The following is a 72089-nucleotide window of genomic DNA, read 5'->3' on the forward strand; positions in this document are numbered from 1 at the left end:
AAATATGGCTGACTCTGTTCTGCAGTAGAGGGAAATACAGTGTCTCTGTTGAAGCCAGCACACATGCACACAGTCTCCTGCACAGAGGTCAGTATGCAGAAGACAGAACACAATGAACATAACCTGCTTTATAACAGTTATGCTGTACATTGGCCTTTTATTTATTAGGGTGAACCAAATGATGAAGACACTCTGTCTGTGAAAAATGATCTCAGTATGTGAACTTTTTTTTAACCAATTAACCCTTTAGTGTGAACACTTTGTTTATTATTGTAATTTTCTCTTGCTCTCTTTCTTCCTCCACATGACCAATAAAACAGTTTGAGACCTATCTGCAGTGTCAGTGTGCTTTTATTAAGGCAAATATTGTGTTGTGATTGCATCTCTGACAGCTGCGCCAGCTGGGTGGTCAAGTGTGATGGGGTCAATTTCATCAGGGAGAAGCTGGTTTTGTGGTGGTTCTCGCTCCTTTCTGATAGTGGCTATATTGTGCAGAATGGCACATGCAGCCACTATCTGTGATGCCCGCTCTGGTGACACTCTTAAACGCCTAAGGCAGTTGAAACGTGCCTTTAGGATGCCAAAGGTCATCTCGATCTTGACCCTGGTTTTGCTGAGGGACACATTGAAGCGGTTTTGTGGCCCTGTCTGAGGGTCAGGATAGGGGGTAAAAACCTCTGGCATTCATAACCTCTATCTCCTACCAACAGGCCATCAAAAAGCCCTGTCATAGAACAGAAAAGGGGAAAATTGTGTAAGTTTTGCTGTTAAATTTAAACTTTAAAGTGTACTGTTCCAAATTTGACTTGCCTTCCTCAAAGCGCTGACACCAAATAGACTCACGGAAAATGCGTGAGTCGTGCACTGAGCCAGGCCATTTGGAATCCAAGCTTGTGATCATGCATTCATGATCACAAGTCATCTGCAGATGAAATGTACAGTAAATAATTGTCCTATCTGTTAGTTACTATTTATTTAAAGATTGATCTCAATGCAAATAAAAATAATTTCACAAAGGCTTTATAGTAGCCCTACCTGAATATTAAGGCTGTGAAAGGACTTTCTGTTCACATAATCTGCTTCATGTTCTCCTAGCGCTGTGGAGATGGCAACATGTGTGCAGTATATTGCTCCTATGACTCTAGGGAATCCTATCATAGTAATGAAAAATATATATTTAAAACCATTCCTAACAGGTAGCTACCGCATACTATTGTATAATAGATTTCTGAGTGTGAAATATGAGCATTCAAAAAAATGAGCGTGAAAGGTTAAATTTGTTCATGTGATGTCACCCTTTCAAGATATCTTACCGGCAATTTTATAAAAGCCCTCTTTTATGGACATGGTGGATAAATGTCCAGGGAACACAATGAAGCTATTTATGTACCCCTGAAGAGCGAGGACCACCTTGCGAATGGTTCGACAGACCGTGTTTTTCCCCTTGATTCTCTGCATCACCGACCACATACAAGTATGTACCACTTGCAAAAAAACGCAACGCAATACATATCATTTGCGGTACAGTAAAGGCATGGCTTCGACGAGTCACATTTGTTATGTGCGGCTCAAGAAGTGCACAAAGATAAGACATTCCTTCCGCGGAAAATCTGTATCTTTCGTACAAGTAACTATCAGGAAAGTCAAGGGGATTTTGTCTGTCCATAAAAACTCTTTCTCTACGAAGTGCTCGTCTAACAATTTGCGCGGAGATGTCCACATGATTTGGGAGAAAAGGTGAAGCCATTGCAACAGTGAACAGCCGCTGGGAATTAGTTACGTCATCTATATGTTTCTTTGCTCACAGCTGATTGGTCAAACTTCAGTCTGAGATCTTGAATCTAGAACATAGCCTGGCCCGGAGCAGGTTAGCTGTGCAGCGTAAGATACCATGGCGACGAACACCGATTAAAGCCGAGCTACTTTCATGGTACCTAAAACCCAGGGTTGGCACAAACTAAACAGAAACATAGCTGGCTAGCCACCTAAACCAGCTTCATGGTACAGGCCCCAGGTTAGTAGATCACGTGATTTACATTCACAACACGCAGAGTTAAAAACAAACTATTTAATACACTAGTTTATGAGCGGATCCTAACCTATGTATTTATGTTTATTAGATGGTGTAGTTTAGATTTTTTTTTTGTCCCTGTTTTCTTTACTTGAGTTTAGTGTTTGTCTTGGGGTTTAGTTAACGTGTTTGTTTTGTAGCGTTCATTTCTTTGGCACCGCTCTTGTCCCTGTATTGTAAATAGATTGATTGGATGTATATTTGATTCACGGTTTATTTTGTCTTATTGGGTGTTTTGGTTACATAAATGTACTTTATTTACTAAAAGCAAGTACAAATTTAATGTTAATTAAATAAATGTTATGATAAATGTTATTAAGTACTGAATGCCAATGTCTTAAATATTGAATTTGTTATATTTACATATTACCTCATTGTTACTGAAATATCAGAACGATCTTTAAAAGTGTTGTAAGATACTTGTATGTAAATGTAAAAGTTGTGCAAATACATGAAACTGTGCATGACTGCAATTCACAGTCACTTAAACACAATACACAGATACACAGGTGGTGTTAAATTTGATTTATTCTCATAAAAATCCAAGGTGAGAATAAGTGCAAGCATGAATATTGTAAGAATATTTGACTGCAGCAGCAGCGATATAAAAGTATTTTTCAGAAGACTCGTACAAACAGATTATAAACTGAAATATTCACTAAATGTTGTCTTTTGTCTCCACCAGATTACATAAAAGTTCATAAAAAGATTGTGAAAAAGTCACTCATACATGTCATACATGTGTCTGCAGCCAATGAACTGAATCCACAGTAAATCACTGCACGAGTGGTCATGACAGAAAACATGTGGCTATTAAAAAAGAAAGAGCATCTACTGTGATGTATTGATGTCTTTCTCCTCTGGTTGTTTTATTTAATCTGAGCATAAATCACATCATTCAATCCAGAAGAAATATCTGAAACAACAAATGAAAGTAGAAACATCATTAGATACTGAGATTCTTTTTATTCAGTTGAGACTTCAGTGTCGCCACTTTCACTCTTATTCCTTAAAACTGACACAAAGTTGTGAAACCCCATTAAAAACAAGTTCAGCTCTGAGGAGTGTTGTTTAAACAATAAGAGACTCAATATGAACTTCTTGTTTAGTGTTGTACTATGAAAACATCTGAAATAAACAATCAGAAATCTTATTCCAAGCTGCTCTACAGAGAGCTACAATAAAAGACAAACAAGTGTTAATAAAATACCTAAAAACATTTTGAAAATCTGATGTTTTTTTCTTTACCTTTCTTCTCTTTCTTTATCTTCACTTCTTTCTTAGGCTTCAATTCAATGTCAGCATAGGTGAGATCAGCTGCTCCAGTCACATTATCTACAATAAAGAATAAAGACGTGATGAAGACTTTTATCCTCACAGTGTTTCATTAAACTCTTCTGGTTCTTTCTACCTTTGCTCTTTATCTTGATGTCGACCTGTGAATACAGCACATAACCACTCACAGTCACTGCTAAAGAAACCTAAAGATGATTTTAACTTAAAAATATTTTAAACGGTTTCACTTTCATGGGATGAAATACAATAAATGACATCATGATGTTACCTGTGCTTGTTTTTTCTTGCTGCATCAATCGAGTCATAAATACATAAATAGCCTTAATACATTTCGTTGCACTGTACTTGTATGTGTGTAATGACAATAAATTGAATCAAATCAAATAAAAAAAAAAAATATGAGAATCTCCTGTGATGAAACAATACATCAAGTTGCAAGACACCATTTGTTAAATCTAAATCTCAGTCATTAGAAAACCAGATTTGTGTTTAATGTGAACTGACCAAACTGCAGTGGAGTGTATCCGTCTTCATTGTGTTTCTGATCTGATGTCTGACTGATGTTCTGCTGTGCACTGACACCAGAGGAAGACTCAGAGACTTTACCTACACAAACCCACAGAAGAAGAAAATAAAGTTGTAAAAACACTGTTGTGTCAAACATGTATTCAAAATACACAGAACTTCCTCAAATAAAAGGTGAAGTTTGTATTTGACAACAAAATGGCGTAGATTGTGCTATAAAAATCACAACAGTCCGTATCTGACACTTGTCTTTGGTTTGTCTGTGCACAACGGCACGTCACAAACATCACATTGAATTTATGAGCGTAGAAGATTTGAACCTTTTTTGTTTCTGTAGCACCACAGCAGAACCAAGACAATGATGAAAAACATGACGCTCAATCCAACAACCACTCCAACCATCAGACCACGAGAAGAAGAGCCTGGACAGAGATATTCTTACACAACCTGAACATTTGTAAGTTAAGCAGAAATATTTGATGTTTATACTTGTCCAGGACAGTATCACCTGTGACTGAGATCCAGCTCTTTAGAGACGCTCCTCTCTCTGGGTGTTTACAGTAGTAGAAACCCTCATGTGACTTTGAGACTGTAGAGATGATCATCGTGTCTCCTGTAGTCTGATTCTGCTCCTCTGATCCATCTTTATAGAATTCAGCTCTGAGGTTTGACAGGTTTTTATATCGATATAAACAGTGAAGAGTCAGAGAATCTCCTTCAGTCACAGGATGAACAGGACTGTCCAGAATCACATCACCGTCTACACAACAGAGGAACAAATGTAATGTAATAATAGTGATATTTTGTGTTGAGCTAATAAATACAGAATTATAAACTCACCGTGTATTGAGATATTAACAGGATGAAGTTTGTGTCCAGATTCAGACTCACACCAGTACACTCCAGTGTCAGACGTGATGAGAGATCTGATTGTACATGTAGATTCTGTTCCTGTAGATCTGACCGATGATGATGATGATGATGGACAAGTTTCCAGTGTGTTTGTGTATCTTCTCACTGTCCATCCAGTAGAGTTCCTGTGATCCTCACAGCTCAGAGAGAGAGATTCAGATGAGAAGTGTTGAGTTCTGTTGGGTCTGATGTTCAGAGACACTGAAGAAGAAACACCTGAGAAGAAAAACACAGCTTATAGATGAATGAATAAATGAAGAATATAAGAGCTTGTTGTTGTTTAGTTGTGTGTGTTGAAGTCACCAGTGATCCACAGTGGTTGTGTGTTGCTGTGGTGTGTGTGATAGACTGGATCTCCTCTCTCTGCTCGGCACATATAAACTCCTGTGTGCTTCAGAGCAGCAGAACTCACAGTGTAGTTGCCTTTAGATCCTCCACTGCTGTCTGACACCAGATCATAACCTGGAAATGTGCTTCACATTAAGGTTTAAAGATGGAATATTCAATAGGAAATAACTAACTGAGATGGTATTACCTGAGGAAAGATTGTGTTTAGTGAACCAGCTGAATGTCCAGCCTGTAGAGGACCTGTTAACCACACACATCAGAGTCACTGAATCTCCTTCAGTCAGCCACTGCTGTGGAGAAACTCTTAAAACTGTCTTGGGTTGATCTGAAAGTGAGAAATCTCTCATGAATAACATGTGACACTTCAGTTCTTCACACTAATGATGATGAACAAACATATAAACTCACATGATGATACAGTCAGTGTAACAGCATCACTCTTCTCAGAGTTTTGTCCGTTTACTCTCTTTCCTCCACACGTGTAGTTACCGCTGTGCTGATGGTTAACTGTGATTTTACACTCTTGTGTTTTGCATTGGTTGACTGTATTCCAGCGGTTATATTTCTCTACAGTCCAGCTGTATGTCCACTCAGTGTCTTGTTCAGTCTGTATGTCACATCTCACAGTGACAGTTTCTCCTGAGAACAGCTGTTTGTCAGGCTCAACGCTCAAAACTGCTTTAGGACTCTCTGTACAAACATAACACAATATAATTTATCTATTTGTATGTTTAGGAGGAAAAGCATTTGTCCAGCAGACAAAAAAGTGAGTTATAAAACTGACACATGAACGAGAGTCTAAATCCAAAGAAATATGTCCAGCTGATAAATTCCAGTTCGTCTGAAGTCATTCTTTAACATTTCTCCTCTTGTGTTACATGGATGACAGTAAGTTTGGAACAGCGTAAGGGGACATCAAATAATGACAGAAAATGTATTCATGGAGTTAAGACACTACAACCCATAGAAAAGATGAAATATCTACACCTGACTGACCTCATGACATCTCAAAATCTCACCTGTAACATTGATCCACAGCACATCACTGTAGTCTGTGTAATAGACTGGATTCCCTCTTCCAGCTCTACACCAGAACTGACCTCCATCTGAAACTGAAGCTGCGTATATTGTGTAGGAGTTTGTATCTGTTGTCATCTTCTCAGTGTTCTGTGTGTGTTGATACCAGTAAAACTTCCATCCAGTGAAGTGATTCATGAGACACTTCAGAGTCACTGTGTTTCCCGTCAGTACAGATCCTTCAGTATCTGATGTGAGTTCAGCTTTTGGTTTTGATCCTGCAGGAGAATAAACATTCAGATGCTGAAGAGTCTCAGAGTTCATCTGTTTCATCCTTAATGTACGACTTCATATCTTTAGTTGAACACAAACAATAATTATATAAAAATGAATGAATATAATGTTCACACTGAATGGAATTTGACTGATACAAAAACAAAATAATCATAAAATAGAAGGAAAATTAAATTGTAGGAAGAAATTGACCAGATTTATCTGATGTCTTAAAGTATAAACAACACAATTAATACAAATTGGGAAACCTGTTTAAGCTGTTTACTACAGGGGTCTGAAACACTACAGAAAAACCTTAAATATACTGACTTACAATTACAACACTGTAATGTAAATTGTTCATTTCTGTTTAGCTGAAGAAAAGAAGTCACTGGTATTGCATGCTGGTAAGTAAAGTATTAAATATATTTTTGGGTAAACCACTTTTATATTTTTAGTCATTTTTAATCTGTAACTCTGGAGCTGTCTGTCGTTCTCTCACACATCACTGTTTTTGATCTCATGTATTGCAGGTATAAAGGGTTTTATATACTATGATCATCTTATTACTGTAAAGAAACTACATTTATTTATAAAAGTACAGGACAGTGGATTTCATCTTTCAACACAGGATTTCTATTTGAATTTTAAAAGATACAAACAGCTTTGAAAATATGAAAGATCCAACTTCTTAACACATTTGTCATTTTCAGTCTCTGGTTTTGTGTTGAATTTATTGTCATGTTTTGTTTTTGACTCAAAAAAGCTTTTAATCTCAAGAAACTAATCTAGTAACCTATAAGATTAAACTAATGAATCTATAAGAACACAATAAATGTTGTTTCAGTCACTGGAGCTCTGGGTAAATAAGGTTTAATAACTCTTTTATCATAGACTGTTTATATCCATAAATCTGAATGATTCATGAAAATGAAACCATATATTTCTGGTCCTCCTAAAACACTGATAAACATGATCACTGACATAATGTTTCTTTAACACACACACATGAGATGATATTAAACTCACCCGTCACAATGAGATCAACAGATGATCTTGATGAAGTCTTTGGTCGTTCACGTATCTCTGTTTCACACGAGTACTGACTCTGATCAGATTGAGAAACTGAACTGATAGTGAGAGTGTTTGTGTTTACAGTGTAATGTTGAGTCTTATAAACTTCAGTTCTGTCTTTATACCACAGATATCTCCAGTTAAATGATCTGTATTGTTCTTCTATCTCACACTTCAGAGTGACTGTCTCTCCAGTGAACACAGATGTGTCTGGTGTTACTCTCACTGTAGCTCTGGGTAAAGCTGTAAAGATAATGTCATATTTACTCATAGGGCTTTAATACACACAAACATATTATTATCAATGGAACGTTCTAGTTTGGTTTAAAGCAACAGTATATTAAATATTTGTGTTTATTATATTGTAATAATGTGTTATAAGTGTTTTATAAAAGCTCCAGTACTTTATGTGTCATTCTGTATGTGAAAAGCTTTTAAAAACATTTGAAAGATAACCTTAAAGTCTTTAATGCTTATATCGCATCAATAAAACTGTTAACTTCAATATACACTCGCTGGTCACTCTATTAGGTACACCTGTCCAACTGGTCGTTAATCAGCCAATCACATGGCAGCAACTCAATGCATTTAGGCATGTAGTGTCTAAATGCCGTATGTGTCCCCCGAATAATACTATAAAGTAATTATTTTGGCAAAAGTCAGAGAAAAAATCTGATCGTGATCAAACCTGTAGACAATGTAATAAACAACCAAAACCAATTCATAAAGTATCCTACTTAATATTAGATCACAAAATTCAAAGGCAGTTATTGTAAATGAAATGATCACGGACAACAGTTTTGATATACTCTGTCTTACCGAGACCTGGCTTAAACCAAATGATTATTTCGGTCTAAATGAGTGTACCCCACCAAGCTACTGTTATATGCATGAGCCAAGTCCGGTTGGTCGGGGTGGCGGTGTCGCTACAATATTTAGAAACTTTCTTACTGTAACTCAGAGAACTGAGCATAAATTTAAATCATTTGAAGTGCTTGCGTTGAACATAATTATTCCTAACAAAAGTAAAAAACCATTGCTTTCTTTTACATTGGCTACGGTGTGTAGACCCCCTGGTCCCTATACTGATTTTCTGAAAGAGTTCGCGGACTTCCTATCAGACCTATTGGTTAACGTTGATAAAGTACTAATTGTATAAGACTTTAATATCCACTTAGACAGTGCTAATAATGCATTAGCAGTGGCGTTTACAGAACTACTACAATCTTTTGGGGTAATGCATTAGCAGTGGCGTAATGCAACACATTAAAGGACCCACTCATCGATTTAATCATACGCTAGACCTGATCATATCTCACAGAGCCGAGCTAACCAATATAGATATTATGCCTCAAAGCGACGATGTCACCGATCACTATCTTATAACAGGTTCATTGCGCACAGCAGGAATCAGCCCTTTAACTCGTTATCGACAGGGTAGAACAATTACATCCACTACTAAAGATAGCTTCGCAAAGAGCTTGCCAGATCTGACTCCTTTAATAACCATACCAATAAATAAAGAAGCGCTCGATGACATGACCTGTTATGATCTAGTCTTTCTCCCTTTCCTGTGCTTCCCTCTCCTGATCACACTCGGTATTTTACACACACACCTACTTAACGGACGCACTCATCACACACTCTCCTCCAGCTGTCTCTTGTTTCCCCCTGCCTTCCGCCTGATTCCGCGCACCTGTACTCTCTTCCCGGTAATTACACTGGCTACTTCTTTCCTCTCTTTTCTCTATCTCTTTGTCAGATCGTTTGTTGTTCTCCAATGAAAGGAGTTACTCTGCCCTAGCTCTCCTGTCATCCCGGGTATTGTAGTGTTGCAGATATTGCTATTTATGCTCTAACCTGTTTTCTCCGTGTCTGCTCAGTGCTACGGCTGTTTTTGCCATTGCCGCTTCGGGGTTCCGCTGACCACCCGCTGCGTCATCTCCCGAGGGACTAAGATATCAGTGGTTCTTTCTTCCCCCATCTACGGACGCTGTTCCGGTTGCTTTCTGTTGATTATCTGCGGGAGGATTTCTGTTTTGTCTGCCACTGCGGGAGATTCCCTTGTTTTCCCATTAAAGACTTTATTGACTGTGGTTCGCTTCTGGGTTTTCTCTATCCTTATAACAGTACGATCTGACCATGATGGACCCAGCGAACGAGAATCCTTACCAGGTTGCGATGGAACGTCAGGGAGCTCTGCTGGGCAAGCATGAAGAGGAGCTGACGGCCACGAGACGTGTCGTAGAGTCCCTGGCAGAGCAGATGTCCGAACTTTCCACGCAGTTTCTTCGCCTGCGTCACGAGTCGTCCTCCACTCCCAGGCCGATCGATTCTCCAGAGCCCCGGATTAATAATCCACCGTGCTATTCGGGTGAGCCCACTCAATGCCGCTCGTTTTTGACACAGTGTGAGGTCATTTTTTCTCTTCAACCCTCTACCTACGCTAGGGACCATGCCCGAGTCGCCTATGTGATCTCACTTCTCGCCGGACGGGCTCGTCAGTGGGGTGCGGCCAACTGGGAGGCGGAGGCGGACTTCATGTCCCAGTTTTCCCGGTTCAAGGAGGAGATGATTCGCGTGTTTGACCGCTCTGCGCACGGCTTGGAGGCCTCTCGCTTACTCTCATCTCTTCGCCAGGGAGGGAGCTCTGTCGCCGATTTTTCTATTGAGTTCCGCACCTTAGCAACCACTTGCAGCTGGAATGAGCCTGCGCTGGTAGCGCGTTTCCTAGAGGGACTCAACGCGGACGTGAAGGATGAGATTCTGGCCAGGGAGATTCCTAGCCGTCTTGATCCGCTCATTGATCTCGCCAGCCGCATAGAGAAGCGCTTTGATCTGCGCCGGCGAGTCAGGAACTCCGAGGCTGCTCATTATTCTCCACCCCGTTCCTCGTCATCATCCTTCGATCGCTCAGCCTCAGTCGCCGATGCTGCCCCCGAACCCATGCAGCTGGGGGGCTTACGCATTTCTGCCAAGGAACGAGAACGGAGGATGAGTAACCGTTTGTGTCTTTATTGTGGCTCCGATAAGCATTTCGTCTCAACGTGTCAGTTAAAAGCCAACTCTCGCCGGTTGTAGGAGGGAAACTGGTGAGCACTACTTCTCTGGTCCCTCCGCTTAAGTCCTGTACTACCATTCCGGTTCACCTGCACTGGTCGGGTTCTACTGTTTCTACCAGTGCTATGATTGACTCTGGGGCCGAAGGGAATTTCATCGACGAGGCATGGGCTCTCGAACAGGGTATTCCCCTTATCGATCTTAAGGAGGCCACTCCCCTTTTTGCCCTAGATGGTAGTTCCCTTCCCAATGTGTGCCGAGAGACTATTCCCCTTTCCCTCACGGTCTCTGGGAATCACCGTGAGACCATTTCCTTTTTAATTTTTCATTCCCCTTTTTCCCCCATTGTTTTAGGTTTTCCCTGGTTAGTTCAGCACAATCCCCAGATAAACTGGCTTAAGGGCACAATCTTATCATGGAACCTGTCGTGTCATGTAAAGTGTTTAGTATCTGCCATTCCCCCTGTCTCCTCTGTCTCTGTGTTTCAGGAGGAGCCTGGTGATTTGACCGGAGTCCCGGAGTTGTATCACGATCTGCGGGCGGTTTTCAGTCGTTCCCGGGCCACTTCGCTTCCTCCTCACCGTCCTTATGACTGCAGCATGGACCGCGGAACGCATCTGAACAAGGGGGGGCCATAATTTCAAGTCACGCGGAGGGGGTGGGGCGCAAATGCATTGAAACAGACAATATTACTGATATATTAAATAACGTTGCGGAGCACTTTATTTTATTCCGACACCACACAGTCACATCTACAGTACACACATGATGAACACGCACACATGTTTCCTCAGGTTAACCCCTCTGATCCCACTTACATTCACACACAACAGGCCAAGCCTATTTACACATAAACGCACAGATGAAACTATAGCAAACAAATAAAGTACATCCAGTCCACAACCACAACTCATCTTGCTGCCTTGAATCTAAATCAACATCATAGTCATTATCATCACAAGTCAAGACATTATTATCAGATTGATGTGCAGAGCCGCACAGACACACACTCACACCCACAAAACAAGAAAAGTTTTCCGCTCGTGTCACAAAATGTCAGCCAGTTAAAATCTTTGAACCACTGATATTGAACTGATCTTGCTTGTTGTGAAGACCCAGTCCCCTGTACCTTTTTGGTCTTCATAAGAACAGCAGGGTTTTGTGAGATCCCCGCAGCACTCACTTGTACAGTGGCTGTCGGTAGCTTGGCTTGAAGCCGGAGGAGAGCAGCTAGCGGGCTCGTCTGAGTCTGTGGTGGAGATGGACGCTCCGGGTCTGTTGTTGAGGCGACAGTGGAAGCTGGAGTAGTTTGCTCATTTTGTTTTGCCAGTTTATTTGTTAAAAATCTGACATTGACTTCTGTCCCTTCATTGTCGCAGCCTGGTAATGCCGCCAGCGGTTAAACAGGTGCCCGCTGTTAGCTCGCGACGATGCTCTCACATGACAGACCTAGTAACTACGTCAACGTAACGTCGTAGTTGATAAACAATGCACACTAATTTCAAATCAAAATGCAGTAGTCAGTGTGAGTTTTTTTTATCGCAGCAGTTGGTGAGAGTGAGTGAAGCTGTGTGGTGACTAGTATTGTTTGGCTCGTAAAAACACGGAAACAACTTAGGCTTTTATTCATATCAGATAGTTTGTCAGAGTACAAAAGTTGCCCGGGCCGTGGCCCCCCTGGCCCCCCCAGTTCCGCGGTCTATGGACTGCAGTATCGACCTTTTACCTGGTGCTGCGCCACCCCGCGGGAGGCTTTTCTCCTTGTCTATTCCTGAGCGAGAGGCTCTCGAGAATTACCTCTCCGAAGCCCTCGAGGCTGGCACGATTGTTCCCTCCTCCTCTCCTGCTGGGGCAGGCTTCTTCTTTGTGAAAAAGAAGGATGGATCTCTGCGTCCCTGTATCGATTATAGGGGGCTTAATGACATAACTGTCAAGAATCGATATCCTTTGCCACTTATGTCATCGGCCTTTGAGATCTTACAGGGAGCAAGGTTTTTCACAAAGCTAGACCTGCGTAACGCCTACCATTTGGTACGCATAAAGGAGGGGGACGAGTGGAAGACCGCCTTCAATACGCCCCTCGGGCATTTCGAATACCGGGTCCTTCCTTTTGGGCTTGTGAACGCTCCCGCTGTTTTTCAGGCTCTTGTAAACGACGTTCTGCGCGATATGCTCAACATATTTGTTTTTGTTTACTTGGACGACATTCTGATTTTTTCACCCTCTCTCCAGGTGCACATTCAGCATGTGCGACGCGTCCTCCAGCGTCTTTTGGAGAATCGTCTCCTTGTTAAAGAGGAGAAATGTTCGTTTCATGCGCATTCGGTAACCTTTCTCGGGTCCGTTATCTCGGCGGAGGGGATTAGTATGGACCCCGCTAAGGTCCAAACGGTCACTAACTGGCCCGTGCCTGACTCTCGCACGGCTCTCCAGCGTTTTCTTGGCTTTGCGAATTTTTATCGCCGGTTTATTCGAGGGTTTGGTCAGGTAGCCGCTCCGTTAACCGCTCTTACCTCGCCCAAGTCTTGTTTCGTTTGGTCCGACTCCGCTCAGAGGGCTTTTGACATCCTTAAGTCGCGTTTTACTACGGCGCCCATCTTAGCCACTCCCGACAGTTCAAGGCAATTCATTGTCGAGGTCGATGCCTCAGAGGTGGGCGTTGGGGCTATTCTTTCCCAGCGCTCAGCCTCTGATGGCAAGGTTCACCCATGCGCTTACTTCTTGCACGGTCTCTCACCCCCCGAGCGCAACTACGATGTCGGCGACCGTGAATTGCTCGCCGTCCGTCTGGCTTTAGGAGAGTGGCGGCACTGGTTGGAAGGTGCGTCAGTTCCGTTTATTGTTTGGACCGACCACCGTAACCTTGAATACATTCGTTCCGCCAAGCGTCTGAACGCGCGACAGGCTCGGTGGGCGCTATTCTTCGCTCGGTTCGAATTTACCATTTCCTTTCGACCGGGGTCTAAGAATGTTAAGCCCGACGCGCTTTCCCGTCTCTTTGATTCTTCGGCGATCCCCTCGACCCAGGAGGCTATAATACCCCCTGCACGCGTGGTTGGGGCGACTGTTTGGGGAATAGAGAGGCTGGTAAGACGCGCGCTCGCTCATTCCATCATTCCACGAGGCTGCCCTAAGAATTTGCTTTTTGTTCCAGTATCCGCTCGTCGAGCCGTCCTCCAGTGGGGACACTCCTCCAAGTTGGCAGCCCATCCCGGCGTTAGGGGCACCCTCGCCTCGGTTCGCCAGCGCTTCTGGTGGCCCTCTCGCGAGAGGGACATTCGTCGCTTTATTGCCGCCTGCGCCGTTTGCGCCCAAACTAAGTCTGGTCATACCTCCCCGGCTGGCCTTCTTAGACCTCTGCCCGTTCCGTCACGTCCCTGGTCACACATAGCTCTCGATTTTATAACGGGTCTGCCATCGTCGGCCGGCAATACAGTTATATTGACGGTCGTCGATCGCTTCTCTAAGGCAGCACATTTCATTCCGCTTTCGAAACTCCCTTCCGCCAAGGAGACGGCTCAGATAATGGTGGATCACGTCTTCAAACTACATGGTCTCCCCTCGGATGCAGTTTCTGACAGGGGTCCCCAATTCGCCTCCCAGTTTTGGAGGGAGTTTTGCCGGTTATCGGTGCCTCTGCCAGTCTCTCGTCTGGGTTTCACCCTCAGACCAATGGTCAGGCCGAACGCGCTAATCAGAGTGTCGGTCGCATACTGCGCAGCCTCGCTTTTCGGAATCCCGCGTCTTGGTCCGAGCAGCTTCCCTGGGCGGAATACGCCCACAATTCCCTTCCCTCCTCGGCCACTGGCCTCTCTCCCTTCCAATGCTGCCTTGGGTACCAACCACCCCTTTTTACCGCTCAAGATTCGGACTCGACCGTTCCGTCTGTTCAGGCGTTTATCCGACGTTGCAAGCGTACCTGGAGTAGGGTGAGGTCAGCGCTTAGCCGCTCAAGGACGCAGATGTGCGTCACCACTAATAGGCGTCGCTTTAAGAGCCCCCGCTACCGTTGTGGCCAAAAGGTGTGGCTTTCCACCCTGAATCTCCCCCTTCAGTCCGTTTCACGAAAGTCAGCCCCTCGTTTTATCGGTCCCTTTCGGGTCACCAAGGTCGTCAGTCCTGTCTCAGTCAAACTAAGATTGCCCCTTACTCTCCGTCGCGTCCATCCCGTCTTTCACGTCTCCTGCGTCAAGCCCGTAGTATTCGCCCCTCCGCGTCCGTCTCACCCCCCTGTCTTAGTCGAGGGCGCCCCTGTCTACAGGGTTCGCAAGCTACTGGACGTTCGCCGTCGAGGTCGCGGTTGCCAGTATTTGGTGGACTGGGAGGGGTATGGTCCTGAGGAGAGAAGTTGGGTGCCTTCTCGGGACGTCCTGGACCGCTCGCTTGTCGATGATTTCCTCCGCTCTCGCCAGTCCTCCTCCTCGGGAGCGCCGGGTGGCGCTCGTTGAGGGGGGAGTCTGTTATGATCTAGTCTTTCTCCCTTTCCTGTGCTTCCCTCTCCTGATCACACTCTGTATTTTACACACACACCTTCTTAACGCACGCACTCATCACACACTCTCCTCCAGCTGTCTCTTGTTTCCCCCTTCCTTCCGCCTGATTCCGCGCACCTGTACTCTCTTCCCGGTAATTACACTGGCTACTTCTTTCCTCTCTTTTCTCTATCTCTTTGTCAGATCGTTTGTTGTTCTCCAATGAAAGGAGTTACTCTGCCCTAGCTCTCCTGTCATCCCGGGTATTGTAGTGTTGCAGATATTGCTATTTATGCTCTAACCTGTTTTCTCCGTGTCTGCTCAGTGCTACGGCTGTTTTTGCCATTGCCGCTTCGGGGTTCCGCTGACCACCCGCTGCGTCATCTCCCGAGGGACTAAGATATCAGTGGTTCTTTCTTCCCCCATCTACGGACGCTGTTCCGGTTGCTTTCTGTTGATTATCTGCGGGAGGATTTCTGTTTTGTCTGCCACTGCGGGAGATTCCCTTGTTTTCCCATTAAAGACTTTATTGACTGTGGTTCGCTTCTGGGTTTTCTCTATCCTTATAACATGACCAGCAAATGTGGCACTATTTTCTCTAATACATTAGAAGCTGTCGCACCTATGAAGTCAAAAAAGATTAATGAGAAAAGTATTGCACCATGGTACAATAGCACCACTCGCGCCCTTAAAAGAGAAACACGTAAACTAGAGCGCAAATGGATAAAATCGCAATTAGAGGTCTTTAAAATGGCGTGGTGTAACGGTCACCAGCTGGAGTGCCCTTGAGAACCACCAGAGGGCACTCCACATCAGACTATTCACTCACTCACAAACTACATTTCCCATAACTCACTGCCCGGACTCATCATCACTGATTGCATTCACCTGTGTCTCATCACCCTGTTAGTATCAGCCTATTTATACCATGTTCACTCACACACACTGCGAAGTTTGGTTTTGTCTTAGACTGCATTTGCCGAGCGGTTCCCTGTGTTTGTTTTTGCAGTGTATTATCTTGGATTGTTTATGTTGACTGTGATTCTCTGCTGCCTGCCTCGGCCTCTGCTTGCTATTTATTCTGATTTTGGATATTCCCTGACATTGCTGACGCTGTTATTTGACCTCTGCCTGTTGGACCATTCTTTGTAATAAAGCTGCAATTGCATCTCACCTTCGTGTCCCGGAGCAGTTCATGACACGTGGAAAGAGAGTGCAAATTGTTATAAAAAGGCACTAAAAGCAGCAAAGGCTGAGCACCTGCGTAACCTCATAGAAACCAACAAAAACAATCCAAGGTTCTTATTTAGCACAGTTGCTAAATTAACAAATAAACAGACATCAACTGACCTGGCTATTCCGCCGCACCTCGGTAGCAATAAATTCATGATATTTTTTACAGAGAAAAAAGAAAACATTCGCGACAAAATAGTAAAAACTCAACCTCCAAGTCTGTCCTATAAATTAGTACCAACCATCGCTCCAAAAGAAAGGCTACAGCGTTTTTACCTATAAGACAGGAAGATTTAATTCAACTTATTGCAACATCTAAACCTACAACTTGCTTATTAGACCCCATACCAACTAAATTATTAAAGGAGTTACTACCCGTTGCAATTGAGCCCATTTAAAACATTATCAACTCGTCAATTAATCTAGGCCATGTCCCAGGTCCCTTTAAGATGGCCAAGCCTCTAATCAAGAAACCAAACTTGGATCCAAATGAACTTGGAAACTATAGACCGATTTCAAATCTCCCATACCTGTCTAAAATACTAGAAAAAGTAGTGTGCACTCAGTTGTGCTCTTTCTTACAAAATAATGACATACACGAAAAATTTCAGTCAAGCTTTAGACCGTATCATAGCACTGAAACAGCGCTTGTTAAAATGACAAACGACCTGCTTATAGCATCGGACAAAGGTAACATCTCACTCCAGTCCTGCTTGACTTAGTGCTGCGTTCGATACCGTAGACCAGCGGTTCCCAAACTTTTTTTCCTGCGCACCCCCTTCTATGTCCCAACAGGGTTGGCGCACCCCCAATCCCCACTTAAAAAAAAAACGCAACAAAGATTTGTTTTATCGCCATATAAAGACTCATGTTTAATCATGCGCAAAAAAAAAAAAACACGCATGACAATAACATCAACAAAATTTCAATATAATACAACAAAGCTACGCACAAGCTTCCACTTTTAAGAGGACGAGTGACAGACACAGGCTCAGTAACAGAAAGCACGGTTATTTTCAGCCGCATAAAAGAAACATTGCAGCAATAGGCCAGGCCTATTAAATGACCGTGGAGCTAGCATCATCATCATCATAACACAACTGTTATGGAAATTAGAATGACGGTACCTTGAATTACATTGCAATGAAGTTACAAACGATCCACAATATTAAAGAGCATAGGCTCCGAAATAGATAAAATAGGCCTAGGCTAAATAAAAACGAGGATCAATCTGAAACTTTTCAAGTGCGACAATAAGAGCAGTGTAGAAACGTAGAAGAAGACAGCTGCGGTCTTCTTCTACGTTTCTATCAAAAACTAATAAATTATAGTTTTTTATTTAAAATAAAAGCGATTACAAAGGAAATGTTTACTGTTCATGTTTTTTTATTGTATGGAAAAATCCCACTTAAAAAAACAGATCGCCATTACATTTTTCCTCTCGCGCACCCCCTGGTGGCAGCTCGCGTACCCCTGGGGGTGCGCGCACCACACTTTGGGAATCCCTGCCGTAGACCATAACATACTTCTAGATCGCTTACACAATTATACCTGTATTGAGGGACAGGCACTAAAATGGTTCAGATCTTACTTGCCAGACAGACATCAATTTGTCCATTTAAATGGGGAATCATCAAATCTAAGGCAAGTAAACTATGGATTACCTCAGGGATCGGTTCTGGGACCCGTGCTGTTCTCCATATACATGCTTCCCCTCGGAAACATTATTAAAAAACATGGAATTAGCTTCCATTGCTATGCAGATGATCCTCAGCTATATATCTCATCAAGATCAGATGATTCCTCCCAGCTATCCAAATTGGAAGAGTGCATTGAAGATATAAAAAAAAGTTCTGAAGGCAAAAGGGGGTCCAACCCGGTACTAGTAAGGTGTACCTAATAAAGTGGCCAGTGAGTCTATAATATTATAAATGAAATTACTAGAGTACTTTGATTTGAGGTTTTATTTTATTTACTACTATGATCTTCTTCCCAGTGTGACAGTAATGATTTTAATCTGAAATAGAGAACACTACTGTACATTTCATTTATCTACACAGAATGACGCCTTTCTCTTTTCAATAAAAAAAACAAAAGCTGTGGAGATATTATAAATCCAACACTGTTCATCACTATACATTTGTGTTTTTCAAAGCTGTCTGTTATTTCATGTTTGTTGAATGTATTGTGTATGTTTTGTTTACATATTATTTTCTATTTTAAAAGATTATAATCTCAAGAAACTAACCTGATAAACTAAAGTTATAATGAATAAAATGTTTCACGATGAGCAAAATATGACTGAATACAGATAAACACTCACCTGATACTGTCAGTGTAACTGCATCACTGGTGTGTGAGAATCCTCTGATCTCTGCTCCTTCACAGGTGTATTTACCTGCGTCAGACTTACTAACAGAACTGATTTTGTATTTCTGTTGATAATTGGTGGTGTAATAGTTTGAATCTTTATACCATCTGTACCGCCAGCTAGTGACTCCTCCTCCATTGATGTCACATGTGAGAGTGACAGTTTCTCCTCTGAATAAACGTCCATCAGGCCGTACAGACACTTGAGCTTTTGGTCTTTCTGTACAATGACAAACAAATCACACTGTAAATCTTGTCAAATAATGTCCTGCTGTATCTGCTGCACATCTGTGGATTTCAGTCTGGTGATGATGGATATGCAACTACTTTTTATTAGAAAGGCTTCATTTAATCGGAGGTATTTCCGAAAGGCACAGAATTCTTGTGTACTTTCTAGTCTAAAACAGCATAATACAAGTCTCAATGATCAATAAATGGTCCAATTAAAGTAAGTGTCAATACACAATTTTAATATAAACATATTCCATATATTATTGTACAAACTATGCTATATTAATATAGTATGCAGAACAGAATACAGTGTGACTGTTGTTTAGTGTTTAAAGGTGAACGCCATTCATGAACACTTTATGAATGAAACACGATTCAATCTATATTAACAGATTGCAAACACACATTCTGTATTAGACTACAGGTTTTGACCTCTATGACTGCAATTGCCATTTCAGTGTGAAATATTGAATGTGTTTTCAGAACAGTGTATTAGGTGAGTAATAATACTTGCCCTCTACTGTCACTCTTATTGGATCACTGTATAGTGTGTAATAGTTTCCTCTTCTGGCTCTGCACTTGTATTCTCCTCCATCAGAGACTTTCACAGAACTGATTCTTTTAGTTCCTGAAGCTTCACTGGATTCAGGGTTTGAGGGTGTGAGAAAGAGAATCTCCCATCCAGTGAACTGATCCACCGCACAGGTCAGAATAACTGTGTCTCCAGTGAACACAGAACTCTGTGGCTGTACAGTCAGAGTTGCTTTTATATCTGTCAATATTAAATCATTGGGAATTGTGAACATATTGTGATCTGCCGGCCTTTCCTGATTCTAACACAAGATTTTAAACGTTTACATCATTGAGATGTGAGCAAGTGTTTTAAAAAGATCTTGTTGATCTCATTGTTAAATCATAAGTAAACTTAAGGCTGGAATACACTACACGACTTTTAACATCTCAACAGATTTAAACAAAACTAGACATCACACACTTGAATGTTTGCAGAGAAAAACAGGGCATCACACTACACGCTAAAATCTGCAGACTAGCGCAGACTTTGTGCAACAAGTCCAGACTGAACATCTGTTCAGAATCTGAGCAAAAGTCTTGTAGTGTATTACAGCCTTAAATCAGTATAAAATGTACTTCTTTTGCAATTTGGCACTAAAAGTAGATTTAAAACATGGAAAACTGAGCAGAATAATGTATTTTATATATTCTTTTATAATCGTTCTTCCCCATTCATCTGAAAGCATTAATGTTGGCTATGAGAATGGATTTATGAATGATTTCCCTAATGGTGGTCAATCTTGTGCTTCACAAAATATCATTTTTATATATCAGCTCTCAGATCATGAATATTGTATGTGATGTGATCAATAAAACGAAGTGACTCACCTTCAGTTTCTTCAGAGTCGATCGCTGAAATCAGCACTGTAAAGAAAAAAGAGAAAAAAACTTGTTTCAGTTTAAACCTAAACATGGAGCTGATACATAATAAAACAAAGTTATTTTATACACGCATATTTATAAGGTGTTTGTGTTTTAACATGGCTGTTGAGTTTTCAGAAAATATTGAGAAAATTGAAACTTATGTAAAAACAGGCTTAATGTGTTTTGAGTTTTAAGCAACATGTCTTTGTTTCAAGAACCAAATTATTGGTTTGGAAAATAAGGTCATGCTAAAAAAAGGCCACATTCATCATACATTCATTCATTCATACACTTCATCAAACCTTTTAAATAGTTTTGAATTGTCTGTCTTGTCACGTACCACCAGTGGATGCTTCATATACATAAAACTGCTGGTATGTTTTACATTGACCACAGTTTGAGAATCACTGATCTAGATCTCAAATCTAAACATGAAGAATCACACAAACCCACATGCATATTTACAAAAGATTAACTGTGACTTGTTCATTCAACACCGATTTGTAATTAACTGGACAAAATAATGGTGGTAGTGTAGGGTCTGGATCTATTAGGGATGCACCGAATATTCGACCACAAATCCGGGCCGCGATGTTTGCAGAGAACCCGCGTGCAGACGGAGAAGCGCAGGAGGAGATCAGAGAAAAATAGACTCGTCTCTCTGCACCAGATGAGGGGCATGCACTAGAGCCCTGCGCGGGACTGTTTTCTTCATCCCGCTCCCACCCGCGCCCGCCGAATTTCTGACCATTACCGCCCGCTCCCGCAACGTATGTGTTACGCTCCCGCAATATGCATGTCCACTCCCGCAAAACTCTGAGAATCTATTCCCGCACAATAATAGAGATGCATTGATTTTGTGTCTTCTCACGTCCCGCAGGAAAAAATACGTATTTTTATTGCTTTTATTAAAGAGATTCATGGGGTTGATTGTTTGGTTTCCCTGGCCTGCATGCATTCTGACGCACTGGTCAGGAAGACGAATAGTAGCCTGGCTAGGCTATCGGGGACATCTAAAATGCTTAGGCTACCGCGCGTTTCTTTAGACTTCAAGTAGCCTACTTTGATTTTGGCTATTGAAGTTTAAATCTAATTAAAGACAAAACACACAAATTTCGTTTTTATCAAAAACTTTTCACCATCACACGGCACATAAAAATAGACTGCTTTAAAAAAGACAATATGATAAACAGGCTACATGAAAAACAGCAGTTTTACAATTATTAGCCAAAGCCAGATGTCGCAGGTATTCTGTTTGAAAAAATACAAATAAGAATAAAAACATTCAAACTTAGGCAACCTGCTCAATAACACTGGCATCATCACGCCTCTTGACCTAAATGCCAACGAGAGGCTGTGCTCAAAAAACAACACTAATAAATAACATAAAATAAACAACGTTAACTAGATTTTATTTGATGAAATATTTATTATTTAAATAAACTCTCTCAAATCTTTCTCAAATGTCAGGCAGATGACAAGCTTGATGATTATCTGTCTGAAGTCCCCATCCCCAGAAGTGCTGTACATTATTATTTCATGAGTAGGGTCAAGTTAAACATTTTAGTTTGAATTTTATTTTATACTTTTCATTATTGCATTTTCATTTTGGTGCATCCCTAATAACTATTATTATACATATTTTACTTTGAGGTAAACTAATTCCTTGACTGAAACTGATGTTTTAAATAACTCAGTTCATGGATTTGATCTTGATAGATCTGGTGGAGAACTGATGAATGTGTCAATGAAGATAAAAGTTAAACGTTGTGCTGGACAAAAAAAACTATATAGTAATGCCTATAATATGATATTTAGTAATAAATTAGAACAAAACAATGTTTTTTTTAACGTATTTACTGGACAAAATAAGGCAAAAAGGCAGCGTATCAGGAAATAGAGTTTGTTGTACTATACAAAAAATATATATATATCCGGGCAAATATAGCATACACTAGTTATTAAGTTATTGTTTTATAGTCATTCTCATGAGCATCGTGTCAAACGTCTGTTGGTGTAACTATTCCTAAATTCATCTTAAAGCTCAGCTTTAGTTTTCACTCCATACACAACCAATAAAGAGAGAACAAACATTTCAATTGTGCAAAGTTTGACACTTTTGGTCACTGCTGTATATCACGAGATAAAGAATTCAAGAGAGCAGCAAGAAAAGGTTTTGAAAAATCCAGAAACACTGAGAAGAAGATAATACTCACAGATCACTAGAAGAAGAGAACTGAGCTCCATCCTGATCTATGAGACTGCGGTAAAGTTGGTTTCATATTCGGACATTCGGACTTCCGCTTTCAATAGCTTTGTTAATATACATTTTAAATTTGCAATTACATTTAATTATAATTCCCGATTGTTATAAACATTACCTCCAACATTGTTGTCTGCAGAAGTTGATGTTTTATAAAGGCTGAAAACACGTTCACCTCTATGGAATGATGTGACGTCATCCGCCTCAGAGGGACCGTCTACAAATTTCATGACATTCATGGCAACTGGTTAAAGACTATATTAAGATTAAAAAAAAACATCTGACTCTCATTTTACGTACCAGAGCATGTTGAAAAAATGTGATACATGTAATATTTAACAATTTCATAAACAATTTGTGCCTTAGATGTTAAATGGATACTATTACTGTGTTGATTACAGTGTTTTCTTCAATTACAGATTATCCAGTTCATTAGCTTTTGAAATAAATGAATGGCTGCTTTAAAAAGGGTTGGGAAGTCTTTGTTTCACCCTTACAAACTCAATCCAACACTTTAATTCGAGTTTATATGATTGTGTTGGTTTCACACCTATTGCTGACTTTTTGAATGGGTTTTCCCATAGACACACCACTCACTTCAATAGAATTTAAAATGATGGTCTTTTCCATGCAGAACGAGTTGCAGAACATTATTATAAGCACAACGAACTCAATCCAACACTTTAATTACAGAACTCAAATTTACTTTAAAATTTTATTAGGGTTCATGTATTATGTAGCATACATGTTTCTAGGTTTAGACATGTTCATTGTACACTTGCATTACCAGGCAGAAATTAATAATAGGTTTCAAGGTCATGAATATGAACCATTCCAACGACGAAGGAAAGTAACTTTCATCCAGCAGTCCAGCAACAACCACCATACAGCCTTTGTTAAAAACCTGTCCATATAACTTTTTATATTTACCTTATAAATGTTCAGTCATTACATTTTTGTACTGTAGTTATTTTATTAATTTAGTAATTGAAGTTAAGGTGCAAATATCCAGGTCATCTCATAACTCTGAGAGATTTATGATTACTCGAGTTAAGAGCACTGTAGATCTACAACGTTTTTTAAGTGCTACTTAAGTTACGATGCATTTGAAAGACTGTAGGTATATGTCGAAGATAATTAGTACGATTGATTTTACGATCTGCTTATCCTTTTGTAAAAATGCAGCCCAGTTCAAAGCTTTTAAAATAAAGTAGACTACTGACTTCGACTGAACCAAATTGAAAATTGTTTACTCTTAAGATACTTCAACTCTTTTATTCATAATTAGTTGATGTATGTATGAAGTTGTGTTATATTAGTTTCTTGAATTATTCTGAGCTAAATAATTCATAATTCATAATTTTTGGAAAAAACTTCAAATGTCAAGCATATTTAAAGCTCTTTGTACTGTTCATGTTTTTGGAACTTATGTTCAATAAAACAACCCAATTTAAATTAAGTTGAAACCATTCATGACAATGTGTGTCATATTCTGATTTCACTTAAAATGTCGGTAATGAGTCTCTATACCTAATGGTCTTGAGTAATTAATCCCTATATCCTGATTAATTTAATGTTCTATCCTGTTTGATTTAAAATCGGTTTTATAATATGATGGATTCAATCCCAAGGACAGTTAACAAATATTGAAAACATCACTTAATGCAAAAAATACATTACAACAATGTAAACGATATCCAGTCTGTTTATTCAACACCATTTAGGCATTTTCAGTGTAGCTCTTTTTGCCATTTCAAAACAATCATTTTGAAACAAACAATATTTAGCATAACAAATACATATCAAATTAAACACACCTATAGGCACATTTCACAAAACCATTGTTGGTCTTTTGTTGGGACCACTATCTTAAGACAATCTACGTGGTACCACCTCTGGCACAATTCACATTGAATCTGGAACCAAAGATATGTTACATTTGTTTAATGTTTCAATCACTTTCATTTTCATCAGTGAAATCATAAATTACCCAAACGCAGTGATTTTGTGGTTGAGGTCTGTCTTTTTGTCCACAGATAGAACAAGATTCATCCCTTGACACTGCAATTGTTAAAATGAAGATAAGGTTATCATTTTAATACATAAATGGTCGGTCCAAGAAATACAAAAAAGACATTAAAAAGTTGAAATACCTGATGCTAGTAAAATTTATTTTGCAACATTTCTCCTGCAGTGGGACAGCCAGTCCCTGCTGGGATCTATATTAATGCTTTCTGGAATTTTCGGAAAGTCTTCTACAACCTGCCTGGCCATCTACTCAAAGCAAGGAAATCTCAGTAAATTTATGTGGAAAAAGAAGAAAAAAGTATATGACTATTTTCAATACCTGCATCACAAACACACCACAGCTGCAACCATCTTCCTGAAAAGTATGTTTTATTGATGCAGGCTGCCATTTGGTGTCTACCCAGTCTTCTTTTCCATGCTGATTTCTCCTCATTTTAAAGTACTCCCTTTTGTTGGAGAAATACAATGGGTGATTTAGGTTTTAAGCAAAGTCCCAAAGAGACCAAAAACACACTGTCAAGTGTTATAACAGTGTAGAAAAGTTACATGTTGTTTGAAAGGCTAATACCCAAATTTTTCACACGCCTCTGTGGCTGCCTCTAGTTCATCATTTCCATATTGAGGGTCAACCACAAATATTTGTTTTGATACAGCATGAAGATACTAAAATAAAACAATACATAATTATTGGCAGAAACATTACTTTTGGAATGTAATCATGTCTAATACATGATTTAACGCAAACAAGATATTTATCTTGTACTTACCACAAACCTCCAGTGGTTATTGTTCACATTGACAGCAGTGATTACTCCATCATATTTCTCAAAGTCAACCTGCATGACATTCACAAATACAATAAATGTATTTATGTGAGTGTGGCATTGTTTTAACATCCTGGTGGGGACCTAAACCTGATTGCACACCAACCAATGGAGACTTTTGTCAATGTGGGGACCTAAATTGAAGTCCCCATGGGCAATTTCTTTTTTTATAAATCATACTGAACCACAATTTTACAAACCTTTAAAAAGCTAAATTTTGTCTATGATATTAAGGTTTAGGGAATAAAATATACAGTTTGTGTAGTCTAAAAATCATTACACCTGGACTATTCCCACAGATATAATACACCAGGCGTGTGTGTTTGTGCACTCACTTTTCGGAGTCCTTGTCGTGCCATCTGCTCTCTTGGGCCATTTATAATTGCACCAGTAGTGTAATGACAGAGCAAGTACAGTTTTGCAGATGCACCCTTTGCATTAAGAATTGCTCGAAGATAACAATCAATAGTCTGAAAGTACAAACATGCAAATTATAATTCAACAATTTACATCAGTTTGTAAATTGCACATACATTTATTCTTTTTGGCATTCATATTTCATTCCGGATCGACATACCTCTCCAAATAATCACTTATCGGGCTCCAAAGTTTGGAACGCAGTATGATGTAACAGGTACTCCAGTTTTTCATCAGGGGACCTCAGAATGGCAACAAGCAAATTTGTAGAGGGTTTTGTCCATAGCATGTCAACCTGCAATAACATTTGCTTTTTTAATTACTTGACATAAATGTAAACTTTTAAACCTGTATACTACATTTAATTAAGGAAAGTCTTACCTCATTTTCTACATCTTTCTCTGCAGTTCTATAGTTCCATTTTGAACCTGTTGCCTGGCTCTTTTTCAGGGCCTTTTTACACTTCTGGGTTTTCTGTGGAACTGGTATGGTCTGTGGTGCTGAAAAGTATTTTGATTTTTTACCCGTTGTTTGGTTTACCTTTTTTTCATCCATTTTTCCTGTGAATGACGGATATCCATTGGTGGAAGAGGCTTTAGCAATAGATTTTCTGAAAGGTTGTGTTGAATTATGTGCTCAGTGTACCTTGTTTGGAGGGAGGAATGCATTTTTCGGATGAATGTTCCAGGTCTGAACTTTTTCTTTGATTTCAGGATGGTATGTTTGACCAATCCAAACCACTTTTCAACATGGCAGTTAGTGTTTCTTGTTTTGTGTACTTGTGTTTGTGGCATGTCTTTTGGACCATGTGATGCAAATTGTGGATGACCTATCAGTAAACCACTCCACATAGGAAAAATGGCAAGGTAATGCCCAAAGAGCACATCGATGACACCGGGACAAAAGTATGGATTGTTGTCCTGAGGATAAGATGTCTCACTTGCTGCCTGTTCTGTGGCCTCTTCTAGTATGTTTCTGAAATATGGTATGAATGGTGAGCTGCCGACAATTGTAGTAGCACTTGTTTGGTCTTCACAGCCCCTTTTTTCCCGGTCTCCAATTTCTATGGTTGTATCCAGTTTCACTTCTTGGGGTGTAGCAATTATGTGTTCAAAATTTTTCAGGCTTTTCTTGACATTTTCATTGCTCTGTGGAGTTGTCAGGACAGTACACAGTGCTCTAAAGATGTGTTTTGTTTCAGCCAGTGAACAGGCATTCTGCAGTCTAGCAAATGCAAATGTGACGAAGTCTCTTAGCCCTTGGTCATCGGTTTGCTTTGATATTGCCTGTCTGACTGCTTTGATGATGTGAGCGGAACATATGTGCAGCACAGTGTAAGGCTTGATGTTGTCCTGTGTTTTTCTGCCTGTGCAAAGGTCAAAAGCTCTTTCCAGGTAGGATGTGTTTTTCTCCCCGTTGAAAGCTATCAGAACACTTTGCATGAGAGCCCAACTGTAGTCTGTCTCAACCAGGTGGATGTGAATTTTTGTGTATTTGGACAGATGCATTGTAAATTGCATGAGCCAAAATGTAATTGGAGGTACGGAATGATCATTTGACAGCATTTCACACACTGGCAAAGGGGGTGCATCACAACCCCTTCCTGGAAGAGTGAGTGCATAGTACAATACTTGCTTTGGTTGATCTGCAATTTTTGAGACCACTCCTCCATTTGCATCGAGATACAGGGACACAGGAAGCCTCCTGCGTAAGTGCTCCACAAGAACACTCATTCCAAGCTCAGTGTACATATGAACACCAAAAGGGTCCAGGCTGAAATGCTGGATGTATCCAGGTAATTTGAAATATCTGGTGTCAACTTCCCTTAGTAAGCCTTGGAGGAGATGCATTTCCAGTAACACATCAGTGTGCAGTTGCTTCTTTTTCCTAACTTCCGATGTGATAACCTTCAAAACATTCCTGTTGAGGCAGCTGGACATAATACCAGACAAAAGTTCTGCTCTTTGTGTGGTTTTTAGTGTTTTATAGAAATGGTGGCTGGGTCCATGCATAATAGCTCTAGCCAGCTTTCCTCTTTTGAGGTTTGTTGCTGGCCTAAACTTTATCTCACTAACTTTGTGCTTTATTTCTCCACTTTGAATGACAAGTATATTCACCATTTTGCACAATCTGTTTGGCTTGTTTTCCAGGCTGAAGTTATAAGGGCCAATGTCGTTTAAATCTCTTTCATCCATTGCACTCTTTGTTTTTAAATTCCCGCTGTTCTCCTCCAAGTCCAGGTTAGTTTGGACAATATCTCCCTCTGTGTCCTCTTTCCAATTCATAACGTTGTCTATGGAAGATCAGATTGAACAGTAAGTGTATATTCATGAATTCTTTCACATAATAATTAGCCATTTATGGTCAGCCCTGGTTGTTGTGTAAATTAAATTTAATCAAAATAATGAAATAAATAGTACAAATGTATATAAAAGTGTGGTGAGGAAACAAAAATGTTTTGAACTGTAATCACTATGTCCATGGTTAATGCATGATGCTTTGTTTAAATTAAATCAATGGATACTATATTTAAAAGGTTTAAAGTGTATTCCTTACAGACACAGTCCATGATCCTTTGTTTAAGGTGAGACCGGGTATTGTAAGATTCTTAAAACAAATGAAGGAATTATTGCTTAAAAAAATAAGTTTGGCCACAACTAAAGTGTCGTGTTCAGGTCCACTGGAGACAAGTGCAATTGTATTATATAATTAGTGGCAGAAAACAATATTTACCTTCGTTTGTCATGCTGTCTCCTGGCTCCAGTCTTCTTATCTCGCTTGTTTGCGCACTTTGATTTCTCATGGCTATTTGGTCCCGAACACCATTTCGGTTTTCGGCCCATATAACCCATAACCAGTGCCGATTTTGTCTGGTGTTCTCACCAAATAAAGCAATGGATACATCTGACCATATGTCAGATGAATATCCCTGGTCCCTGTTTAGAATTCCAGCTTTTAATAGCTGAAACACTACAGCTTCCTTTCCTCCAGCTTGTGCCCATACATCTGTCCTTTTTTGTCTTTGCCCTTTCTTAAACCTACCCATGATTGACAAGTTTTCTTGGGCTTTAAATAACCAGCAGTATTGCATCTATTATTATAAAGGAACAGCTGCTGTTCATCAGATGATTGCAGAAATTGGTCCTGACTGGATATTGGTACCTCCCACTGATGTAAAAAATGTTATGTGAACCTTACGATTAAAAAAAAGATTCTGCAAGATCTGCTAAGTGAGCTAGATATAAAATATATTTTTACAATCTTAAGATTCCATTTTAACATGAAAAAGCTTAATGAACATACTTAATGAAATAAGTCAAAAATTTCTTTTATGTATGTTTAGTTAATATAATATCACCATCTGTGTGCACAGAGGGATGTTTACAGTATTTAAGAACTATTCATGGTGCTGAATTCTTCATATTTATGAAAACACAATGTTTCTTTGGACAAACACAATTTTGGGCCCCTGTTGTTAAATTTCTTTAGTGACACATTACAAACCATAACCGATAACATTTATAATTATAAATGTAATTAAAATAATTATTTTAATCGTATTGATGCAGCCCTTATTTGAATAATTATTTTGCTGTTCAAGTGTGAAGTATTGTTAATGTGTGGTCATTATAATATAACTCTTCCCCAGGTCTTACTGAACAGACTGGATTGTATTTTAAAATCTGAATTAGTAGTTCAAGACAATTTCCTGGAGTACCCTTTAAATGAATAGTTTACCCAAAAATGGTCAATCATAGTGACTAAAAAATAACTTTGGTCAAGGCAATGGTGACATTTTTGGGTGAACTATTGCTTGAAACTGTCACCTCATTCAGCTCATTAGTAGAAACTGCAAGAGCTGAATCAGCTGTGACAAATTGACTTGGTTGCAACCTACTCATCTAATTATTTGATGTGAGACATAAAAACACCCCAACAAACCAGTCATGCGGCCTAAATGATTTAAATTACCTGAAGCAATAGGTACTTTAGTTTCCAATCGGACACTCTTGGAATTCCAACATGAAGATTTTTAAAATAAGTATTTTTGTAGTGAAGGGGTTAGATTAAGGCAATGTCACATATTTGACCTCAACAACTGCAATTTAATTAAGTAATTTGTATTTTACAGACACCCACTAAAAACAAACAAATACACAAGCCAAGTTTTAGAGTTTATTAAAAGCCCACACTTATGTGCTGTTTAAGATACCTGAGGTTTAAGGTACGCTGATCCATGGAGGTAACTCCATACATTCCAAATATGAACAAAAAAAAGGGAGATTGGATGTTCAAGTCCCATATTTGTACTGTGTCACAGTATGATGTGTCACAGATTGATAAAGCGTTTTTTCTTGATTATTTATTTATTAGTCTTGTGCAATTGTATTTATTCAGATTTCGTTATGTATATTTGATTTGATTTCCTAAGCCTAGGTTGCTTGTATTTATTTAAAGTGTTTTTTGCGTAGAGTGAGAAGTTTGATCCCCTTTGTTCTAGCCATTGTTGCCAAATGGCCAGCAAAACTGCATGTCGAATCTGGAGGAATTAATGGAATTTATAAGAGAACAAAAAATAAAATAAAAATTTCGGCCATTTATCTTTTAAACAGTTTTACTCCTTTGTATACGATCTTCTTGCCTGACAATAGGTGTGAAACCACCACAATAATATAAACTCGAAATAAAGTGTTGGATTGAGTTCGTTGTGCTTATAATAATGTTCTGCAACTCGTTCTGCATGGAAACGACCATCATTTTAAATTCTATTGAAGTGAGTCGTGTGTCTATGGGAAAACCCATTCAAAAAGTCAGCAATAGGTGCGAAACCACCACAATCATATGATATGGAATTAAAGTGTTGGATTGAGTTCGTTGTGCTTAGAATAATGTTCTGCAACTCGTTCTGGATCGAAAAAAACCATCATTTTAAATTCTATTGAAGTGAGTGGTGTGTCTATGGGAAAACCCATTCAAAAAGTCAGCAATAGGTGTGAAACCAACACAATCATATGATATGGAATTAAAGTGTTGGATTGAGTTCGTTGTGCTTAGAATAATGTTCTGCAACTTGTTCTGCATCTCGTTCTGCATCGAAACGGCAATCTTTTTAAGCGATTCATGTTTCTATAGGAAAACCCATAAAAAATGTATTTATGGGAAAAATTATAACTATTTCAAGAGTTGCAGCATGTACTTTAGAGTAAAATGACAATATCAAACGTGTAGTGGAGCAGTCAGTGCTTTTGTAACCTATTGACCTATGATGTCATAAAAGCAACCAATAGAACAGTTGAGAGTGGATATGTTATATCTGATGTACACATTTACACATTTGACTTAATATTTTGAAGGAATACTAGTTAGTCAAGTGTTTGTGAAAAAATTAAAATAAACATCCTTTTTGTCTGTTCTGAAGAGTCCAAATGTGAATTTCCTCCAGTCAGCCTCTTTTTCTTTAAACCTATAGAACAGATTAATGTGTTATAAAAAATACAGGACAACATTTAATTCATATACTTTTAATGCAAGCTTTATTTGTTGCTGAGTGTATATCACAACCAGTACAATAGACAACACATCAACACGATAGTTGCTGGTAGACCTGGGGTGTATTCCAGAAAGCAGGTTATGTGACTTACCCGGGTAAGTTTAGGAGTAAGTAAGCGGATAACCTCTGCTTTCGGTTCCAAAAACGGAGGTAACTTTCGGGTTATGTAAGTAACCATAGCAACTGACTCTCTGAGGATAACCTGCTCCGGAGCAGGTTATGTTGCAGGGTTAGTTTGTTTCAGAGAGGTTTCCGAGCATGGCGTGCCCTTTCGATGAGGATCCTGTGGACGTAGAGGAACAGATTATACAGGGTTTTTTTTGCCGTGAGAGGGAGATAAGACCACGTATCGATGTCTTTTCTTATCCTAACGAATATTTGCAGGAGCGCTGTCGTTTTTCTAGGCAGTCGTTAATTTATTTAACAAACCTACTAAAACCACACATCTCAAACGTGACAAACCGCGGGTCAGCACTTGGCGCCGAACAAATTCTTTGTATTGCTCTGCGCTTTTTTGCTATGGGGAGTTTTCTCTACAATGTGGGCGATGCAGAGCATGTGGGAAAGGCAACAGAGCAGTTCGTACAGTATGCATGGCACTGAAACGGTTTCCACACACTTTTGTACAGTTCCCTGGCCATAAACCTGTGCGCTTTATTAAAGAAGAATTCCACTGGGTGGCAGGTTTGCTCTCAGAAATTCTGTCATCTACTTCAATTAAATGACATTTCTTAATAAGTTTATTTTGACTGCACACACATACACGTAAAGGCTACACAGACTTTTTAAACTTGTTCTTAATCTTAATATCAGGGTTCCCAAACGCAACTTGAGTTGTTGTGGGAGGTAGCAAAGTCTGACGAAGTGCCCTCTGGAATCCCATCGACCACAGGGCGACCTTTATTAATCGAAAGAGCCAACTCCTCAGATGGGGTGAGAGGAGGTGGAGGTGGACCCCCGCCAGTTAGACGGGCCTCAGCCTTCTTTCTATTAGCTATATAGGAAGAATACTGTAAAAGTAACTTAAGACATTGATCTTACAACAGTTAAAATATAATATTACCTTTTTGGAGAATGTTTTTGTGTTTCATTTTGACTTGGGAAAGAGTTATTTTGGCTCCAGAAGGATTACACCTTATAAAACAAGAGGCCTACATATTTCTTGTCAATATACATTGCACTGTATTCTTAAGAAACTGATGTAGTAAATGCTTGTCGAGTCATGCCACATGCTCAAAAAGACAATTGTTCAACTTTGCAAATTAACAAAATGCAAGCATATTTACAATGTTATAAAAACAATCTTACGCATTGACTCTGTCAGTTATTTTTTGCCAAGCCAATTGTCTCTCCCTCGCATATGCAGCTGTATTACTTTTTTTCATTATAATGGGGTTGAACTCCTCATAAGCAAACATTAAAACTTCTAACTCCGCTTCGGAGAAGTACGCGGCACGTAACTTTTCACCCTTAGTTTCCATGGTGACTCCTAAATTCGGCGTTCCATTGAAAATGCCTTGATATGTTCTCCGTGCGCGCGCATTAACTCAAGGTTATTAGCAGTAGGTTGATTAAACTAACTCGACACAGGTGTTTTGGAACCGACATACCCAGAGTAAGCAGGTTTTGGGTTAATCAACCCACAGTTCAGGGTTAATCTGATGGTAAATTAACCCAGCTTTCTGGAATACACCCCTGGAGTTAGCAAAATGCTTTTAATGTTATAGTATTAGCTGACAATGACAAAAGATTAACACTTTGCAGACGGTCCCTAGCTATGTCACACCCACAAGACTGACATTCAATGGACATTCGCATTCGGTAGGATATTTAACTAATCCTTGCACACTTTTTAAATATTTTGCCGATTGGAGTTGGTTGTAATACATGCTGGTGATTTTGATTTGCAAATAATAGTCCCCGCTATTGAAGGTATTGAAGGCGGAAGTCCGAATGTCCGAATATGAAACCAACTTTACCGCAGTATCTATGAGGCGCCGTGAATAATACATATATAAAAGCGTTCATACACACATATACATTGCTCACATATACATGTATATAGTATTGGATGTTCAAGCAAACACATCTATAACACATGTGCGCACTAATGTGAAATCAATACCAATACATATTATGTTAATGCCTAAGTAATGCATGCATGTACACTTTTTCGCCCAGACATATAAACTCGGTGCGTGCAAACACATCTATAAAACACTCACACACACATATAAACTCTGTGCGTGCATACACATCTATAAAACACTCACACACACATATAAACTCTGTGCGTGCAAACACATCTATAAAACACTCACACACACATATAAACTCTGTGCGTGCAAACACACTTATATTTCTTCTTCTTTAAGGTTTTATTGGGGGTTGACAAAAAATAAAACGGTGTATTACCGCCACCAACTGGTATGGAGTGCCGATCAAATAAGTTTTTTTAATATCCTTTTCCACAAATTGTTATTCTAAGATATTGAAATATAAAGCTATAACATTCATTTCCAGAATTGGTCCATCCCGTATCATGATTAACCATTTTATAAAGTGTGCTGTTTAGTTTTGTATGTCCGAATCTCATCCTTGATTTTATTATCACATCTCTTCTATATTTTAGAAGATTTCATTCTTACTAATACTAACACTTATTAATATCATTGTTTTTAAAGGCTTCTTTTGCTGCCTTATCTGCCATTTCATTTCCTTTGATACCAGCATGTGCAGGTTCCCTTAAAAATATCACTGTAAGTCCCATCATTTGAATTATTTAATATGTGCTGTATTTCTATTAAAATGTCTGGTCTACTTTCCGAATGACTGTATTGTAAGCTAGCCATTGATGAACTTGAGTCGGAACAAACAACTGATTTCAAAGGTCTTATCTCATCTATCCACTATATTGCTAATATTAATGATAATAATCATTTCCCCTGTATAAACAGATAACTCTTCACTGATCATTTTCCTTATTGAAATCTGAAACTCTGGAACAATATCTTAATATCTATACTGTTTGATGCATTTGTGTATATCTCCTTGTTTTTCTTTTCTTATCATTTAAAATCTACTATTGCATCTGAAAGTAACCAAGGCTTTATTACTGCTAACGGTACTGTTGGACTAACTTTTAACTGATTCATTTGAAGTTATATTGCTTTCTCTATTACTGTCCATCTGAAATGTTCCTTTCGTTTCCAACTAGGCTTTAAAGTGTCTAATGTTGGATGCTCTTGTCTTTGACCTTGTAAATTAGCCCAATAACCGTAACCTTCTCATTTCTAATGATATTTCCCCCATTTCTACCTGTAGTGATATAATTGGTGTAGTTTTTATAGCTACATTTACATTTACATTTACAGCTGACCCCTAGCTCCTGTACACAATCTCAACAGCACACCTGTACTTCATCTTCTTCTGGGGTTTTATGGCGGTTTGGCAAAGGAGCATTACCGCCACCTACTGATCTGGAGTGTAAATAGATCAGGATGGAAGAAATATGAAATAAAGAAAAATATATATATATATTCCTAGATTCTATGTGTTCCTGTGTTTTTCAGGTATTTAAATAATATTTCGTGATGAGTTTTTTCTATAGTAAATACAAGAGTAGCTTATACTTTTACATCTGGGAAAAAATAAATATCGAAATACTCAAACATTTAAAAACTAAAAGTTTTTTGTTGTGCAAGAGTCTTTATACCAAATATACAGTATTTCTTCAGAAGGGTTCAGTGATTTATTCAGTGATGTTACATCATTACACCTGTAGGTGGCGCTCATGAGTCTCTTTCAGATCATCTTTGGTACTTTGGTAAAGTCTGTGTTAAGGATTCCTTTAGTTTTTACTTCGTAAACTGTTGTGGTGTTTTCTTGAGCACAGCACCATGAGACATGAGGATTCAGGGATCTCAGTCTTTTATGACCATTCAACTACTTTAACTTTTAAAGAAGAACAACGTCAAATATTATTATTTTATTACATTATTACTTTACAATCCGGATGGAAACATTGTGTTAACCATGCAACTAATTTATTGGACTGTATTTAATTCTGCACATCATTTAATTAAAGGAACAGTTCACCCAAAAATGAAAATGTTGTCGTCATTAACTCACCCCAGGTTGTTTTAAATCAGATTAAATGTCTTGGTTCAGCCAAACACAAAGGAAGATATTTGGAAGAATGTCAGTAACCAAACAGATCTCATTCCCCATTGACTCCCATAGTATTTATTTTACCTATGTGGACATAAATGGGGATGAGATCTGTTTGGTTACTGACGTTCTTCCAAATATCTTCCTTCGTGAAACAATTGTATTGAAACACATTAAGTTCTTGGAGTTTATAGGTTAAAGAGAAACTTCATATATTTCAGAAAAATCAAGGTGAGAATAAACTCAAGTAATGTGACCGTAAGAAATGTTCTAGGCTAGAGCTACAGTAAAACATGACATCATCTTAAAATCTGTGATTTAAGAAATATTTGCGAAAAACAACCAACTTCTTACAGAAATACTGTATAAAGTTAAATATTTATTACAAAATATTGTGTACTTCACAAAGCAAAATAGCAAAATAGTGATAAAAATGCTTCTTAACTCTAATGAACAGAAACACAAAACAGAGACACATAACTATTGCATATAGTCTACAGAATAACAAAGTTATTCACTCATATGTAACACAAATAATCTTCAGTAATACTTAATGTCATTAAAATAATTTGGGAATGAAGATAAAAGTTTAAGATTTAGTCAAATGTACTTTGGGTAGAACCTGTTGTTAGATGATAATAAATCTCATCAAGAGATCATTTAGTTGATCTCTTAGGAATCACACAGACCTTTGGGAATGGGATACAGACACAGTAAAGTAAGAGGACCTTATACAGATGCAGGGATTTTAAAATCACATTAACATCATGATTTTACTATATTACACCCAAACCTTATAGAAACCCACTGACATATTACATCTGAAGCAACACATCTCTCACTTTCTCTCTCTTTCAATAGCACAAAACACCTGAATTTACTGATTTGACCTTTTACTGCAACACACCAGCGATATAAAAGTATTAACACAAGACTCACAACACCAGAAAAAAACATTTCCACTTGCAAAGTTAATTTGACTAAATGTTGCTTCTGTTTTTCTTAAACTTCTCAGATCAATACAGTGAAAATAATCAAACCTGTTTTCTTTACTATCCAGGTTTTGTTACTGAACCTGATATCAGATCTACACATTATCACATGACACTTAAATATATGAGCTGAAAACAAGTGTTATGACTGTCATGAATATTACACAGTATGAAAAGTTTACAGTAAAAATATAACTAGTGGTAATAATGACACAAAGTCTGTTGCTATAAGAGAACGGAGATTATCGAGCATTTACTGTGATGCACATAAAGCTTTGAGTTGTTTATAGTTAGTTTTAGTAAATGTGCTGTTGTGTTTTTCTCCGCTGGTCTTTGATTTAATCTGAGATCACATCATTACATTTATGTTCATTTAATCACATGTCACATCAATACAACCAGAAGCAACATCTGAAACAACAAACATATATGTAAAAATGTTATTCTTATATATTAAGATGTTGTTTTCATGTGTTACTTATTTGTGTGATCTGATAAATCAGATTTGGTTTCATCTCTCAATCTGAAGCATTTGAACACCAGCACGACTGTCACTAACAGATATGGACAAACTGCCAGCAGAAAACTGAACATCTTGAGACCAGACATCTCCTCCTGAAAACCTGAAAAAGTGTGAACATGTTATCATGCAGAACATCTGAACTATAACAAACTCATCTCACATCACATGACAGACTCGCTCACCTGTGACTGAGATCCAGCTCTTTAGAGACGCTCCTCTCTCTGGGTGTTTACAGTAGTAGAAACCCTCATGTGACTTTGAGACTGTAGAGATGATCATCGTGTCTCCTGTAGTCTGATTCTGCACCTCTGATCCATCTTTATAGAATTCAGCTCTGAGGTTTGACAGGTTTTTATATCGATATAAACAGTGAAGAGTCAGAGAATCTCCTTCAGTCACAGGATGAACAGGACTGTCCAGAATCACATCACCGTCTACACAACAGAGGAACAAATGTAATGTAATAATAGTGATATTTTGTGTTAAGCTTATAAATACAGAATTATAAACTCACCGTGTATTGAGATATTAACAGGATGAAGTTTGTGTCCAGATTCAGACTCACACCAGTACACTCCAGTGTCAGACGTGATGAGAGATCTGATTGTACATGTAGATTCTGTTCCTGTAGATCTGACCGATGATGATGAAGATGATGATGGACAAGTTTCCAGTGTGTTTGTGTATCTTCTCACTGTCCATCCAGTAGAGTTCCTGTGATCCTCACAGCTCAGAGAGAGAGATTCAGATGAGAAGTGTTGAGTTCTGTTGGGTCTGATGTTCAGAGACACTGAAGAAGAAACACCTGAGAAGAAAAACACAGCTTATAGATGAATGAATAAATGAAGGATATAAGAGCTTGTTGTTGTTTAGTTGTGTGTGTTGAAGTCACCAGTGATCCACAGTGGTTGTGTGTTGCTGTGGTGTGTGTGATAGACTGGATCTCCTCTCTCTGCTCGGCACATATAAACTCCTGTGTGCTTCAGAGCAGCAGAACTCACAGTGTAGTTGCCTTTAGATCCTCCACTGCTGTCTGACACCAGATCATAACCTGGAGAGAGAAATGTGCTTCACATTAAGGTTTAAAGATGGAATATTCAATAGAAAATAACTAACTGAGATGGTATTACCTGAGGAAAGATTGTGTTTAGTGAACCAGCTGAATGTCCAGCCTGTAGAGGATCTGTTAACCTCACACATCAGAGTCACTGAATCTCCTTCAGTCAGCCACTGCTGTGGAGAAACTCTTAAAACTGTCTTGGGTTGATCTGAAAGTGAGAAATCTGTCATGAATAACATGTGACACTTCAGCTCTTCACAGTAATGATGATGAACAAACATATAAACTCACATGATGATACAGTCAGTGTAACAGCATCACTCTTCTCAGAGTTTTGTCCATTTACTCTCTTTCCTTCACACGTGTAGTTATCGCTGTGCTGATGGTTAACTGTGATTTTACACTCTTGTGTTTTGCATTGGTTGACTGTATTCCAGTGGTTATATTTCTCTACAGTCCAGCTGTATGTCCACTCAGTGTCTTGTTCAGTCTGTATGTCACATCTCACAGTGACAGTTTCTCCTGAGAACAGCTGTTTGTCAGGCTCAACGCTCAAAACTGCTTTAGGACTCTCTGTACAAACATAACAAAATATAATTTATTTATTTGTATGTTTAGGAGGAAAAGCATTTGTCCAGCAGACAAAAAAGTGAGTTATAAAACTGACACATGAACGAGAGTCTAAATCCAAAGAAAAATGTCCAGCTGATAAATTCCAGTTCGTCTGAAGTCATTCTTTAACATTTCTCGTCTTGTGTTACATGGATGACAGTAAGCTTGAAACAGCGTTAGGGGACATCAAATAATGACAGAAAATGTATTCATGGAGTTAAGACACTACAACCCATAGAAAAGATGAAATATCTACACCTGTCTGAGCTCATGACATCTCAAAATCTCACCTGTAACATTGATCCACAGCACATCACTGTAGTCTGTGTAATAGACTGGATTCCCTCTTCCAGCTCTACACCAGAACTGACCTCCATCTGAAACTGAAGCTTTGTATATTGTGTAGGAGTTTGTATCTGTTGTCGTCTTCTCAGTGTTCTGTGTGTGTTCATACCAGTAAAACTTCCATCCAGTGAAGTGATTCATGAGACACTTCAGAGTCACTGTGTTTCCCGTCAGTACAGATCCTTCAGTATCTGATGTGAGTTCAGCTTTTGGTTTTGATCCTGCAGGAGAATAAAACACATTCAGATGCTGTAGATTCAGTAATGGCTTACAATTACAACATTGTAATGTCAAATTGTTCATTTCTGTTTAGCTGAAGAAAATAAGTCACTGGTATTGTATGCTGGTAAGTAAAGTATTAAATATATTTTTGGGTAAACCACTTTTATATTTTTAGTCATTTTTTAATCTGTAACTCTGGAGCTGTCTGTTGTTCTCTCACACATCACTGTTTTTGATCTCATGTATTGCAGGTATAAAGGGTTTTATATACTATGATCATCTTATTACTGCAAAGAAACTACATTTATTTATAAAAGTACAGGACAGTAGATTTCATCTTTCAACACATGATTTCTATATGAATTTTAAAAGATACAAATAGCTTTGATAATATGAAAGATCCAACTTCTTAACACATTTGTCATTTTCAGTCTCTGGTTTTGTGTTGAATTTATTGTCATGTTTTGTTTTTGACTCAAAAAAGATTTTAATCTCAAGAAACTAATCTAGTAACCTATAAGATTAAACTAATGAATCTATAAGAACACAATAAATGTTGTTTCAGTCACTGGAGCTCTGGGTAAATAAGGTTTAATAACTCTTTTATCATAGACTGTTTATATCCATAAATCTGAATGAATCATGAAAATGAAACCATATATTTCTGGTCCTCCTAAAACACTGATACAACATGATCACTGACATAATGTTTCTTTAACACACACACATGAGATGATGTTAAACTCACCCGTCACAATGAGATCAACAGATGATCTTGATGAAGTCTTTGGTCGTTCATGTCTCTCTGTTTCACACGAGTACTGACTCTGATCAGATTGAGAAACTGAACTGATAGTGAGAGTGTTTGTGTTTACAGTGTAATGTTGAGTCTTATAAACTTCAGTTCTGTCTTTATACCACAGATATCTCCAGTTTAATGATCTGTATTGTTCTTCTATCTCACACTTCAGAGTGACTGTCTCTCCAGTGAACACAGATGTGTCTGGTGTTACTCTCACTGTAGCTCTGGGTAAAGCTGTAAAGATAATGTCATATTTACTCATAGGGCTTTAATACACACAAACATATTATTATCAATGGAACGTTCCAGTTTGGTCTAGAGCAACGGTATTAAATATTTGTGTTTATTATATTGTAATAATGTGGTAAGTGTTTTATAAAAGCTCCAGTACTTTATGTGTCACTCTGTCTGTGAAAAGCCATTAAAAACATTTGAAAGATAACCTTAAAGTCTTTAATGCTTATATAGCATCAATAAAACTGTTAACTTCAATATACACTCGCTGGTCACTCTATTAGGTACACTTGTCCAACTGGTCGTTAATCAGCCAATCACATGGCAGCAACTCAATGCATTTAGGCATGTAGACATGGTCAAGACGATCTGCTGCATTTCAAATCGTGAACTTAAAGGTGATTTAAGTGACTTTGAACGTGTCATGGTTGTTGGTGCAGACGGGCTGGTAGTATTTCAGAAACTGCTGATCTACGGGGATTTTCACGCACAACCATCTCTAGGGTTCACAGAGAATGGTCTGAAAAAGAGAAAATATCCAGTGAGCGTCAGTTCTGTGTGCGCAAATGCCTTGTGGATGCCAGAGGTCAGAGGAGAATGGCCAGACTGGTTGGAGCTGATAGAAAGGCAACAGTAACTGAAATAACCAGTCGTTACAACAGAGGTCTGCAGAAGAGCATCTCTGAACGCACAACACGTCGAACCTTGAGGCCTTGAGCCATGAAGGATTGAGGCAGTTCTGAAGGCAAAAGGGGGTCCAACCCGGTACTAGTAAGGTGTACCTAATAAAGTGTCCAGTGAGTCTATAATATTATAAATGAAATTACTAGAGTACTTTGATTTGAGGTTTTATTTTATTTACTACTATGATCTTCTTCCCAGTGTGACAGTAATGATTTTGATCTGAAATAGAGAACACTGCTGTACATTTCATTTATCTACACAGAATGACGCCTTTCTCTTTTCAATAAAAAAACAATAGCTGTGCAGATATTATAAATCCAACACTGTTCATCACTATACGTTTGTGTTTTTCACATCTGTCTGTTATTTCATGTTTGTTGAATGTATTGTGTATGTTTTGTTTAAATATTATTTTGTATTTTAAATGATCATAATCTCAAGAAACTAACCTGATAAACTAAAGTTATAATGAATCAAATGTTTCATAATGAGCAAAATATGACTGAATACAGATAAACACTCACCTGATACTGTCAGTGTAACTGCATCACTGATGTGTGAGTATCCTCTGATCTCTGCTCCTATACAGGTGTATTTACCTGCGTCAGACTCACTAACAGAACTGATTGTGTATTTCTGTTCATAATTGGTGGTGTAATAATAGTTTGAATCTGTATACCATCTGTACTGCCAGCTAGTGACTGATGTTTTCCCGTTGATGACACATGTGAGAGTGACAGTTTCTCCTCTGAATAAATGATGATCAGGCCGTACAGACACTTGAGCTTTTGGTCTTTCTGTACAATAACAAACAATTCACTCAAAATAAAGTCAAATTATGTCTGTGATATTCTATATGAACACAGATTGACAGATCACAAAACTGAAACAAACAATGTTCAATGTAAATAATGTAATAATACTTGCCCTCTACTGTCACTCTTATTGGATCACTGTATTGTGTGTAATAGTTTCCTCTTCTGGCTCTGCACTTGTATTCTCCTCCATCAGAGACTTTCACAGAACTGATTGTTTTAGTTCCTGAAGCTTCACTGTATTCAGGGTTTGAGGGTGTGAGAAAGAGAATCTCCAATCCAGTGAACTGATCCACTGCACAGGTCAGAATAACTGTGTGTCCAGTGAACACAGAACTCTGTCGCTGTACAGTCAGAGTTGGTTTTATATCTGTTAATATAAAATCATTGGGAATTATGAACATATTCCATCAAGTTTGAGTTGCTCTAACTGTCAGATCATAAATGTATTTGATTTCATAAACAATTAAAAAATGAATTCTGAATATAAAGGGCTGATGTGATCTGCCAATAACTTGCTCATATATTACAGTTACTCCACACAGATAGATGTCACTATAAAGTCAAAAAAGACCTTTTAAGTTTTTAACTCATCATGTAAGCACTGTGTGATGTGACTTTCTGAGTAAACACTTTAGATAAACTTCTCTAACAGCAAGAACTGAACTGAATTCTTTCACGTCACTTGAATCAGTAATAAAACACACAAATGATAAACTTTCATCTGCTGTCCTGAGGATCATTCAGACTGGCCCCGGATCATCTGAGAGTTTTTATTGTCAAAGCCCAGTGTAATGATAAACACACTCAGCTGAAGATATCTTTGTATCTGCACCATTGATGTCTGAGGATTGTGATCCGCCGGCCTTTCCTGATTCTAACACATGATTTTAAACGTTTACATCATTGAGATGTGAGCAAGTGTTTTAAAAAGATCTTGTTGGTCTCATTGGTAAATCATAAGTAAACTTAAGGCTGGAATACACTACACGACTTTTAACATCTCAACAGATTAAACAAAACTAGACATCACACACTTGCAGACATTTTGAAAGTTATACTTTTATAATCGTTCTTCCCCATTCATCTGAAAGCATTAATGTTGGCTATGAGAATGGATTTATGAATGATTTCCCTAATGGTGGTCAATCTTGTGCTTCACAAAAGATCATTTTTATATATCAGCTCTCAGATCATGAATATTGTATGTGATGTGATCAATAAAACAAAGTGACTCACCTTCAGTTTCTTCAGAGTCGATCGCTGAAATCAGCACTGTAAAGAAAAAAGAGAAAAAAACTTGTTTCAGTTTAAACCTAAACATGGAGCTGATACATAATAAAACAAAGTTATTTTATTTGACACACAGAGCTGAAGATTCTTCCTAAAATCACCATGTTGAGAGACACATGAGCAGCTAAATAATAGATTGTTGCTTCAATGACAAAAATAATCCACAATTTCTTCTGTTGTGTGACGCTGCAGCCGCACAGATAGATGTCAGTATAAAGTCAAACATCATCAGCCAGGAAAACAAACACATAGAGAACAATAAAATACTTTCAACAATATAAAACATTTGTCTTTGCTCATGACGACTCATTTTCTTTTGCAGATTGTTGTGCCGATCATCTAAATCTGAATGACTGTAGATTCATTCATCTGAATTTGAGTCATTTAACGGTTTATGAAAAGATCACAGATTCTTGTGATACAAATACAAAAGTAACAGACTTGGTCCACAAGATGGCGCCAGAAAACTTTGGGGACCCCAGTGGGCATCTTTACTTCCGGTTGTAACGGCGATCTTTTACACATAAAACAGTGTTTGTGCGTCGAGTAAATTCACACAGAGATGAGCAATATATTCACTAACCAGAGACTACGACTAAACTACTGTTATTTCTTTACCTTATGACATGAAACCACACTGATTTAAAACTACATAATTACAAATATTAAAATGGACTTTTCTATAAGAAGTATGAGCATTGAATATGAGTTTATTGTGGTTTTACTGAAAGAAGACGGTGATATGGCAACACTTGTTTTTACAGACTGGTATGAAACACCATTACACTTATAAACATGACTATTGTATTGATTCAATACCGTCATCGCGTCAAACTTTTACGTTGCTTAATCCTAATGTTGTTGGAATAACATTATATATTTACTCTTTTAGTCTGCTCTTGACAGGACTGTATTTACTGTGAGTCTGTGTATAGACGTGAACAGGAAGAATGGATGCCCACACTCGCTTAATCCAACATGGCAACCATATGCAAGTAGACAATTTGAGAAATCAGATGCATGAAATATGAAGACAAATAGATTTGTAGAAAAATAGACAAATGCAGGATGATAATGAGGATTTGGTCAACAAAGGTCTAGCAGCATGTTATATGTTTATCTGCTTGTTTGTTTTATCCTTCATTTTTCTCTCCTGCACATCACTTGCTGTTGCACGTATGAACCAGTTCTACTTGTAGTTTTGTCTTCTGTATTTGTCTCTGAGGTCTGGATGTATTTATCATCATTTATGTCTTTTTACCAATGATCAGCCCTAATGTTTGTGAAACTCTTTACATCTATTTGTAGTTGATATATCCAACAATGACCCCTCTGCAGTGGTGGACGAAGTACACAAACCATGTACTTAAGTAAAAGTAGAGATACCCAAGGTAAAATATTAATCAAGTAAAAGTAGAAGTGCTGCCTTTAAACTTTCTCTTGAGTAAAAGTACTAAAGTATTTGCCATTAAATGTACTCAGGTATCCAAGTACTATGATTTGTTTTTATGGCTATAATGTCCTATTATCATTTTTGTCACAAGACTCTTGCTTGCTTGTGAAGACTCTAATGTCACTCTTGGCACACCAATCTATTAATAAAATGACATTCATTAGTCAGACAGACACTGATTTTCATAAACCCAAAACCTTGAAGACAAAATTAAATAACAGGACTTGAGAGCAGTTTCGGTTTAACATTTATTTGTAACACTAATCCAAGTTATTATTTCAACTTAAACTTGCAATGGGACAAAAGGATCGTAAAAACAAGTATGTACTAATCTAAGTGGATTCACTGAACCGTATTACAGTTCATTCTCACTAAGTTAGACATTTCTCCAACTTGAATTCTTGAAATCAGACTGTTGGTTATGTGGCGATGGCATAAGGGGGATCAATCAAAGCACGAGCCGACTACGCCACCCCGATAGGTCCGGGGACCCGAAATTGAGAGAATACCAAAAGCTCACAGGTTCATTATTGGCTGAGACAGGTAGCAGACGAAAAGGGAAGATGGCAAACAATTTATTTCACACGCAATCTAAAATACAAGATCAAGTTTAATTTAAAGCATTAAAAGACACAAGCCGTCATAACCATACCAAGCACGCACACATCACATAAATCATCCAACCCAGAATTGGGGAAGGTCGTCCGATTGATCCAACAACCGTTGTGCTCACTCACGTCACCACACGCCAAATGTTTTCCCTGTTGTGAGCACTGCAAACCAATCAACCACAGCACAGAGGATCTCGGCCACGACCAATTCCCCAACTCTGGAACGAAAAGAAAATTAATAAACTCAACACAAATCAAACAAATTACTTTAAACAGAACGAATTAAACCAAAATCACGAAGCAAAATGAATTGAAACAAAATCACTTTAAACAAAACGAATTAAACCAAAATCACGAAGCAAAACGAATTGAAACAAAATCACTTTAAACAAAACGAATTAAACAAAAAATCAATTTAAACAAAACAAATGAAACCAAAATCACTAAACAAAACGAATTAACCCCAAATAACATTGATACGAATTACTCGCGTATCATCCTCTAGTCCGGTAATCACCCCTCTCAGTCCTCCAAGAGAGAGAGAGTTCGATGTCGTGCCTATAGACACGCAAAACGCGTCACCGAAGCACGTCGACAGACACAAATGGCTATTATGCACTAGATGTATGCCAGCTAAATGGGAATAGTCCTCTGCACCAACCCGGGACAAAGACACTGTCCCAGGCACGCCAACAAAAGAAAGAGCGAAAGGGAAATCACGTGAGTCTCTACGAACTGTCCATTTCGGTCCGGAACAATCAACTTCATGTATCTGCTACACCGTAAGATGGCAAAGAACGGTAAGTTGGGTGAATCAGTGCGAACAGTAGTGACACTTGTCTATTTCGGAAACACTCCAGTTCTGGCAGTCATTATACATGCAGGTACGATAGCGCTACTCCATAAGGGAGAATCACAGCCCCAAATAGCGCCGGCATCAGCCTGCGAACTGGCATCGGCTCAGCCTGCTGCAACACCTCCAACACCCCAAGTCACTGCAGAAATATAACAACAAATGAATTTAGAGGGAAAATACATTCCCACAACCTCATACGTGAAAATTGAGTAACACACCTGCAGCCAATGACCCGTAATGCACCACACACTTGACGCGGATTTATGGCTCACGAAAATACACAGCCATTCACAAATGCCCGCAGTACTCCTCAACCACACTGAAATTTAAATGCATCTCCATTTACCCTGTTCGACAATAACGATTTAACTGCCACTGGTAGATCTTACCTCTTGGACGCGTAGCCCAACCCACCGGAAATAACGGTACTTCCCGAAGCCCTATAGGACACACCTGTGTGGCATGCCAGTCCTATCTACCTTTATACCCCTGGACCGTACCATTTCCTCAAACATGGGTAGATCGTGCGATCGCATCACCACAATCATGAAGTATTTAGCCCATCTTCATTCCTGATAAATGAGGCGGGTGTATTCCTCCTCTCCCATTCTTTCCACTCAGAGAAAACACTTAAAATGAAAGACTCGTTCTTCACGTGTTGTGGCAAGCTAGATTCTGTAGTTTCTTCCATGATGACATTGGCAGTCAAAATGTTATTCTGTTGCAGACAGTTGCACTGAATCTGATGTGATGTTGAATCGTACGTAGATAACGTTACCAAGGCGACAACAGGGGCAAAACAAACGCGATGTTCTGTGATTGGCTCGTTTTACCAGTTAAGTTTTTACTGACTCATAAATAAAAAGGAACGACTGATTTTTGTAGTGGAGTTAAAGTAAAAGTCTCCCTATATTGAAATACTTGAGTACAGTACAGATACACAAAAAAACTACTTAAGTACAGCAAAGAATTACATTTACTTTGTTACTGTCCACCACTGCCCCTATCTGCACTCTTTCATTACGATGTGTGCAACTACAAATCTATACTATAAATCTGACAAATGTTTGATGGACAACATGAATGAAGAAAAATACAAACATCATCAAACTGAAGTAACACACCAGTCTCCCTCATTCAGCTAAAACACAGCAGATGCTTTTATGTTTCACACACACCACCAAACCATCAGAACTAAGTGTCTGACCTTTACCCAAAACCAGACCTAGTTTTGACCCTCAAACAGCCCTTTAAAGGGTCTCAGAAAGTGAGGACCGGACAAAATGTCCTCAAGTTACTTTCCTAGTCCTCATGAAGATAAATGTACAAACACACACAACATCTGAACTCTTACTGATGTCATTCACTCATATATTATGAGATAAAGATTTAACTCAACATGAAAAAATGCTGAAAAATACAGGAAAACTAAATGACTTGATGTTGTACATGACTGTGACAGTAAGTGATGATCAGTGAAACACACAGAGAGAAGAAGATAATACTCACAGAGCACTAGAAGAAGAGAACTGAGCTCCATACTGATCTACTGATGACACACTTCAACAAACACACTGTTAAACACTCAAACACTTCCTCTATAACACCATGAACCACATCAATGCCATAGAGAGAAAAAAGATCAACGTCAAACTGACATCCATGTATTTCTACACCAATGTGTGTTTGCAGTGTCAAATGGAGTAAATCATTAATGTGTCATTAACTGCACATAATAATGTTGATAGTAATAATATTAGTAAAGATTTGTGAACAACTGCTCTCTTGAACACACACAGCTTAATACAACAGAACAGAAATAGAACAAACCAAAACCTCATTCAGTCATGTGAAATACACTGATGGTGCTGAGGGTCAATGATGGGCTACACATGTACCTGTGAAGATGAGCTATATCTGAACATCAGAATAACATCTGGAGTCTTCTACTGACAGACTCAGTGAGCAACAGCTGAGAACATCACAGCAACCAGCTCAACACTTCCAGGAAGTTTCATTCATCTCACATTTTATGAAAGTGAGTTCTGATGCTTTGATGGTTTGTGTGGAGATGATGTGCTTCTGCAGATTTAGTGAAATACTTCACAAAAATCACATTTCAGAAGTCACTGTTATTATTCAGATGTTTATTTGACAAACACAAATCTATTTATAATACACTTAATATATAACTAAGAGGCAAAGATACAGAAAGAGGAAGTATAAAAAAACAGATGAACATGTCTATAAACAGATGAACATGTCTATAAATATCAAACTGCTGCATCTTCAGTGTGAAATGACGCTCACAACTAGCGGTTAACACGTCTCATCTGAACATCATACGTGTTTTATGCTAAACTTTTGTGGTCTGACAAGAAACCTCAAGATACAACAAACAACATTATAAACACAACACTTTAGTATCTGCTGTGACCATTTGCCTCATGCAGTGCAACACATCTCCTTCACATAGAGTTGATCAGGTTGTTGACTGTGGCCGGTGAAATGTTGGTCCGCTCCTCTTCAATGGCTGTGTGAAGTGCCTGAATATTGGCAGGAACTGGAACACATGGTCGTATCCGCCGATCCAGAGCATCCCAAACATGCTCAATGGGTGACATGTCTGGTGAGTATGCTGGCCATGCAAGAACGTCTCGGTTACGTATGTAACCTCCGTTCCCTGATGGAGGGAACGAGACGTTGTGTCGACAGAATGGGGTTTGACTTGAGAACCTACCTTCTCTGACTGACTTGAACAGGCCAATGAAAATTGGCGAATGAAATTTGCATGCCGGACTCCGCCCCCGGATATCCGGGTATAAAAGGGAGCCGGCGTGCCGCATTCATTCACCTTTTGTGCTGAGGAGCCTGAGGATCTTGCCCCGACTGCTGCAGCGGGCGGCCAGTGTTGTGGCATGAAGGACACAACGTCTCGTTCCCTCCATCAGGGAACGGAGGTTACATACGTAACCGAGACGTTCCCTTTCTGTCGGTCTCTCGACGTTGTGTCGACAGAATGGGGTTCCTCGGAAAACGCCACAGCGCTGTGCCGCGTCACAATTCCTCGCGAAGCGACGCTGACTGGCCTGGGCATGTCAGACGTGAGCGCTAAGCATGAATTGCAACCTTCCAGCGGAAGGGAAGGAGTCCAGAGCTTTCAAAAAAGATGGGAGCCCCTTCCACCGGCCGTCACGGACGGCGGCCTAGTTCTCTTAACAGCGAGAAGCCGCCCGGCACCGTAAGGCCACTGGGAAGCGTCATTCCCCCCTGAGGGAACGCGCTACGGAGACCACTTCCTACCGCAGGGAGGAGCTTAGTGGAGATTCACACACGGTCTCACCGGATAGGGGAGAGCACGTGGGAGACATGCAGACACGAGATGGTGTCGCGAGCAGGTGAAGTACCCCTGGGAGAGGTCATGGGCCATCGATTGAGAGCCATTCATGAGAAGACAACAGACGGAACCGCCCTGTGGGGGGGTTACTACGTGTGGAGCACTAGGCCTTGTCTGAGCCACTGCTAGAGCTCAGAACAGGCCAAGGGAGGCAGGGCTGCTCCGCCGAGCCCGCCGCCGAGGAGTGCTTAGTGATGGATGGAATGCCTACTCTTCGCCCACGTGGGGGGAAGAGGGGAGGCTGGATAGCACCACGTCTCACCTATGGAGGAGTGCTATCGCAGGCGTACGCCCACCGGCTGCCGGACTTACCTGGCGGTGCTTCGTAAGACTCTGGCTGATACCGGTTCCACGCGGAGGCTGTAGAACCTCGCGAAGGTGCCGGGCGTAGCCCAACCCGCAGCTCTACATACGTCTGCCAGAGGGGCGCTCTGAGCCAGTGCCCACGAGGAGGCCACACCCCTGGTGGAGTGTGCCCTCACTGCAAGCGGGCACGGGAGATCCTGTGATCGGTAAGCCATTGATGGCGTCCACGATCCAGTGCGCCAACCTCTGTTTGGAGACAGCCCTCCCTTGTGCTGACCTCCCAAAACAGACAAAAAAGCTGCTCAGAGCTCCAGAGGCTCTGCGTGCGGTCCAGGCAGAGGCGCAGCGCGCGCACTGGACACAACACAGAAGGGGTTGGGTCTTCCTCCCCAGAAGGGAGCGCCTGCAGGTTCACCACCTGGTCCCGAAAGGGAGTGGTGGGAACTTTGGGCACGTAGCCCGGCCGGGGTCTCAGGATAACGTGAGATTGACCAGGCCCGAACTCTAGGCAATCCGTGGCCACGAAAAATGCATGTAGGTCCCCTACCCTCTTGGCGAGCGCCACTAGGAGAGCCGTCTTCATCGAAAGATGAGAAAGAGCGGCATCTCCGAGGGGCTCGACGGGGGGCCTCTGGAGGCCCGCCAGGACCACATTGAGGTCCCAAGAGGGAACGGAGCGCGGAGGGGCCGGATTCAGCCTTCTCGCGCCCCTCAGGAACCTAATGACCAGGTCGTGCTGTCCCAGAGACTTCCCACTAACTGGTCTGTGATGAGCGGCAATTGCGGCTACATACACTTTCAGCGTGGAAGGGGAGAGATTGTTCTCGAGTCTCGACTGCAGGAAGGACAGCACGCTCCCGATCGAGCATATCCGTGGGTCTTCTCCACGAGAAGAACACCAGGACGAGAAGAGGCGCCACTTAAAAGCGTATAACCGCCTCGTGGCTGGGGCCCTAGCCTGAACAATGGTCTCTACCACCGCTGGGGGTAGACCACTCAGGATCTCCTCGTCCCGTCCAGGGGCCAGACATGGAGGTTCCAGAGGTCTGGTCTCGGATGCCACAACGTGCCCTTCCCCTGAGAAAGGAAGTCCTTCGTCAGGGGAATCGGCCAGGGGGGAGTTGTCGTCAGGAGCATTAGCTCCGAGAACCAAGTCCGGTCGGGCCAGTAAGGCGCAACTAGTAGCACTTGATGCTCCTCTTCCCTGACTTTGCACAAGACGTGTGCAATGAGGCTCACTGGGGGGAAGACGTACTTCCGCTTGTCCCGCGGCCAGCTGTGCGCCAGGGCATCCGTGCCGAGGGGGCCCTCGGTCAGGGAGTACCAAAGCGGGCAATGGGTGGTGTCCAGGGAGGCGAACAGGTCCACCTGTGCCTGCCCGAACTGCACCCAAATGAGCTGGACTGCGCGGGGGTGGAGCCGCCACTCTCCGCGGGGCGTCGACTGACGAGAGAGCGCATCGGCTGTCTGGTTCAGGTCGCCCGGGATGTGCGTGGCTAACAGAGACTTGGTCACCTGCTGGCTCCACAGGAGGAGGCGTCGGGCGAGTTGCGATAGCTGCCGTGAACGAATACCACCCTGTCGGTTGATATATGCCACGGCAGTCATGCTGTCCGACCGGACCAGCACGTGCTTGTCCTGCACGAGGGGAAGGAACCTCCTCAGTGCAAGCAGCACCGCCAACAACTCTAGGCGATTGATATGCCAGCGCAGGCGGGGGCCCGTCCAGAGACCCGACACTGCGTGCCCGTTGCACACAGCACCCCAACCCTGCAGGGAGGCGTCTGTCGTCACCACGACGCGCCCCGAAACCTGCCCAAGAGGGACCCCTGTCCGCAGAAAGGTCATTGAAGACCATGGGGTTAGGGTGCGCCGGCAGAAGGGCGTGATCGCGACGCGCCTGTTGCCGGTGTGCCACGCACTCCAAGGAACTCTGCTCTGTAGCCAGTGCTGTAGCGGTCTCATGTGCATCAACCCGAGGGGGACCACCCCCGCCGAGGACGCCATGTGTCCCAGGAGCCTCTGAAAAAGCTTCAGCGGGACCGCTGGCTGCTGCCTGAAGTTCCTCAGGCAGGTCAGCACTGACTGGGCACGCTCGGAAGAAAGACGTGCAGTCATGGAGACAGAGTCGAGTTCCATACCGAGGAAGAGGATGCTCTGCACAGGGGAGAGCTTGCTCTTCTCTCGGTTGACCTGTAACCCCAAATGGTCTAGGTGCCGGAGCACCAGGTCCCTGTGAGACAGGGACAGACCAAATGGGAGGACGCGGTACTGATATGCCTGTCCCTCGAAAGCGAACCGCAGGAACGGCCGGTGACGAGGGAGGACGGACACATGGAAGTACGCGTCCTTCAGGTCGATCGCCATGAACCAATCCTGACGCCTGACGGACGTCAGAATGCGCTTCTGCGTTAGCATCCTGAACGGCAGCTTGTGTAGGTGCTTGTTCAGGGTACGCAGGTCCAAGATGGGGCGCAGCCCGCCACTTTTCTTGGGGACAATGAAATACGGGCTGTAAAACCCGGAGTACATCTCGGCCAGAGGGACGAGCTCGACCGCCCCCTTCGCCAGAAGGGTAGCGACCTCGGCCCGAAGCACGGTAGCATCTACTCCCACTGATGTGAAGAGGACGCCCCGAAACTTGCGCTTGGCGAACTGAATCGCATAGCCGAGACGGATCGTTCGCTCTAGCCACCGTGCCGGTCTGGGAAGAGCCAACCAGGCTCCCAGGTACCGAGACAGGGGGACCAGAGGTTCGATCTGATTCATTGCCCCCGTGGGGGGTGGTTCGATGGCTGGCAGTACGGCTCCCTCGACGCGGGGGGGGACCCCGGGGAGGAGAGCGGCTCTGCCGAGGTGCCTGTCGGGCGATATCGCGGCATACCGCACCGTCTGACTGAGGGTGCTGGTGGCCACTGAGAGTATACCCAACCGTGTGTCTCGCCGAAACACAACGTGGGGTTGCCGAACACCGTCCTGCGGAGGGTGAGAGCGGCTGTGAAGAAGACCCAGGGAGAGAGAAAGCTCTTTCTGTGAGAATGTGGGCGCCAGGCCCTGAAAAGGACCCGGCTGGTGTTGCTGGGACGGGGCAGGCACCGTCCCAGTCCGACCCTCTAGCGATGTAGTTGCCAGGGTCGGGCCCGGTGAACTCGATCTCCCTGGGTTCACCCCGTCAGGAACGCTTCTGCTTCCGCGGAGGTTGGTGACGGGATGGTGCTCTCCTCTTCGACGTCCTTCTCCGGGAGGCCGCCTGTGCAGGGGGCGCTGGGGCCGGAGTCTGAGTCGGAGAGGGGCGGGGCTGCTGGGAAGCAGACGCCGCGCGGGACCTCGACGGACGATAGGCGGCCGGGTCGCGGCGGGGCAGAATCGCCTCCGTCTGCTTCTGTACAGTCGAGAACTGCTGCCCTCGACCGTATCACCAAACAGCCCACCCTGCGCGATGGGAGCGCCGAGAAAGCGAACCTTCTCAGCGTCCCGCATCTGTGCAAGGTTCAGCCAAAGGTGTCTCTCCTGGACCACCAGTGTGGACATCGTACGACCCCAGGGCTCGCGCCGCCACCTTTGTCGCCCGAAGAGCGAGGTCAGTGGCAGTGCGGCAGTAGCCCAGGGTCGGACTTTCCCTCGTGCAACTCCTCCAACGCCCTGGCCTCCTGCAGGATGGCCATGGCGCGAAGAGCCAAGGCAGCTTGACCCGCAGCGTTGTAAGCCCTCGACACCAGCGATGCCGAAAACTTACAAGCCTTGGAAGGGAGCCTTGGTCGATCTCTCCAGGTGGCAGCTGTCTGCTGGCACAGGTGCACCGCGACTGCACGTTCCACCTGCGGGATGTCGACGTAGCCCTCAGCTGCCCCGTCATTGAGGGAAGTCAGGGCGACCGAGCTAGTCTGACGTGCACGCGCCGAGAAGGGGCGTTCCAGGTCCGACTGAGCTTCTCATGCACTTCCGGGAAGAATGGTACCGGTGCCGACCGTGGCTTAGAGTCACGGCCGGTCCCCAGATACCACGTGCGTTGGGCGGACTTACCTGGCAGTGCGGTGCACTGCAGCCCAATACTCGCGGCGGCCCGGGAAAGCATGGTTGACATCTCAACGTCCGCTTCATCCTGAGCTCGACCCCCCGGAGGGGGAAGCTCTAAGGAATCGTCAGGGTCCGATGCCAAGAGGACGCCCTCCGATGCTGCGAGCGACATCTCATCGTCGTCACGCCCCGTGTCCGAGTACGTGACGGAGGAACAAGGCGGCGTACCGCCTTTTCCGAGACGGTCAGACGAGCGAGGCGGGGCGTGAACGGTCCGCGAGCCGATGGCTGACGGATTGAGGCTCACGGTAATTCCCCGATCACCCTCGGTGCTCGCCGAAGCGGACGGCAGGGCTGATGCCACTGCTGCCGCAGAACGGGAAGCACTCGAGGTGGCGGCTGATTCTCGGAAGAACGCAGCTACCCGTGAACGCAACGTCTGAATTACCATCCGTGCGCAGTGACGCAACGTCTGAATTACCATCCGTGCGCAGTGACGCAACGTCTGGATAGCCATCCGCGCGCAGTGACGCAACGTCTGACTAGCCATCCGCGCGCAGTGCGGGCAAGATGTATCCACAAACGCTGCCTCAGCGTGCTGGAGTCCCAGACACACGAGGCAGACATCGTGTCCGTCCCCTTCCTCGATGAGTGCGCCGCACCCACGAGCACAGCGGGACATGCCGCGCTGAAGAATATTAAGCCCTGAAAAGGGCTCGCTCTTTAGAGAGATGCCTTGGAAGTTGCCGAGACGCCCAGGGGAAGTCACAGGAAAAGGGACAGTCCGCTGCACCACGTCGTAAGACCAGCAACACGTAGATAGTATCTGCAGAGTCGTCAGCATCAGGATGCGAAGGCTCCGAAGAACAAAAGGTGAATGAATGCGGCACGCCGGCTCCCTTTTATACCCGGATATCCGGGGGCGGAGTCCGGCATGCAAATTTCATTCGCCAATTTTCATTGGCCTGTTCAAGTCAGTCAGAGAAGGTAGGTTCTCAAGTCAAACCCCATTCTGTCGACACAACGTCGAGAGACCGACAGAAAGGGAACTGGGATGTTTTCAGCTTCCTGGAATCGTGTACAGATCTTTGCACCGTGGGTCTGTGTATTATCATGCTGCAACACGAGGTGATGGCCGTGGACGAATGTCACAACAATGGGCCTCAGGATCTCGTCACAGTATATCTGTGCATTCAAGTCAAGTCAAGTCAGCTTTATTTATATAGCGCTTTTTACATTTTCATTGTTGCAAAGCAGCTGTACAAGAAAACATTGACTAGAATCAAAACATAAAGGTTATGCAAGTCAAAACACAGGTCAGATATCAGACAGACTATAAATTCCTATATGCAGTGTTGTAGTAGCCCCCCCGGCCAGGCAAACAGTATGCAAACGGTGGCAAAGAACCCAAAACTCCATCGGAGTTCAGCGGGTTTCACTTCTGGTTGCATGATTATAATTTTTTCTCTAATATCTTGGATTTTATTTGTGAAATAGTTCATAAATTCATCACTGCTGTGCTGGTAAACAGAATCAGAAGTCGCTGATGATTTATTTTTGGTTCATTTAGCCACAATAAAAACCTTTAGGGTTGTGCTGGTTTTCTTCTATTAGTGATGAAGAGTAGGCGGATCTAGACGTTTTTAGGGCTTTCCTGTATTTTCGAATACTATCCTTCCATGCTGTATGAAATACCTCGAATTTAGTTTTCTTAAAGTTGCGCTCCATTTTTATGCCGCTTTCTTTAGAGCCTCATTGTGTTTATTATTCTATGGTGTCGGCGGTCATTTTTAATCTTCTTTAAGCGCAGAGGATCCACTGTGTCTAGCGTTTCCGAGAAGGTGGCGTTACACTTCTCAATGGTGAAGTCAAGATCTCCAACGCTATTACTCATGCTAGAGATTTGAGACCATTCAGGCAAATTATCAAGAAACGCACCTTTTGTATATTTGAAGAAAAGGAGTTTAATTTGCAGCCATAGGTTAGTGAAGCAGCCATGATACCAGATAATGATCCCAAGTGTTTTCGCTCTGCTGAAGGATTTTTATGTCATCCACATTCATACCGTAAGACAGTATTACATCTAAAGTATGATTACGAAGGTGAGTGGGTCCTGACACATGTTGTCTAACGCCCATGGAGTTAAGAGCCATTCCTAAAGCATCTGTATCGATATCTACATGGATGTTAAAGTCACCAACAACAAGGACTCTGTCTGCGGCCAGTACTAGTTCTGATAAGAACCCACCAAATTCTTTAATTAAATCTGTGTGATGGCCTGGAGGCGTATATACAATAGCCAGAATACATTTTAAAGATGTTTTATCCTTAGTATCTGGTGTTGATACATGAAGTACCATGACTCCAGTCGCTGTCTGCCATCTGCCCTGTACAGTGAAAACCGGGATTCATCCGTGAAGAGAACACCTCTCCAAAGTCCCAGACGCCATCGAATGTGAACATTTGCCCACTCAAGTCGGTTACGGTGACAAACTGCAGTCGGGTCGAGACCCCGATGAGGACGACGAGCATGCAGACGAGATTCCCTGAGACGCTTTCTGAAAGTTTGTGCAGAAATCCTTTAGTTGTGCAAACCGATTGTTGCAGCAGCTGTCCGGGTGGCTGGTCTCAGAAGATCTTAGAGGTGAAGATGCTGGATGTGGAGGCAGGGCCGCTGCTAGCCATTTTGGTGCCCTAAGTATAATTCCATTAAGATGCCCCCCCCCCTTAAAGGTGCAAACTTTTCTTCAGTAAACAGAATAGCAAAACAAACTACTAAAAACAGTAAAATCTCAATTCAGATTGCAAGCTGCACCGAAATTAAAGTTGCTCGCCCCGCTCTGCACGTCGGTCCGAATGGGAGACGGGCGCTCTAACGAAGAGGCTAAAGCGTCTCTGTTGGTTCGGGAAGTGAGGTTTACACACTCCATAGCACTTTACGATCAGTAGCAGCACATCATGCACTTTTCCCGAATTTAATTTGATTAAACATGGACTTACCTGCAAGTGATGCACGGGCATCATCTCGCAGTTTCTTCTTCTTTCTTTTCTCTGATCCTGACTCCTGCTGTCTTTTCAGGGCCATTTCCAAATAAGTTGCCTAGGCTACCGTCTGTCAAACTGCGTCAGGCGCACGCGCGATCAACCTGCACTTCCGCGCGGACCGAACATGGGCGGGTGGTGCTGTGGATGGGGTGATATGGGATTGTTCGGCCGTTTTTTTTTACACATACATGTGCCTGCCTAATAATTTTTCTATATCCTAATGAAATAATATTAGATAAAAATGTTTTTCATTAGGCTATTTTTGGTGCCCCCTCAGCACTTGGTGCCCTACGCACAGCGCGTGATTCGCGTGGTGGGAGCGGCGGCACTGTGTGGAGGTCCTGGGCTGGTGTGGTTACACGTTGTCTGCGATTGTGAGGCTGGTTGAATGAACTCCCAAATTTGCTGAAAAGCCTTTGGAGTCGGCTTAAGGTAGAGAAACGAACATTCAACATATCTGGTGGACATTCCTGCTGTCAGCATGTGAACTGCACGCTCCCTTAAAACTTGTGACATCTCGGACATTGTGCTGTGTGATAAAACTGCTCAGTTTAGAGACCAGCCTAAGCCCACCTGTGCAATACTAATGCTGTATAATCATCATCTTGATATGTCACACCTGTGAGGTGGATGGATTCTCTCAGTAAAGGAGAAGTGCTCACTAACACACATTTAGACAGATTTGTGAACAATATATGAGAGAAATTGGCCTTTTGTGTACATAGAAAGTCTTAGATCTTTGAGTTCAGCTCATGAAAAATGGAGGCAAAAACAAAAGTGTTGTGTTTATAATTTTGTTCAGTGTTTATCAGATCACTGGCTTAACATCTATGTCACGTTTCCGTTTGCCTAGCTCTTTACAAGCACTGTTTTCAAACAGCTTTACAGAGTCACATATTTATCTTTCAATAAAACTTTCTTAAAGGGCAAGTTTCAGTAAAACTATTGCTCATATGAAGCATTTTCTGAAACTCTAACCTCATGAATGTAGATTTTAACCTGCAGCTTGTGACACATTTATTTTGAAGAGATGATTGACAGCTGAAATCCTGCGGTCTGGTTACTTTCATATTCTGCCCAACAAGATAAAAAGACAAACCCATCTCATCAAGCTTTATTAAGAGAGGAACCAAAACCAAATCTAGGACAAAAAAATAATACTAAAGACTTGATATGGGTTACCAGAAACCATCCACAAAACCATATCACTGACTTCTCCATAAACGCTTCACTCACACAGTATCTGCACCACCACCACCTTCCACTTTCTGTCTAACTCACTAGTTTGTGTATATTTCATTAAATGAGTCTGACTGATAAAACTCAACTCAACACTAATGTTTTTATTTAATGACAACAAGTGTGTAATGGATAAGAACATGCAGATCTAACAAACACATGTAGAACATGTAACATTTACCCACAATTCCTTTGGCTTTGACTTGGAAAAGGGCTCCATACAGACAACACAGAAGTTTCCATCATCTGAGCTCTCTGGATCCTCATCCATTGTCTTTGTAGGTTTTCTCTGCTCTTTCTTTTCTTTGCCTTGATAACTATCCCTGTGGATCTGGGAGGAGGCGGGTACACACTGAAGCGATCACATGACTCATATCTTATCCCTGATTGGTGGAACTCGTGGCGTTACAACCATACCCGGTCTCTCCATGTTTATGTGATTTGGGATGCACACATTGAGTTTAACTTACAGTGAGTGACGTTTAATGTCATCTGTGTTACAGGATACAGACTAATGAAGGTCTCAGTGAATCAATAAACAACACAGAGGAATCACAGCGACACCTAGTGTGTAAAAGACTTATAACATCTTCACCACACATTCATTTACTTCCATACGCCTTACAATACAAGAAACAAAATCAACGTTAATGTGGCGAGATGAGAGAATACAAACACAGTGAGTTCAGTGTTGGGTCACAGAGGAAAGTTTATTTAAGAGAAAGTTGCTTTGGCTACAAGAGTAGCTTATACTTTTACATCTGGGTAAAAATAAAGATCAAAATACTCATAAAATGAATTAAAAGGTTTTTTTTGAAGTACAAGAGTCTTTATACCAAATATACAGTATTTCTTCAGAAGGGTTCAGTGATTTATTCAGTGATGTTACATCATTACACCTGTAGGTGGCGCTCATGAGTCTCTTTCAGATCATCTTTGGTACTTTGGTAAAGTCTGTGTTAAGGATTCCTTTAGTTTTTACTTCGTAAACTGTTGTGGTGTTTTCTTGAGCACAGCACCATGAGACATGAGGATTCAGGGGCCTCAGTCTTTTATGACCCTTTAACTACTTTAACTTTTAAAGAAGAACTACGTCATATAAAATGTGTGTCATTTATTCATCCAGTTATCGCTTCTGCTTTATTCCTACAATTTACTGGTTTTTAAAACATTATTACTTTACAAACCGGACAGCAACATTGTGTCAACTATGCAACTCATCTATTGGACTGTATTTAATTCTGCTCATCATTTTATTAAAGGAACAGTTCACCCAAAAATGAAAATGTTGTCGTCATTGACTCACCCCAGGTTGTTTTAAATCGGTTTAAATGTCTTTGTTCTGCTAAACACAAAGGAAGATATTTGGAAGCATGTCAGTGGCCAAACAGATCTCATCCCCCATTGACTCCCATAATATTTATTTTCCCTATATGGACATAAATGGGGATGAGATCTGTTTGGTTACTGAAGTTCTTCCAAATATCTTCCTTCATGAAACACAATTGTATTGAAACACATTAACAACTTCTTCAAGTTCATAGGTTAAAGAGAAACTGCATATATTTCTGATGTAAAATTTTACATTTAGTCTCAGAAAAATCAAGGTGAGAATAAACTCAAGTAATGTGACCGTAAGAAATGTTCTAGGCTAGAGCTACAGTAAAACATGACATCATCTTAAAATCTGTGATTTAAGAAATATTTGCGAAACACAAACAACTTCTTACAGAAATACTGTATAAAGTTAAATATTTATTACAAAATATTGTGTACTTCACAAAACAAAATAGCAAAATTGTTATAAAAATGCTTCTTAACTCTAATGAACAGAAACACAAAACAGAGACACATAACTATTGCATATAGTCTACAGAATAACAAAGTTATTCACTCATATGTAACACAAATAATCTTCAGTAATACTTAATGTCATTAAAATAATTTGGGAATGAAGATAAAAGTTTAAGATTTAGTCAAATGCACTTTGGGTAGAACCTGTTGTTAGATGATAATAAATACATTTAGTTGATCTCTTAGGAATCACACAGACCGTTGGAAATGGGATACAGACACAGTTAAGTAAGAGGACCTCATACAGATGCAGGGATTTTAAAATCACATTAACACCATGATTTTACTATATTACACCCAAACCTTATACAAACCCACTGACATATTACATCTGAAGCAAAACATCTCTCAATTTCTCTCTCTTTCAATAGCACAAAACACCTGAATTTACTGATTTGACCTTTTACTGCAACACACCAGCGATATAAAAGTATTAACACAAGACTCACAACACCAGAAAAAAACATTTACACTTGCAAAGTTAATTTGACTAAATGTTGCTTCTGTTTTTCTTAAACTTCTCAGATCAATACAGTGAAAATAATCAAACCTGTTTTCTTTACTATCCAGGTTTTGTTACTGAACCTGATATCAGATCTACACATTATCACATGACACTTAAATATATGAGCTGAAAACAAGTGTTATGACTGTCATGAATATTACACAGTATGAAAAGTTTACAGTAAAAATATAACTAATAGTAATAATGACACAAAGTCTGTTGCTATAAGAGAACGGAGATTATCGAGCATTTACTGTGATGCACATAAAGCTTTGAGTTGTTTATAGTTAGTTTTAGTAAATGTGCTGTTGTGTTTTTCTCCGCTGGTCTTTGATTTAATCTGAGATCACATCATTACATTTATGTTCATTTAATCACATGTCACATCATTACAACCAGAAGCAACATCTGAAACAACAAACATAAAAATGTTATTCTTATATATTAAGATGTTGTTTTCATGTGTTACTTATTCGTGTGATCTGATAAATCAGATGTTTCATCTCTCAATCTGAAGCATTTGAACACCAGCACGACTGTCACTAACAGATATGGACAAACTGCCAGCAGAAAACTGAACATCTTGAGACCAGACGTCTCCTCCTGAAAACCTGAAAAAGTGTGAACATGTTATCATGCAGAATATCTGAACTATAACAAACTCATCTCACATCACATGACAGACTACAGTGGTTCTCAAACTTTTTTGGTCATTCCCCACTTTAGACAAGGGGGAATTTTCAAGCCCCACCTGCCCCCATCGCCCCAACACAATGTTAATGAAATGCGCAACAAGCTTAACATGTTCCAATTTATTGAACTAAAAAGTAGTATCAGAGTAACAAGTCGTATCTAAAATACAAATATACATTAAATAACAGAAAGTTCTAAAATAAAGAAAATAAAAGTGAAGCTGTGTCATAATAACTTTCATGAAATAAAAAAAATAGAGAAAATAAAAGTGCAGCTGTGCACTACTAATTTCAAAAATAGAAAAGATATAAAAGTGCCATTTTGAAATCTGTAAAAAAAACATTTAAATATGGCCGCGAAAGTTTGTTCCGTTACAATTAAAATGCTGATGTCATGTTATTTTGGCACTTCGGTTCCAGGTTATATTTTTCTCGGGGTCTCGTATCTAATGTTCTTTTAATATAGACTCCATGTAGACTAGTAATGATTACCCCTTAATGTTTCCATGGCGACGCGTCATATTTGTCACGTGACACACTTTATGACAGATCGCCTTAATTTCCTTTTTTATTTCAAAATATTCACAAACTTGCTTACCACGTCATCAACTATCTGATATTACGATTCTCAAAAATGTGTAAGTGAGTGTGTTTGGTCATTAATAAATAATCTTGATCTATACGTGAGACGGGTGCCACCATGTTTCTTTGCGACGCAGTTCAGAGAGTTTATTTGTCTGTCATCAGTTTCTCCCGAAATACATGCAAGAAAGTGGCCGGTGAACTCCGAGAACTTTAACTCTTGTAAACTTTATAGTTACTTCCACTATGTTTGTCTGATGTGAATAACACGTCGTCAAATTATATTTGAATAGATTGTTATTGCTGCTTCCACAGACATGAGTGTGTATCTTACAAACTCCAAATGTATTGTTCTACTTGTGCTTATGTGTATTTAAATGTCTGAAACCTAAAATAAACATTATTAGGTTGAAAAATAGTTGTGATGACAGCGCTGAGCTCGTCCGTCTCTGCTCAGCGCAAACCAACGCGCGAAAGCACAATTTGAATCTGGCAGTCACTGAACATTCTAAATCTCATATCTGGGACCGTATTCTCAGGGCCACGGAAATAAAATCCCATATATGGGACCAAACCGGATACCGCTCAAAAGGTTAAAAATTTCTGTAGCGAGGTAGGCGGGACGAGAGCCGGGATTCGAGGCCGGTGCGTGAATGATAACGAGCGTCATCTGTACGCGCCCCGTACTATTGGGTTTCGGCATCAGTGTAACAAAGTTCCATGAAGGGAAGGAAGGAGGCGGGAACCGGCGAACATTTAACATCTTTAATCAAATAAACAAGGACGTAAAAGACAAGACACAAACATAACTTCCGGGCCCGGTCCTCTCTCACTGACGGTCCGGTCGCTCGTCCACTTATGGTTCACAATCTCCTCCGTGATACCAGACCGGTGCGAGTACAGCTGACGCTCGTAATCATTCACGCACCGGCCTCGAATCCCGGCTCTCGCCCCGCCTACCTCACTACAATTTCATTTGTAACCATGAACACAAAATTCCGGAAGAGTTGATCTCACGTTTCCATATAAGGCATAAAAAGGAACATTTCCTCCCGTTTGGCGCGCCCCACCTGTCACGTCTCTATTCCCCACCAGTGGGGCAGTTCCCCACAGTTTGAGAAACGCTGCGCTCACCTGTGACTGAGATCCAGCTCTTTAGAGACGCTCCTCTCTCTGGGTGTTTACAGTAGTAGAAATCCTCATGTGACTTGGAGACTGTAGAGATGATCAATGTGTCTCCTGTAGTCTGATTCTGCACCTCTGATCCATCTTTATAGTATTCAGCTCTGAGGTTTGACGGGTTTTTATATCGATATAAACAGTGAAGAGTCAGAGAATCTCCTTCAGTCACAGGATGAACAGGACTGTCCAGAATCACATCACCGTCTACACAACAGAGGAACAAATGTAATGTAATAATAGTGATATTTTGTGTTAAGATAATAAATACAGAATTATAAACTCACCGTGTATTGAGATATTAACAGGATGAAGTTTGTGTCCAGATTCAGACTCACACCAGTACACTCCAGTGTCAGACGTGATGAGAGATCTGATTGTACATGTAGATTCTGTTCCTGTAGATCTGACCGATGATGATGATGATGATGATGGACAAGTTTCCAGTGTGTTTGTGTATCTTCTCACTGTCCATCCAGTAGAGTTCCTGTGATCCTCACAGCTCAGAGAGAGAGATTCAGATGAGAAGTGTTGAGTTCGGTTGGGTCTGATGTTCAGAGACACTGAAGAAGAAACACCTGAGAAGAAAAACACAGTATATAGATGAATGAATAAATGAAGGATATAAGAGCTTGTTGTTGTTTAGTTGTGTGTGTTGAAGTCACCAGTGATCCACAGTGGTTGTGTGTTGCTGTGGTGTGTGTGATAGACTGGATCTCCTCTCTCTGCTCGGCACATATAAACTCCTGTGTGCTTCAGAGCAGCAGAACTCACAGTGTAGTTGCCTTTAGATCCTCCACTGCTGTCTGACACCAGATCATAACCTGGAGAGAGAAATGTGCTTCACATTAAGGTTTAAAGATGGAATATTCAATAGAAAATAACTAACTGAGATGGTATTACCTGAGGAAAGATTGTGTTTAGTTAACCAGCTGAATGTCCAGCCTGTAGAGGATCTGTTAACCTCACACATCAGAGTCACTGAATCTCCTTCAGTCAGCCACTGCTGTGGAGAAACTCTTAAAACTGTCTTGGGTTGATCTGAAAGTGAGAAATCTCTCATGAATAACATGTGACACTTCAGTTCTTCACAGTAATGATGATGAACAAACATATAAACTCACATGATGATACAGTCAGTGTAACAGCATCACTCTTCTCAGAGTTTTGTCCGTTTACTCTCTTTCCTCCACACGTGTAGTTACCGCTGTGCTGATGGTTAACTGTGATTTTACACTCTTGTGTTTTGCATTGGTTGACTGTATTCCAGCGGTTATATTTCTCTACAGTCCAGCTGTATGTCCACTCAGTGTCTTGTTCAGTCTGTATGTCACATCTCACAGTGACAGTTTCTCCTGAGAACAGCTGTTTGTCAGGCTCAACGCTCAAAACTGCTTTAGGACTCTCTGTGCAAACATAACAAAATATAATTTATTTATTTGTAGGTTTAGGAAGTAAAGCATTTGTCCAGCGGACAAGTTATAAAACTGACACATGAACAAGAGTCTAACTCCAAAAATGCCACAAAAAAAGCATAAAAAAATATGTCCAACTGATAAATTCCAGTTCGTCTGAAGTCATTCTTTAACATTTCTCGTCTTGTGTTACATGGATGACTGTAAGTTTGGAACAGCGTAAGGGGACATCAAATAATGACAGAAAATGTATTCATGGAGTTAAGACACTACAACCCATAGAAAAGATGAAATATCTACACCTGTCTGACCTCATGACATCTCAAAATCTCACCTGTAACATTGATCCACAGCACATCACTGTAGTCTGTGTAATAGACTGGATTCCCTCTTCCAGCTCTACACCAGAACTGACCTCCATCTGAAACTGAAGCTTTGTATATTGTGTAGGAGTTTGTATCTGTTGTCGTCTTCTCAGTGTTCTGTGTGTGTTGATACCAGTAAAACTTCCATCCAGTTAAGTGATTCATGAGACACTTCAGAGTCACTGTGTTTCCCGTCAGTACAGATCCTTCAGTATCTGATGTGAGTTCAGCTTTTGGTTTTGATCCTGCGGGAGAATAAAACAAATTCAGATGCTTTAGTGTAAAGATCTCATCTTTTGCTTGTTCCCTCCAATCCTGCAGATGGCGCCAACGTCCCTAACCTCGTCCATTACTCTGCTCGTTAATCCTCATACCCTTCACCTGTGTCTAGCCCTTTATAAGTCTGTCTGCCTAAGGCAGCCACGTTACAGCAAGACTGAACCATGGAACTGAGCCCAGCAGAAGAGTCTTCACCACTCTCAAAGGTCGATCGAATTCTGTCAGCCCTTTCGGAGCAAGCCGCAACAGTTCAGAGGCATGATCAGGCTCTGTCAGAGATCCTTCACCTTCTGAGTCACCAGTCTCAAACCCAGTCCCGAGACCCACCTCCTGATCTCCCACTCAGGTCTATGGTTGCTTTACCATCGGAGCCCAGACTACCTGCCCCTGAACGATTTGATGGCAGTCCTGAGAGATGCAGAGGTTTCATTACTCAGTGTACACTGGCCTTCCAGCTCCAGCCTAGCAGCTTTCCCACCGAAAGTAGTAGAGTGGCGTACATCATTACCCTTCTCACTGGCAAGGCATTGGACTGGGCCTCAGCCTTGTGGGATCAGCGATCTCCACTCACAGCCAACAGTCAAGACTTCATTTCTGAGATGAAGAGAGTTTTCCATCATCCAGCTAGTAGGGGAGATGTGGATCACCGCTTACTCAATCTCTCTCAAGGTACCCGGTGTGCAGCAGAGTTTGCTATCGAGTTTCGCACTCTCGCCACAGAGAGTGGATGGGATCAAAGAGCCCTGAGAGCTACCTTTCACCATGCCTTGTCTCCTGAGCTCAAGGATGAGTTAGCATACCGAGACCCTGTGCCTGATCTCGAATCCTTCATTGACGTGGCCATCCGGGTAGACCGTCTCAGGGAACGTCAACAGGAGCGACAACTGGAGAACAGATTGCTTGAGTCTGCTAGCCCTATTAAACTACGTTCGTCTCCTAGTGACCCAGAGGAACCCATGCAGTTGGGTGGGACCAGGATATCTCAAGCTGAACGTAACAGACGGATGAGAGAGAGATGCTGTCTCTATTGTGGCAAGCCAGGCCACTTTCGCTTTGCATGCCCTGAGTTGTCGGGAAAAGCCCACTCTCGTCCAGGAGGAGGGGGTCCAGGGCGAGAATAGGAATCACCCCCTGCTCGGCGACCTCTGGTTTGACCATCCATGCCACCATCACCCAGGGCATTCAACATCATCAAGTTAGTGCCTTTGTAGACTCTGGGGCCGCTGGGAGTTTTATGGACTTTGAGATGGCCGAGAGACTTTCTATTCAGCCTGTGATGCTTCAGAAACCCCTTAACATTACAGCAGTTGATGGCAGTCCTCTGGGTTCAGGACAGGTTAATCATTGTACCCCATCTCTCCAGCTAAAGGTGGGGCAACACCAGGAACAGATACAGTTCTTTTTGATTCATTCTCCTAAGCTTCCTCTAATCCTTGGCTTCCCTTGGCTGACTGCTCACAACCCACATGTTGACTGGGCCCGAGGGATTGTTAGATCCTGGGGAACTAACTGCCGTGTTTCGCCTTCTGCTGTTCCCCCAATCCCCTAGAATCATTCCCAGAACCTTCATCAGATATCTCCATGTGGAGATCTGCCTCTGTTCCCGAGATACTGTCCACTGAAGTCATGGCTGTTCCCAAGATGGAGTCAGCTAAGACCAAGCCTGTAGCTCATCTTCCCGAGTTATCCCGAGTTCCCCCGGAGTATGCAGACCTTTATGAGGTTTTCAGTAAGGACAGAGCTGCCTCACTGCCCCCTCATAGACTTTATGATTGCCCTATTGAACTGGTTCCTGGTACCTGCCCACCTCGTGGAAGGCTCTACTCTCTCTCTGGTCCTGAAAGATTAGCCATGGACAAGTACCTAAAAGAAGCTCTGGACAGCGGATTCGTCCGTCCTTCTACCTCACCTGCAGGAGCGGGTTTTTTCTTTGTTGAAAAGAAGGATGGCAGCCTCCGACCCTGCATTGACTACAGAGGCTTAAACCGTTTTACCGTCAAGAACCGGTACCCTCTTCCCCTCATGACCACGGCTTTTGAGATCTTGCAGGGTGCCACCATATTTACGAAGCTGGACCTTCGTAATGCATACCATCTAGTTAGAATCCGTGAGGGAGACGAGTGGAAGACTGCATTCAACACTCCAACGGGCCACTACGAATACCAGGTAATGCCATTCGGCCTGGTTAATGCTCCAGCAGTCTTCCAGGCCTTTATTAATGATGTTCTCAGAGAGATGCTGAATATTTCTGTATTTGTTTATCTGGATGACATACTCATATTCTCCCGCAACTACCAGGAACATATTCAGCATGTTCGGCAGGTTCTGGTCCAGCTGCTAAAACACAAACTCTTTGTGAAGCTGGAGAAGAGTGAGTTTCATGTTCCAGCAGTCTCATTTCTAGGCTTCCATGTGTCCAAGGGCAGCCTTCATATGGATCCTGGCAAGATCCAGGCAGTCTTGGATTGGCCCCATCCAACTTCGGTGAAGCAGGTACAGCGCTTTTTGGGCTTTTCCAATTTTTATAGGAGGTTCATTAGAGACTTTAGTTCTGTTGCAGAGCCTCTCTCCGCACTGACTAAGAAATCAGCCAAACCATTTGTGTGGACCAGCAGAGCTAATCAAGCCTTCAATAGATTGAAGCGACTCTTTACATCTGCCCCAATCCTAACTCTCCCTGATCCAGAGATACCCTTTGTATTGGAGGTGGATGCCTCAGATGTGGGGGTAGGAGCTGTTCTATCACAGAGGAGTAGGAGTGATAATAAGCTTCACCCATGTGCTTTTTTCTCTCGTCGGCTTACCCCAACTCAGAGAAATTATGATATTGGAAACAGGGAACTGCTGGCCATTAAGATGGCATTGGAAGAGTGGAGGCATTGGCTGGAGGGGTCCAAACACCCTTTTTTCATATGGACGGACCACAGAAACCTCATTTACATCCGGGAGGCTAAGAGGTTGAATTCTCGACAAGCCCGTTGGGCCCTCTTTTTTAACCGGTTTAACTTCACTCTTTCCTATCGCCCAGGTTCCAAGAATCTCAAACCAGATGCACTCTCGAGACAGTTTGAGCCACAAGAGGGGGAGTCCGTTCCAGAACCCATTCTCCCCACTTCCAGGGTGGTGGCCCCCATCCAGTGGGATATTGAGACGGCTGTCAAGAGGGCCCAACTGCAGCAGCCAGGACCAGGTAATGGCCCTCCTGGGCGTCTCTTTGTCCCTAACTGTCTGCGTTCTGAGGTTTTGCAGTGGGCTCATGCTTCCCTCCCCTCTGGACACCCGGGAACTACCAGAACATGCAAGCTTGTCCAGAGGAAGTTCTGGTGGCCTAAACTGCACAAAGACGTCCGGGCCTTCGTCACTGCCTGCTCAGTTTGTGCCCAGAATAAGGAGCCTAGAACCCACCCTCAAGGCTTGCTGTACCCACTTCCTATTCCAAGACGCCCTTGGTCTCACATTTCCCTGGACTTTATCACAGGTTTACCACACTCTCAAGGAAATACGGTAATTCTGGTGGTGGTGGATAGATTTTCAAAGACTTGCCATCTCTTACCTCTGCCCAAGCTCCCCACAGCAAACCAAACCGCAGAACTGTTGATGAGGCATGTGTTCAGGATCCACGGCTTCCCGCAGGATATGGTTTCCGACCGGGGTCCACAGTTCACTTCCCGGTTCTGGAAGGCATTCGGACGGCTTATCGGATCTTCCATCAGCCTGTCTTCTGGCTTCCACCCCCAGTCCAACGGCCAGACAGAGAGAGTAAATCAAGACATTGAAAGGACATTAAGATGCCTGGTTTCCGACAATCAATCCACATGGAGCTCTCGATTAATCTGGGCTGAATTCGCTCAAAACACCCTTTACCATTCCTCCCTAGACATGTCTCCTTTTGAATGTCAGTATGGTTTCCCTCCCCCTCTGTTTCCCGGACAGGAGCCAGAGGTTGACGTCCCTGCTGCCACTCAGCTGGTCCGCCGGTGCCGACGTTCCTGGCAAAGAGCACGTGTTGCTTTATTGAGGGCCAGTCGACAACAACGGAGGCAGGCTAATCGACACCGGAAGGTGGGACCCTCGCTTCACTCAGGGCAAAGAGTGTGGCTGTCAACCCGAGATCTTCCTCTGCGGGTGGAATCCCGCAAGCTGGCCCCACGATACATCGGTCCATTCAAGATCCTCAGGAAGATTAATCCAGTTTCCTATCGACTCCACCTCCCCAGGTCCATGAAGGTTCACCCCACTTTTCATGTTTCCCGTCTAAGACCTGTTGTTTGCTCTACTCTGTCCCCAGCTAGGAAGCGTGCCCCAGCACCCCGCATCATTGATGGGCAGCCAGTTTACAGTCCGTAGACTGCTTGATTCTCGCCAGGTCCGTGGGAGAACTCAATATCTGGTGGACTGGGAGGGCTATGGCCAGGAGGAGCGGAGCTGGGTTCCTGCTCGAGACATCCTGGATCCGACTCATCTCAGAATTCCACCGAGCCCGAGGGAACTGCCAGAAGAACGTCAGGAGCCGTTCCTAGGAGAGGGGCTCCTGTAAAGATCTCATCTTTTGCTTGTTCCCTCCAATCCTGCAGATGGCGCCAACGTCCCTAACCTCGTCCATTACTCTGCTCGTTAATCCTCATACCCTTCACCTGTGTCTAGCCCTTTATAAGTCTGTTTGTTCCCTGCCTTTGTGTTCAGTCTTGAGCCTATGTTTTCTGTGCGCTGTGATCAAGATTTCAAGTTTGTTACTTTATACCTTTTTGACCCTAGTGTCTGTTTTGTTTCACTGTTTTATGGAAGCTCGGCTTTCCTTGTTTATTTGTACTTTGTGTTTTTTCTACAAGTAAAGATTCTATTTTTGGAAAGAAACACAGGCATCCTGGCTCATTGCTCTTCTGCTTTTGGGTTCAACTGTTGGGGAGTTAGCTTAGTGGTAAACACCTTGCACTTGAGCACTGCAGACCCGGGTTCGATCCCCGCCTAAGGCAGCCACGTTACATTTAGATTCAGTAATGACTTACAATTACAACATTGTAATGTCAAATTGTTCATTTCTGTTTAGCTGAAGAAAAGAAGTCACTGGTATTGCATGCTGGTAAGTAAAGTATTAAATATATTTTTGGGTAAACCACTTTTATATTTTTAGTCATTTTTAATCTGTAACTCTGGAGCTGTCTGTCGTTCTCTCACACATCACTGTTTTTGATCTCATGTATTGCAGGTATAAAGGGTTTTATATACTATGATCATCTTATTACTGCAAAGAAACTACATTTATTTATAAAAGTACAGGACAGTGGATTTCATCTCTCAACACAGGATTTCTATATGAATTTTAAAAGATACAAATAGCTTTGATAATATGAAAGATCCAACTTCTTAACACATTTGTCATTTTCAGTCTCTGGTTTTGTGTTTGTTGAATTTATTGTCATGTTTTGTTTTTGACTCAAAAAAGCTTTTAATCTCAAGAAACTAATCTGGTCACATATAAGATTAAATGAATCTATCATATAAAAACTAATGAATCTATAAGAACATAATAAATGTTGTTTCAGTCACTGGAGCTCTGGGTAAATAAGGTTTAATAACTCTTTTATCATAGACTGTTTATATCCATAAATCTGAATGATTCATGAAAATGAAACCATATATTTCTGGTCCTCCTAAAACACTGATAAACATGATCACTGACATAATGTTTCTTTAACACACACACATGAGATGATATTAAACTCACCCGTCACAATGAGATCAACAGATGATCTTGATGAAGTCTTTGGTCGTTCACGTATCTCTGTTTCACACGAGTACTGACTCTGATCAGATTGAGTAACTGAACTGATAGTGAGAGTGTTTGTGTTTACAGTGTAATGTTGAGTCTTATAAACTTCAGTTCTGTCTTTATACCACAGATATCTCCAGTTTAATGATCTGTATTGTTCTTCTATCTCACACTTCAGAGTGACTGTCTCTCCAGTGAACACAGATGTGTCTGGTGTTACTCTCACTGTAGCTCTGGGTAAAGCTGTAAAGATAATGTCATATTTACTCATAGGGCTTTAATACACACACAAACATATTATTATGAATGGAACGTTCCAGTTTGGTCTAAAGCAACGGCATATTAAATATTTGTGTTTATTATATTGCAATTATGTGTTATAAGTGTTTTATAAAAGCTCCAGTACTTTATGTGTCACTCTGTCTGTGAAAAGCCATTAAAAACATTTGAAAGATAACCTTAAAGTCTTTAATGCTTATATAGCATCAATAAAACTGTTAACTTCAATATACACTCGCTGGTCACTCTATTAGGTACACCTGTCCAACTGGTCATTAATCAGCCAATCACATGGCAGCAACTCAATGCATTTAGGCATGTAGACATGGTCAAGACGATCTGCTGCAGTTCAAACCGTGAACTTAAAGGTGATTTAAGTGACTTTGAACGTTGTTGTTGGTGCAGACGGGCTGGTCTGAGTATTTCAGAGACTGCTGATCTAATGGGATTTTCACGCACAACCATCTCTAGGGTTCACAGAGAATGGTCTGAAAAGAGAAAATATCCAGTGAGCGTCAGTTCTGTGTGCGCAAATGCCTTGTGGATGCCAGAGGTCAGAGGAGAATGGCCAGACTGGTTGGAGCTGATAGAAAGGCAACAGTAACTGAAATAACCAGTCGTTACAACAGAGGTCTGCAGAAGAGCATCTCTGAACGCACAACACGTCGAACCTTGAGGCCTTGAGCCATGAAGGATTGAGGCAGATCTGAAGGCAAAAGGGGGTCCAACCCGGTACTAGTAAGGTGTACCTAATAAAGTGGCCAGTGAGTCTATAAGATTATAAATGAAATTACTAGAGTACTTTGATTTGAGGTTTTATTTTATTTACTACTATGATCTTCTTCCCAGTGTGACAGTAATGATTTTAATCTGAAATAGAGAACACTACTGTACATTTCATTTATCTACACAGAATGACGACTTTCTCTTTTCAATAAAAAAAACAATAGCTGTGGAGATATTATAAATCCAACACTGTTCATCACTATACGTTTGTGTCACATCTGTCTGTTATTTCATGTTTGTTGAATTTATTGTTTATGTTTTGTTTACATATTATTTTCTATTTTAAAAGATTATAATCTCAAGAA

At 41.4% G+C, this 72089-nt stretch overlaps 3 protein-coding genes and 1 pseudogene across 5 annotated transcripts in view; all 4 read right to left on the reverse strand.

Annotated features, from left to right (window-relative positions):
* Positions 1-354: 354 nt before the first annotated feature.
* Positions 355-1747, reverse strand: LOC306894874 (putative nuclease HARBI1; annotated as a pseudogene). The gene is made up of 4 exons: positions 1314-1747; positions 1036-1151; positions 811-922; positions 355-724 (listed from the first exon to the last, which is right to left on the reverse strand). The product of its transcript is annotated as a putative nuclease HARBI1 (transcript).
* Positions 1748-2581: 834 nt separating this feature from the next.
* Positions 2582-22788, reverse strand: LOC306893962 (Fc receptor-like protein 5). The gene is made up of 15 exons (XM_079456157.1): positions 22536-22788; positions 20284-20319; positions 19397-19654; positions 18605-18871; positions 7472-7759; positions 6172-6447; positions 5561-5842; positions 5340-5477; positions 5108-5266; positions 4733-5020; positions 4401-4652; positions 4213-4314; positions 3872-3973; positions 3320-3406; positions 2582-2987 (listed from the first exon to the last, which is right to left on the reverse strand). Exons 1-15 carry the CDS (start codon positions 22564-22566, stop codon positions 2941-2943), a joined length of 2613 nt encoding a protein of 870 aa, XP_079312283.1. The 5' UTR covers positions 22567-22788; the 3' UTR covers positions 2582-2940.
* A 13152-nt stretch (positions 22789-35940) lies between these two features.
* On the reverse strand, positions 35941-48698 carry LOC306894876 (Fc receptor-like protein 5; the record flags this gene model as incomplete). Its single annotated transcript, XM_079457713.1, has 13 exons — positions 35941-37187; positions 37270-37521; positions 37602-37892; positions 37980-38138; positions 38218-38355; positions 38439-38720; positions 39050-39325; positions 40075-40362; positions 41571-41843; positions 41974-42231; positions 43101-43136; positions 48102-48175; positions 48547-48698. 13 exons carry the CDS (start codon positions 48696-48698, stop codon positions 37039-37041), a joined length of 2628 nt encoding a protein of 875 aa, XP_079313839.1. The 3' UTR covers positions 35941-37038.
* A 10073-nt stretch (positions 48699-58771) lies between these two features.
* Positions 58772-72089, reverse strand: part of LOC306893965 (Fc receptor-like protein 5) — a 23528-nt gene continuing 10210 nt past the window's right edge. The window contains exons 5-12 of one of the 2 annotated variants that reach the window (XM_079456162.1): positions 70675-70962; positions 64640-64915; positions 64015-64296; positions 63794-63931; positions 63556-63714; positions 63178-63468; positions 62846-63097; positions 58772-61048 (exon numbers count right to left, since the gene is read on the reverse strand). In XM_079456162.1, coding sequence (XP_079312288.1) covers positions 60903-61048; positions 62846-63097; positions 63178-63468; positions 63556-63714; positions 63794-63931; positions 64015-64296; positions 64640-64915; positions 70675-70962 — 1832 coding nt within the window. In that variant the 3' untranslated portion in view covers positions 58772-60902. The remainder of the gene's footprint in view (positions 61049-62845; positions 63098-63177; positions 63469-63555; positions 63715-63793; positions 63932-64014; positions 64297-64639; positions 64916-70674; positions 70963-72089) is intronic. The other variant, XM_079456163.1, reaches the window with a different exon arrangement.

Source organism: Barbatula barbatula (genome assembly GCF_947034865.1).
Source record: "Barbatula barbatula genome assembly, chromosome: 5".
Classification (NCBI taxonomy): Eukaryota; Metazoa; Chordata; class Actinopteri; order Cypriniformes; family Nemacheilidae; genus Barbatula; species Barbatula barbatula.

Bases quoted from the DNA above. Each gene is read 5' to 3' on its own strand.
- LOC306893962 (XM_079456157.1), bottom strand. From the start codon at position 22,566: ATGGAGCTCAGTTCTCTTCTTCTAGTGATCT. The intron at 18,872-19,396 runs GCAAGTATTATT...GTCATTGTACAG, and splicing joins AATAAGAGTGACAGTAGAGG to AAAGACCAAAAGCTCAAGTG. The intron at 2,988-3,319 runs GTAAAGAAAAAA...TTGTTGTTTCAG, and splicing joins GATAAAGAAAGAGAAGAAAG to ATATTTCTTCTGGATTGAAT.